We start from the raw sequence: 72,089 nt of genomic DNA on the forward strand, positions 1-72,089 counted from the left end.
GTAGGATGAGGGAGGGAAGGGAGAGACACAGTGAGAGAGAAAGAGAGAAAGAAAGAAAGAGAGAGAGAGAGGGGGGAAGAAGGCAAGGGAGGAAAGAAAGGAGAGGGGGATAGAGAGGCAGAGACCTGCTTCTTCAGAAGACAGGTGGGGAAGAGAGAGAGACAGACAGAGAGAGACGAAGAGCAAGAGAGATCAGGAGGGGGCAGAACTTGTCTCTAAAAGGGATCTTTGCACCTGCCTACAGTTAGGGAACTACTTGCCATACATAGAGGGGTTCCAGCTTCCCAAGGGGTAGGGCCAGGGTGTGCCTGGATACTAACATCCTCACTGTGCTCTGCTGATATTTTAATAGCACTTACAGCAATGGTCATTCCTAAAATTGTCATGCATCTCTGGACACACATGGCTTCGGGGCTGACTTGACTTGGGTTAGGAGTAATGAATAAACAGCAGAGACCTGTTCATAAAAGCTGGGATATATGGGATGTGATCTGAGGTTTGCTTCTTTCTTTCTTTTCTGTTTGTTTCCTACTTAATTTCCCTAAACAATTCCTTATGAATTGGGACCCTTCTCAGATGAGGCCATGTGCCTGCCCAGTCCTCTTACCTTTGACTCTTTATCTACCTGGAGTCTCCCCTCATTCTAACCATGGGTTACCGGAATACTGTAAGATTACACTACGGTATGCAGTAAGCCCTGTGTCAGCAGAGCAAGCTTAGTGTCTGTTCATGAGTCTCTGGCAAGGCTGATGAATTTTATTTACATCACTAAGTGGTTTAACTTGAGAGAAAAAAAATTGTGTATTTCTGATTACTTTGTTAAAGACCTGTTTACTCATTGGATTTGTTCAACAAGTGGGAATCCTGCCATAACATGCTGTGTCAGCAATGTATCTTTCTACAATATTAGTATTTATTGAATAGTAATAAATCCATAATCCTACTTCAGTTTCTTTGGCTACAATTTACCAAGGAATTCCAATTATTTTTGATAAGTGGCCACTGGCCAATATGGCTTCTTTTATGCCAATATTTATCACTAATTTTAACTCTCAGATCTTATATTACATATCACACAATGTACATATATACATGTATGTGGTGTGCATGTGCAGGTTAGGGAATGACTGAAGAAGGTATATATATTTATACATATATATATATACATATATACATATATATATATATATATCTTGTGTGTGCATGTATGTCATTTGTGTGTGTATCCATGTATGTGATGTGATGTGTGTAGGTCATGAAATGGCTATAGAAAGATTAAGGAATCTACACATAGAAGCTTCACTCAGCACAGAGGTAGAGATTGGTTCAGATGCAGTTGTCCAGAGAAGATATTAAGGAGCCATCTGGAGAGCTGCAGACTAACAGGGCTTAGCCAGGTTCAGGGTTGAATGGAGCTGCATGGGGTGAAATCAGGACTATGGGATGGAGAGCAGAGGGGAGGGACAGAGTCAGGATGACTGGACTACATGGGTAGGAACAGAAGCATGTGATAGCACTGAGCTGAAGCACAGCGGACAGTCAGTTCTCTCCTTGTTTGTCTCTTGATAGAGCATGGGAGTCTGTGGTGAGGTTGGTGGTGAGCAACAGCATTGTGTTAAGTTGTATTGTGGAATATTATTTTAACTACACAAAGATGTGTTACATTTATTTATGTTGGGAAATATTACCTTAAATATGTGAACATGTGTTACATTTGCTTATGCTGCATTGGTTTAATTGTGTAAAAATGTGTTGTTATTTCATCTTGCCTGCCTAAGGCAACTTACTAGTCTAATAAAAAGTTGGATATCCAATAGCTTGGCAGAAGGGGGATTAGAGGGATGGTAATCAGAGAGAATAACTAGGAGGAGAAATTAAGGTTCAGAGAAGAGGAGAGAAGATGAGGGAAAAAGAGAGGGACTTGCAGATGGTCACAAGCCAGGCAACCACCAGCTAAGCAGATATGGAGAAAAAAGCAAAATAAGATATACAGGAAGAAAGAGAGACGGGGAGGAAGAAAAGAAGGAAGGAAGGAAGTGTAGTGGGAGCTGTGGGCCTGCGTTCCTGCTGCCCAGCTCCTGGCCGCCAGCTAACTTATGCCCCGAAATAACAACACACAAACTGTATTCTTTTAAACACTGCCTGGCCCATTATATCTAGCCCCTTCTAGGCTAATTCTCATGTATTAATTTAGCCCATTTCTAATAATCTGTGTAGCACCACTAGGTGTGCTTACCGGGAAAGATTCAGCATGTCTGACCTGGCGGATTGCTTCATTGAGTCTGCTTCTGAGAGGAGATGCGTGATTTCTGAGCTCACTTCCTCTTCCTCCCAGCATTCCGTTCTGTTTACTCCGCCTATCTAAATTCTGCCCTATCAGATGGGCCAAGGCAGTTTTTTTATTAGCCAATGACGTTCCTCCATCAAGGAAGGAAGGAAGGAAGGAAGGAAGGAAGGAAGGAAGGAAGGAAAAAAGCACCAAGGCAAAATAGAGATGAAGAGAAACTAGGTGTTTTAAGTTATAAGGCTAGCAAGAAACAGGCATAAGATAATGTAAATTACTCATAACTAAAAACAAGTCTCTGTGTCATAATTTGGGAGCTGGTTGGTGCCCCCCCCCCCAAAACCTGTTACAAGTGTGTTCTTTTTGTAGGTTCAGGTGAGGGTGTTGATCCTCCTTCAGTTTGGGATATTTGAAAATATCTCAGGTCTGATTTTCCAGATGTTGTCCTATTTAGAGTTGTCTATTGCTGTGAATAAACACCGTGACCAAAAACATGGTGCAGAGGAAAGAGTTTATTTGGTTTGCAGTTTAATATTATAGCCCTTCAGCGAAAGAAAAAAAAAACTAGAATAGAAACTGAAAGAGGGCAAGAACAGGATACAGGAGTTGATGCACAGGCCATGGAAGGGTTCGGCTTACTGACTTACTCACCATGATGTATTCTGTTGATTTCTTATAGAGCTGAGGGCCACCCACCCAGGAATGGGTCTGCCAACAATGGGCTGGGCTGGGCCCAGACTGGGCCCTCTGCCATCAACCACTAATTAATAAAATGCCCTATAGCTAGATCATATAGAGACATTTACTTAATTGAGGCTCCCTCCTTACAGTCAATTCTAGCTTGTGTCAAGTTGACATAAAACTATCCAACACAGATATGATGTTGATATATCCTCCTTCTCATATATCTAATTGATTCTGATATGTCCATAAGTGACATCTTTTCACTTTTAGATGTACATTTATCTGGCTTTGGCTTATTGTTACTGGACAGAAGGTATGTCTATTTGCGCAGGAGATGCTCAGTCATCATCTTGTTGCTTGTAAAATGGAGCCACCTTGGGCAAGACCCAGCCTGAAAGCTATCATTTCACACAAAAAGGAGTATCTTAGAGTGGGGCACAATCTGATATTCCCAAGGTCATACAGTCTAAGAATGAGAAAGAGAACAAAGCAAGATGGAGTTGCTGGTGTCAATGACCCGTTCCACATTGATGAAGTGATAGAGGAGGCATGGAGACCGTCAACCTTAATCTTTCACACCATGCTTGTTCAGATGTGAAATGGCACAGATGATCAATACCATCAGATCGTTTTATTTCTGGCTGCGAAGCAGAAGAGAAGTACCAGAGGCAACTGTTGACAATGACTTCAGATTAGATAATAGATGAGGATGCTGAGGAGCAGCATGGAGAAGCACCTAGTGACAAAAGGAGAGTGTCAGTTACAGTGGGCTTGTGCACATCTGCATCCTACTCTACTTCGTCCCACATGGATACTTCTCCCCTCCCACAGACTCTAACTCAGCTTTCTAGGGATTTCCCCCCTTTTGGATATATTTTGTCAAACCTTTCTGCTATTTTCTCCTTCAAATTAAAATGAGACTATGAAATATATTCTTAAAAAGACTGAATAAAACCAAAAGAGGTGCAGAGTCAGCCAAATGCTGTATTTGTGGTTCAGCTGGCTTTTTGCTTTACTTTTAATGTGTTTTGTTGTTCTTTTGAGAAAAGGTTTTTCACTGTGGCTTGAGCTTGCTTGGAACTTCCTGTGTACCACGGGCTCTTACCTCAGCTTCTCAAGTTCTGTGATTACAAGTGTGTGCAACCATACCCTGAGTTCATAGTGCTATAAAAATGTTATCTTGAAATAATTATACCTACTCAAAACCACAGAACTTTGTATTGACTGATAATAGAGGTATCTTTTTTTTTTTTTTTACTAAACATGATAGTAGGGAATTTTTGAAATAATAGAAAGTAAGCGTCTTGGCCATCTTCTTTACCATTCTCTGTGCTCGCTCTAGACTGCATATGACAAAATCTAACCATGACAGTGCTGAGAATAAGCTTCACTTTTCTTTAGTAAACAGGTCGTTTCAGTTCCAAAGGACACAAATATTAGCTTCGTAGTTCTCTGTGCACAGAGGTCTAGCAAAGGACATTGATCAAATTATACTAAGGTTTTATTTTTTTGATTAATTGGCTGTTTGCTTTGTCAGGATCTCTCCCCATGTATTCCAGGGTGGCCTTGAGATTGGTAATACTTTTGCCCTACACTCCTGAGTGTTGGAATTCTAGGTACGTACTGCTGTGCCACCTCTTAAATAATCTTTGTCTATTTTGTTTTTGTCTTAAAGACTATCATAAGCCTATAGTTACTAATGCACAGAGTATGACACAGGAACAATATTTTCTGCCCTTATAAAATAAGCTTTTTATCTGGACATAAGCCCATGCAATAACGATGATAATGATGATAATTAATGGTAATAATAATTCCTCATCTTCCTCTTTCTTCCTTTGAGATCAGGTCTCCTTCTGTAGTTTGAACTGACCTCAAACACACTATGTAATCAAAGATAGTCTTTTATTTCTTTTTTTTCTTTTTTTTTCTTTTTTTTATTGAGAAAAGAAGAAAAAAAAACATAAACAAAAAAAAAGTTTCCACCTCCTCCCAGCCTCCCATTTCCCTCCCCATCCTCCCACCCTTCTCCCCCTCCTCCCACCCTTCTCCCCCTAACCCCACTCTTCTCCCCCTCCCTCTCCAGTCCACAGAGCAGTCCGGGTTCCCCGCCCTGCGGTAAGTCCTAGGTCCTCCCCCCTCCGTCCATATCCAGGAAGGTGGACATCCAAACCGGCTAGGTCCCACAAAGCCAGCACATTAAGCAGGATCAAAACCCCGTGCCATTGTCCCTGGCGTCTCATCAGCCCCCACTGTTCGCCACATTCAGAGAGTCCTGTTCCATCCCATGCTTTTTCGGTCACAGTCCAGCTGGCCTTGGTGAGCTCCCAGCAGACCAACTCCACTGCCTCAGTGGGTGTGTGCACGCCCCGCGGTCCCGACCTCCTTGCTCATGTTCTCCCCTCTTCTGCTCCTCACTGGGACCCTAGGAGTTCAGTCCAGCGCTCCCTTGTGGGTCCCCGTCTCCATCTCCATCCATCACCAGATGAAGGCTCCATGATGACACGCAAGACACCCGTCAGTATTGCTCTAGGATAGGGTCATTTCAGGTTCCCAATCCTCAGCTGCCCAAGGAACTAACTGGGTACCTCATCTTGGGCACTTGGGAGCCCCTCCAGGGTCAAGTCTCTTGCCCACCCTAAAGTGGCTCCCTTAACTAAGAATTGTGGTTCCGTGCTCCCCTATCCACCTTTCCTTTATCCCAATTCTCCTGTTTCCCCAAGTCCCCCCTCCTTCCCTTCTACCTTTTCTCTCCCCATCTCCCCTTACCCCCATCCCACCCCACCCCCAAGATCCCAATTTTCTCCCTGGCAATTTGGTCTACTTCCCTTAGCCAAGAGGATAACTATATGTTTTTCCTTGGGTTCACCTTCTTATTTAGCTTCTTTAGGTTCACCTATTGTAGACTCCGTGGCCCTTATTTATGGCTAGAAACCAATTATGAGCGAGTACATCCCATGTTCATCTTTTTGGGTCTGGGACACCTCACTCAGGATAGTGTTTTCTATTTCCATCCATTTGCATGCAAAATTCGAGAAGTCATTGTTTTTTACCGCAGCGTAGTACTCTAGCGCGTATATATTCCATACTTTCTTCATCCATTCTTCCATTGAAGGGCATCTAGGTTGTTTCCAGGTTCTGGCTATTACAAATAATACTGCTATGAACATAGTTGAACAAATGCTTTTGTCATATGATAGAGCATCTCTTGGGTATATTCCCAGGAGTGGTATTGCTGGGTCCAGGGGTAAGTTGATCCCAAATTTCCTGAGAAACCGAAACACTGACTTCCACAGTGGTTGCACAAGATTGCTTTCCCACCAGCAATGGATGAGGGTACCCCTTCCTCCACAGCCTCTCCAGCAAAGGTTATCCTTGGTGTTTTTGACTTTAGCCATTCTGACAGGTGTAAGATGATATCTCAAAGTTGTTTTGATTTGCATTTCCCTGATTGCTAATGAAGTTGAGCACGACCTTAAGTGTCTTTTGGCCATTTGAACTTCTTCTGTTGAGAATTCTCTGTTCAGATCAGTGCCCCATTTTTTAATTGGGTTAATTAGCATTTTAAAGTCTAGTTTCTTGAGTTTTCTATATATTTTGGAGATCAGACCTTTGTCTGTTTTGGGGTTGGTGAAGATCTTCTCCCAGTCAGTAGGTTGCCTTTGTGTCTTAGTGACAATGTCCTTTGCTTTACAGAAGCTTCTCAGTTTAAGTAGGTCCCATTTATTCAATGTTGCCCTTAATGTCTGTGCTTCTGGGGTTGTACATAGGAAGCGATCTCCTGTGCCCATCTGTTGTAGGGTATTTCCCACTTTCTCTTCTATCCTTTTCAGTGTTTTCAGGCTGATATTGAGGTCTTTAATCCATTTGGACTTGAGTTTTGTGCACGGTGAAAGATGTGGGTCTATTTTCATTCTTCTACAGGTTGACATCCAGTTGTGCCAGCACCATTTGTTGAAGATGCTTTCTTTCTTCCATTGTATACTTTTAGCTCCTTTATCAAAAATGAGGTGTTCATAGGTTTGTGGGATAAAATCCGGGTCTTCTATACGACTCCATTGGTCGACTTCTCTGTTTTTATGCCAGTACCACACTGTTTTCATTACTGTAGCTCTGTAATAGAGTTTGGAGTCAGGGATGGTAATGCCTCCAGAAGATCCTTTATTGTATAGGATTGTTTTGGCTATCCTGGGTTTTTTGTTTTTCCATATAAAGTTGATTATTGTCCTCTCAAGGTCTGTGAAGAATTTTGATGGGATCTTGATGGGGATTGCATTGAATCTATAAATTGCCTTTGTTAGAATTGCCATTTTTACTATGTTGATCCTCCCAATCCAAGAGCAAGGGAGGTCCATCCATTTTTTGGTATCCTCTTCAATTTCTTTCTTCAATGCCTTAAAGTTCTTGTCAAATAGATCTTTCACTTCCTTGGTTAGATTTACCCCAAGATATTTTATACTGTTTGTGGCTATTGTGAATGGTGAAGCTTCTCTGATTTGCCTCTCTGCTTCCATATCCTTTGTGTATAAGAGGGCGACTGATTTTTTGGAGTTGATCTTGTATCCTGCCACATTACTAAAGCTGTTTATCAGCTGTATAAGTTCTTTGGTGGAGTTTTGGGGGTCGCTTATGTACACTATCATATCATCTGCAAATAACGAAAGTTTAACTTCTTCCTTTCCAATTCGAATCCACTTGATCCCATTATGTTGTCTTATTGCTATTGCTAGAACTTCAAGCACTATATTGAAGAGGTATGGCGAGAGTGGACAGCCTTGTCGTGTTCCTGAGTTAAGTGGAATGGCTTTGAGTTTCTCTCCGTTTACTTTGATGTTAGCTGTCGGCTTGCTGTATATAGCTTTTATTATATTTAGGTATGACCCTTGTATCCCTAATCTCTCCAAGACTTTTAACATAAATGGATGTTGAATTTTGTCAAATGCTTTTTCAGCATCAAATGAAGTGATCATATGGTTTTTTTCTTTCAGTTTATTTATATGCTGGATTACATTGATAGATTTTCGTATGTTGAACCAGCCCTGCATCTCAGGAATGAAGCCTACTTGATCATAATGGATAATTTTTCTGATGTGTTCTTGGATTCGATTTGCCAGTATTTTGTTGAGGATTTTTGCGTCGATATTCATGAGTGAGATTGGCCTGTAATTCTCTTTCCTGGTTGAGTCTTTGAGTGGTTTTGGTATCAGAGTAATTGTGGCTTCATAAAAGGATTTTGGTAATGACCCTTCTGTTTCTATATTGTGGAATACATTAAGGAGTATAGGTATTAGGTCTTCTTGGAAGTTCTGATAGAATTCTGCATTGAAACCATCTGGTCCTGGGCTTTTTTTAGTAGGGAGGTTTTTGATAACAGCTTCTAATTCTTCGCGACTGACAGGTCTGTTTAGATTGTTCACCTGGTCCTGGTTTAGTGTTGGTAAATGGTATTTATCTAAAAACGTGTCCATTTCTTTTACATTTTCCAGTTTTGTGGCATACAGGCTTTTGTAGTAAGATCTAATGACTCTCTGAATTTCCTCTGTGTCTGTGGTTATGTCCCCCTTTTCATTTCTGATCTTATTAATTTGCGTGTTCTCTCTCTGCCATTTGATTAGTTTGGATAGGGGTTTATCAATCTTGTTGATTTTCTCCAGGAACCAGCTTTTTGTTTCATTGATTCTTTTGATTGTTTTCTGTGTTTCTATTTTGTTGATTTCAGCCCTCAGTTTGATTATTTCCAGTCTTCTACTCCTCCTAGGTGAGTCTGCTTCTTTTTTTTCTAGAGCTTTCAAGTGGGCTGTTAAGTCTCCAATATGTGCTTTCTCTGTTTTCTTTAGATGGGCACTTAGTGCTATCAACTTTCCTCTCATGACTGCTTTCATAGTGTCCCATAAGTTCGAGTATGTTGTTTCTTTATTTTCATTGAATTCAAGGAAGACTTTAATTTCTTTCTTTATTTCTTCCTTAATCCAGGTATGGTTCAGTAGTTGACTATTCAGTTTCCATGAGTTTGTAGGCTTTCTGGGGGTAGCATTGTTGTTGAATTCTAACTTTAATCCATGGTGATCTGATAAGACACAGGTGGTTACTAATATTTTTTTGTAACTGTGTAAGTTAGCTTTGTTACCGAGTATGTGGTCAATTTTCGAGAAGGTTCCATGAGCTGCAGAGAAGAAGGTATATTCTTTCCTCTTTGGGTGAAATAAACTATAGATGTCTGTTAAGTCCATTTGGTTCATTACCCCCATTAATTCTCTAATTTCTCTGTTAGGTTTTTGTCTGATTGACCTGTCCATTGGTGAGAGAGGAGTGTTGAAGTCTCCTACTATTAGTGTGTGTGGTTTGATGGCTGCCTTGAGTTTTAGTAATGTTTCTTTTACGTACGTGGGTGCTTTTATATTCGGGGCATAGATATTCAGGATTGAGACTTCTTCCTGATGAGTTGTTCCTGTTATGAGTATAAAATGTCCCTCTCCATCTCTTCTGATTGATTTAAGTTTGAAGTCAACTTTGTTAGAAATTAGTATGGCCACACCTGCTTGTTTCTTAGGTTCATTTGCTTGATAAGCCTTTTCCCAGCCCTTTACTCTTAGTAGGTGCCTGTCTTTGTTGTTGAGGTGTGTTTCTTGTAGACAGCAGAATGTTGGATCCTGTTTTCTTATCCAATCTCTTAGCCTGTGCCTTTTTATAGGTAAGTTGAGCCCATTGATATTAAGTGATATTAATGACCAGTGGTTGTTAACTCCGGTCACTTTTTTAGTAGTAGGGTTTGTGTGTTTTCCTTCTTTGATTTGCGCTGGTGAAGAGTCTCTAGATGTCTGAGTTATTGTGGTCATTGTTGGACTTTTTGGTTAGTGATTTTCCTTCTATTATTTTCTGTAAGGCTGGATTTGTGGCTACGTATTGTTTAAATTTGTTTTTATCCTGGAAAATTTTGTTTTCTCCATTTATAGTGAACGAAAGTTTGGCTGGATATAGTAGTCTGGGCTTGCATCCATGATCTCTTAGTTTTTGCAGTACATCTATCCAGGACCTTCTGGCTTTCATATTTTCTGTAGAGAAGTCAGGTGTAAGTCTGATAGGTTTACCTTTATAAGTAACTTGGCCTTTTTCCTTTGCGGCTCTTAATATTCTTTCTTTATTCTGTATATTTTGTGTTTTGATTATTATATGGCGAGGGGATGTTTTCTTTTGATCCAGCCTATTTGTTGTTCTGTATGCTTCTTGAACCTTCATAGGTACATCTGTCTTCAGGTTGGGAAAGTTTTCTTCTATAATTTTATTAAGTATATTTTCTGGACCATTGAGCTGCACTTCTTCTCCTTCTTCTACTCCAATTATTCTTAGGTTTGGTCTTTTTATTGTGTCCCATATTTCCTGAATGTTTTGTGATGAGAGTTTGTTGGACTTGCTGTTTTCTTTGATCAGAGCGTTTATTTTCTCTATGTTATCCTCAGAATCTGAGATTCTTTCTTCTATCTCTTGTATTTTGCTGGTTATGCTTGATTCTGTAGTCTCTATTCGTTTTCCTAGATTTTCCATGTCCAGCCGGCCCTCTGTTTGTGTTTTCTTCTTTGCCTCCATTTCAGTTTTCAAGTCATGAACTGTTTCCATTATCTGCTTGATTGTTTTTCCTTGGTTTCCTAGGGTATCATTCACTGATTTACTCAATTCCTCGAACTTTCTGTTATACTTCTCATCCATTTCTATAAGGGCGTTTTTTACATGCTGTTTAAGGGTGTCAATCACTTTCATGAAGTCAGTTTTTTCTACTTCTTCTTGATTAAGGTGTTCATGTCCTCCTGTTGTGAGGTCACTGGCTTCTGGTAGTTTCGTGTTGTTTTTCAGATTGTTGGGAGAATTCCTGCATTGGCGTCTGCCCATCTCTACCTCCCAATACTCCTATTTGGATCTTCTTTTACAGGATCAGGTCTTCTTGCCCACTGATGTACCTTCCCAGTGATGTCACTCCCCAGAGATGTTTCTCCACAATGATGTTTCACTCGGTGCCCAGATCGTAACTCCGCGCTGCTTGGTTAGCTTGCGAACAAACGGCCCACCCTGCTCACTGTGGGCAGGCTATGGGCTAGTCTTTTATTTCTTATTCTTTATAATAGTCAAGTTTGTAGTCATACTAGTTAGGTTTTCTGGATATATAGTGATATATTTCAATTGGAAAGGTATTCTTCAGATCTTTCAGAGACCTTCAGAATATGACATTTAAAATGTTTGATGAATTTAGGACTTTTCATGACATGAGACACATCTGCTCCTGGGCAGCACTAATCTACTTCAAGAGGGTGATGGGCATCAAAGAGGCTTCTTATGAAATTGGTTAGCCATTTGGGCAAGAAACTGCTCTTGCCTGGACTACTTGATGTTGTATTAAATGAACTGGACAAGCAGAACTCACAGAAAAATGACTGCTGAACTTGCCTAAAGGTTCTTGCTTCATGAAAGAGTCTGACAGATATTGGGCAGGACATAGAAAAAAAGTGACTGACAAACTGCCAGTATAGGTGGAACTGTCTTTGAAATTTCCTGCTTCATGGAAAAGTCTTCTGAATACTATGGGCCTATAGGCTGAAGATGGATGTCCCAACAATACAGAAGAACTTTGGATGACTGTCCTGGTAGCAAGATATGTCTCTGTCAATTCTAGAGTTTTGGAAGTTGCTTACAATGTATTTCCTGTTTACTTAGGTAATATTATATCCTTCTGGAGTCTTTGATGGAGTTGAAGAATATGTAGATATAGTTACAGTTTTCCTTAGTTATGATAAAAGTTAAAGTAGATATAAATTTTGTAACTATAATTCTTGCTTGATAACTGTTGTTGTATGTAATTTTACCATGTTAAAGTTAAAACCTTCCTTTTATTTAAACAGAAAAGAGGGATGTGTTGTGGGATTCCCCTCTGTATGCTGTGAATACTATTGGTTAATAAAGGACTGTCTTGGGCTTGCACAGGGCAGAATAGAGGTAGGCAGGGAAAACTAAACTGAATGTTGGGAGAAAGAAGGTGGAGTCAGTGAGAAGCCATGTAGCCACCACTGGGAACAGACAATCTGGAACCTTGCTTTAAGCTACAGCCACATGGTGATACACAGATTAATAGAGATGGGTTAAATTAAGATGTAAGAGATCACCAGTAAGAATCTAGAGCTAATAGGCCAAGCAATTATTTAATTAATACAGTTTCTGTGTAGTTATTTCAGAGCTGAGCAGCTGGGAACTAACAAGCGGGCTCCTAGTACAATCCTCCTGCCTCCACTTCCCAAGTGCTAGGATTCTAACTATATGCCCCAATATTAATCAGACACCATACCAGAAATTTAAAACAAATTGAACTAATAGAATTTTGTCTAAATTATATGGTATTGCAATAGAAATGTTAGAACAAGGAACAGAGTCTTGTAGGTCTTTAAATGACTACCATCAGACATAAATTCTAAATTCCAAATAGTTTATATTCTGAGAAGTTTTTATATGCCTCCTACTCTATGTCCTCACTGCTTATACTAGCATGTCCATGTTCTTAGAAAAAGAAAACTGAATTTTAAATGTTTGAGGATAAAAAAGGTAAACTGAGTTGAGAAATGTCTTTATTAAGCATCTCCTGGGTATCTTCCTACTGGACAGTACTGTGAAGCAATGTCCCTGTGGTCACTCTGCTGTGCCAGAGCACATCACAACTTGTGGCCACTCCTTGTCCTAGGTTCAGTTAGATGGCTTCATGGCTAAGGAGCTAATGGTACAAACATGGTAACATGAGTCAAATCTCTAGAACAAGTAAAGATGTTAGAACTGATTCCACACATTCTTGTTCCTTTGCTGTGACTTGAATTGGTTCCAAACACGAGAAGTTTTCTAGAACAATTGCAATGCCCAGGACACATACTGGTAGAGGATTTCATGCCATATATGTGGGTCACTTCCTGAGCCTAAGTTCAATGGGCCTTGCCAGGTGCCAATGGCCTGTCTGTCCTCGCCTCCTGTAAGTGTTTAACTTTTTCACAGTGATGGGGACACTATAATGACTGGGTCAATGACTCTTCAGATGACAAATTTTTCCTTTATGCAAACTGAATGGTAGCTAGAAACTGTGTAGCCTTAAGGTTGTGATTCTGATCTCGGGGCAGTACTTTCCATTTCTGTCTACAGTTATATCTCATTGCATCCTTTCTTCTGGGCAGGTGCCTGGCATATACTTCTCTCCATGAGAATCCACATGTGTCTTCAAGCTGATGCTTGTGTTGAGGTATTTAGTGAGTCAGCACAGTCAGCTTGTGGTTTCTCCTTGTCAGTGTAAACTGTATACAAAAGAGTTTGAATACAGATATAAATCCCACTAAGCCACTATGAATACATTCCTAGCTCACTTTCCCCTTAAATCAAAATAAAAATGTCAGCAGCCATTCAACCACATGCTTCATGCAGGGAAGAGTGACAGAAAGAGTAAAACGGGGAGTCCTAGTGGTTGTGTGAAAATACCTTTGCAAATGCTTCTGGAATGAAAACACAGCAAGTGTCATGGTGGTGGCCCGTGCACATGAGACATTCAGGAGCTTGTTTCATTCAGTTCTCACTGTCTGCGCAGAAGACAGTTTGTGGAACTGGTAACCAGACTGTCAAAGGGTCAGAAATGGGACATGGGAAGATGGCTCAGTGGGTAAGGCCCTTGCTATGGAAGCATGAAGACTGGAATTCACATCCCCAATACCCAGTGGGACACCTGTTCCATGTGCTCAGCAGACTAACCTTACCAAGAACCAGAGTGAGACCCCAGCCTGCTCCTTACCTCCTTGGGGATGGAGTTTCACAGCTATTCCAACAATTAAAGGTAAGATGATGGCAAAGACTGCTGCTATGGGGACAAATACTTCCTCATATTGAAGGTTGGTGGTAAGCTGAGGCTGTGTGGCAGATACAGATGTGAGCAGGGTGATACCTGTTGCCCTTGATGTTGATCCTTTAAAAAAAATCAGGAAAATTATGGATAAAGCTAAAACACACCTCTGTCAGCACCTTTTTTCCCCAGGCATCCCAAGGAACTCATATGTAATAACTAATTATAAAGTCCTGAGGAGAGATAGGAGTAAAGTTGTGTGTACAATGTCCTTGCAGAGTTTATTTCATTACCAAAGAAAGCAAAAGTGTATTAAACCATCACAATGCAGCATAATTACCTTGTGTAGAAGTTTCTGTATATTGTCATAATTGGTGATATTTAATTATTTCAGAGAAAGATAACAAACCCTTTAAAAGTGATGTGGACCTGGTGGAAGGACAGATATAAATGAGGAAGAATAGGCTGGAAGTTTACGTGAATGATTACAGACTTGGGGTCCACTAGTAGGCCATGTTGTAGCTGGTTAGTAGGGAATGAGAAACACTGGGAGGTAAGATGAGATAGAGGAATCCTCATGGTCATAACTGGATCTCAGACAGAAAGACCACCAGGTGTAGGGATAAGTCCCGCCCCTTAAGGGGCGTGTTCGCCTCGGGCTAATGTCTGCCTATAAATTTGGCGAGCAAGCTCCGAGCTGGTCGCTTCTGCTTTCCTGGTCTCCGCGGGAACGGTGGTTCTGTAAGTCTATTTCTACATTAAAGATATATATATATTTTTACACTCTGTCTGCATTCATTTACGCCGTTACATTTTGGCGTCCAACGTCGGGCTATTTTGCCCCCGACTCAAGCGGGTAGCCCGCTAGCTAACACAGCACCCTCCCCGGGGCTGTTTTTCAGTTCGTGACTCCGGCCCCAGTGCCGAGTCCGAGACACACTCGGCGACACAGGCCCATTCTGCCTGCCTTGGCTAAATTTTGCAGCGGAACCCCACTGCCTGAATTAGCAGAAGCTCAAGTACTTGCGGTTTTGCAACAAAAGCTGCCACAGCGTCAGATTTGGTCTGTTATAAAGTGACTTGGCCGGTTGTGGTGGCGCACGCCGGTAGGATTTGCTGAAGGAGGCAGAGGCAGGAGGATCACAAGTTTGAGGCCGGCCAGGCAGTGGTAGAGCACGCCTTTAATCCCAGCACTTGGGAAGCAGAGGCAGGCAGATCTCTGTGAGTTTGAGCCCTGCCAGGCCTTGGTAGTGCACGCCTTCAATCCCAGCACTTGGGAGGCAGAGACAGGCGGATCTCTGTGAGTTCAAGGCCAGCCTGGTCTACAAGAGCTAGTTCTAGGACAGGCTCCAAAAACACAGAGACCACCACTGGCAGGAACCGATCTTTGCAGGTAAAAAAAAAATTTCTTTTATAAATAAAATGTCTGAACACATTACTGTTCAAGAATTTAATGATTTTTTTAATTGTACCATGTGGGAGATTTTACAAGAGGTGTCTATCACCCCACATATATGGATCCTTCTGGGATTCGTAGTTTTCATTGGCACCAAATGGTTTGATAATAGAAATATGATAAAGTCTTTACGAGACGAATCCCGGATTCTTAAGGTAGAGATTGAACGCTTAAAAACAATTGAGAATGACAACAATCTTCTCAAGAATCAGTTTGAAGTTCTCCAGGCTGATAACAATCTTCTCAAGAATCAGGTTGAAGTTCTCCAGACTGATAACAATCTTTTCGAGAATCAGTTTGAAGTTCTCCAGGCTGATAACAATCTTCTCAAGAATCAGGTTGAAGTTCTTCAGGCTGATGTTAAGGAGAAATTCATTACTATAGAAGAGGGAACAGCTGATCTGGACCATAAGATTCAGTCCCTTTCTGTAGGAAATGAAACATTAACTGAGAGAATCAAAACTGCTGAATGTGACAATCGGATTTTGTCTAAAGCTTATGACAGATTGACGGAAAGATTGTCAATACAAGAAGGCACGGTTTATGCCATAAAATTTATGTCCAAAGATGAGATGTTATCTCTAACGGACAAACTTCATACATTAGAATCCTCAATGAAGGCTTTGGAACATAATTCTGGACAGGAGATTCAGACATTGCAGAAGGCAATGGTGAATAGAATTGAAAAGATTGAGGAATTTCTAAATTCTGATGAAGAAGAGCAAAGGGTAGAAAGGAAAATTTTAACTACATCTGTGGGTAAGTCTCTCCGGGACAATTTCCACAAAGCTCTACCTACAGCTCTACCTGCCTTTCCCGTAATAACAACAGAGAAGGTGATTGGTTCCAAAAACCCTAGGGTCATCAAGGAGGATACATGGGAGCCTGTGCGTATGAATGATCTCAAGGAAATAAAACAGGCTGTCATGACTTTTGGGATGCAAGCCTCTTTTGTTAAAGAGATGCTAAAATCTTGGGCCACGACAAGCAGAGCAACCCCCTCGGACTGGCTCCAGCTGAGCTCTGCGGTACTCGAGAGTGGACCGCAATTGAAATGGAAATGCTTATTCAGGCAAGAGGCTAGACTCTTAGAACAGCAGGAAAAAGCGAAGGGAATTGACATTTCCCTAGATCAAATTCTAGGTGAAGGGCTCTTTTCTGATCCTCAGGAACAAGCTAATTTGGATGAAAACACACTCTCCATGTGTACTACAGCAGCCTTAAGGGCTTGGGACAGGGTACAAGACCCAGGACAGAGAATGGAATCATTTGTCAGAGTTAAACAGGGTCAGAGAGAACCCTTTAGTGACTTTTTACAAAGATTAACTAAGGCTGTACAAATAGGAATATCTGACCCAGAAGCAAGACGTATAATGATTGAGTCTTTGGCTTATGAAAATGCAAATGTGGAATGCAAAAGGATTTTGGGTCCTTTAAAGCTCAGATCAGCACCGTTGGAAGAATGGGTCTTGCATACACTCAATGTTGATACATTTGATTATGGCACTGAAGCATGGGTAGAAGAAGCAATTTCCAATGGTAAAAGGAGACACCAGAATACCAAATGTTTTAATTGTGGAAAAATGGGTCATATTAAAAGGAATTGTAAACAACGGATTTTCAGAAATAATAATAATAATAATAATGCATCTTTCAGAAATAATAATAATAATGCATCTTCTAGAAATAACAGAAATAGGAGGACTCAGCCTTCAGGTTTATGTAGAAGATGTGGAAAGGGCAGACATTGGACGAATGAATGCAGGTCTACAAGAGATAGACAAGGCAACCTGATACAGCCGGGAAACATGAGAGGGGGGGCCTCACAGGCCCCCATGGCAAACATGGTTCAGTCATATCCAGTTTCTGCAGAGAACGTGCCTCATCAGGACAATTAGGAAGCCCCATGCCTACTGTTACAAGCAATAATGATCAGAAAGATAAGTTACGTGTGTTTTGGCAAACTTCTATAAATGATCAAAGACCTAAACTGAGAGTGTGTGTAAATGGCATTTTTATTACTGGCCTGCTGGACACAGGTGCTGATGTAAGTATCATTACCCCAGAATCTTGGCATCCGTATTGGCCTCTTCAGAATGTAAATGTTCAGCTCCTGGGAATTGGAACCCTATCTCGAGTAAGGCAGAGCACGAGATGGGTTGAATGTATAGGGCCAGAGGGACAAATAGGAAAATTAAAGCCATATGTAGCCAATATTGCAATGAATTTATGGGGTCGTGACCTATTACAACAATGGAATACTGAAATTAACATTCCTGCTAAATCTAGAGCCTATATTTCTGAGAATAATATTAAAAGATATTACAAACGGAGAAAACCGGCCATTCGGACTGTACAAGAACAAGCAATTGATGTCCCTTCAGAGATACCAACAGCCTTGCCTCTAAAATGGTTGACTGAGAAACCAATATGGACAAAGCAATGGCCTTTAGCTGAGGAAAAGTTACAGGCTTTAGAACAGCTGGTACAAGAACAATTAGATGCTGGACATATAGAAGAATCTACCAGCCCTTGGAATTCTCCTGTATTTGTGGTTAAGAAAAAATCAGGTAAATGGAGAATGGTGACAGATCTCAGGGCCATCAACAAGGTTATTCAACCTATGGGCCCTCTGCAATCTGGAATTCCTTTGCCCTCTTTATTACCAAAAGGATGGCCTCTCATAGTTATTGATTTAAAGGATTGTTTTTTCACTATACCTTTGCAAAAAGAAGATAGAGAAAAATTTGCCTTCACAGTGCCTACTTATAACAATTCTCAACCTTCGAGGAGGTACCACTGGACCGTTCTCCCCCAGGGTATGTTAAATAGCCCCTCCCTGTGCCAATATTTTGTGAACCAACCATTGCAAATAATACGCAAGAAATTTCCCAAATCTATAGTATACCATTACATGGACGACATCTTGTTATCCGATTCAAACATGGATACCTTGAACAGACTGTTTGAAGAAATAAAGATACTTTTACCTAAATGGGGATTGCAATTAGCTTCTGAAAAGATTCAGAAGGGAGATTCTGTTAATTATTTAGGTTATAAAATAGGTTTGCAAAAAATTAAGACACAAAAAGCACAAATTAGGAGAGATTGCCTACGGACTCTTAATGACTTTCAAAGACTGTTAGGAGACATTTCCAGTCTACGACCAGCTATTGGAATAACACCTGATTTAATAATTCATTTGAACAAAACCTTGGATGGTGATAAAGATTTAAACAGTCCCAGAGAATTAACAGCTGAAGCAGAAAAGGAACTGACAATGATTGAGGAAAAATTACAACAGGCACATGTGGACAGGGTGAATCCAGAGCTCGATTGTATTCTCGTCATACTACCATCAAAAATTTCTCCTACAGGAATTTTAATGCAGAGAGATGATATTATTTTGGAATGGATCTTTTTACCACATAAACCAAGTAAGAAACTGAAAACTTATGTGGAAAAAGTCTCTGAGTTAATTATAAAAGGCAAGCTGAGACTTCGTCAACTAGCAGGCATAGACCCAGCAGAAATTATAGTGCCTTTCACTGCTGATGAACTAAAGAAATTATGGGAAGATAATGAACCATGGCAAAGAGCTTGTGCTAATTTTTTGGGAGACATTAATAACAACTATCCAAAAAGCAAGCGGCTTAACTTCATAAAGAGAACTTCTTGGATTCTTCCTCGAATCGTCCGTGATGCTCCAATAACTGGAGCCCATACATTCTATACTGATGCCAATAAATCAGGGAAGGCAGGTTACAAATCAGAAGACTTGGATAAGGTGGAACAAAGTCCGTATACTTCTGTCCAGAAGGCGGAATTATATGCCATTCTTATGGTGCTAAGGGATTTTAAAGAACCTATTAATATAGTTACAGATTCACAATACGCAGAAAGAGTTATTTTACATATTGAAACTGCTGAATTTATACCTGATGATACTGAACTAACCTCATTGTTCCTCCAGGTTCAAGATTTGATCAGGAACAGGCTTTGCCCTATGTACATAACACACATTCGATCCCATACGGGTCTGCCAGGTCCTCTAGCACAAGGTAATGCAGAAATTGATCAATTATTGATTGGTAGTGTGCTACAAGCCTCTGAATTTCATAAAAAACATCATGTTAATAGCAAAGGTTTGAAGAAAGAGTTTTCAATTACATGGCAACAAGCTAAGGAGATTGTAAAGAAATGCCCTACTTGCTCTTTCTATAACCAAACGCCACTGCCTGCAGGGGCTAATCCAAAGGGCACCCAAAGGAATGAAATCTGGCAGATGGATGTGTTCCACTTTGCAGAATTTGGCAAATTAAAATATGTACACCACACCATAGACACGTATTCAGGTTTTCAATGGGCTACTGCCCTGAGCTCAGAAAAGGCTGATTCAGTAATCACACATTTATTGGAAGTTATGGCCATCATGGGTATACCTGCGCAAATAAAGACAGATAATGGTCCAGCATATGTATCTAAGAAAATGAAACGCTTTTTTGAATATTATAATATAAAACACATTACAGGTATACCAAATAATCCTACAGGTCAGGCAGTTATAGAAAGATCAAATCGTACTATAAAGGATATGCTGAACAAACAGAAAGGGACTGAAAATACCCCCAGAAATAGATTACATAATGCTTTATTAACCTTGAATTTTCTTAACGCTAATGAGAAAGGAACGACAGCAGCAGAAAGACATTGGATAATGGAAAAGTCTGCTGAACTAAATCAACCGATTTATTTCAAAGATGTGCTGACCTCTCAGTGGAAGCCAGGAGATGTGCTACGTTGGGGAAGGGGTTTTGCTCTTGTTTCCACAGGAGAAGAAAAATTGTGGATACCATCAAAATTAATAAAGTTTCGATTTGAAGAGGAGAAACCTCTTGGAAAGGAGAAATGACAACTCATCCACAACGATGATATTCATACAGGTGGTAAGAAAAACATATAGAATGGGGGCAGGGTTCTGTTCTTATCTCCACAGGAAAACACTCATCTTTGAGAAATTCAAGGGACCCTGGATGTTTGGATACTGACAGATGGAAAAATACCTGCCCAATAGGAAATATCAAGACAACTGAATGGGTTGTGTAAGTAATATTAAACCATATTTCTAAATTTATAAAGCTGGTTTTGAAGTTGGACTCTGGCTCAGTCCCTCTCCAATTCCAAGCCTGTTAGTAAGAGAAAAACCCAGATTTTCTGGAGTTTCTGTCTCATGTCAAGAGCCATGATATGGGACAGAAAGAAATATGAGTTTAGAAAACATCTTTGCTTCTCTTCATATCTATCATACTTTTCATTGAATATATCTATCATGTCTTTCATTGAATATATATATATATGTCTATATGATTAATGTTTAAGTTTTTCATAATGAACAATGAGTTTTTCCTGAAGTGACATTTGAAGTTTCCAGGAAGAAGATGGGGCCCCATAAGAACAACTCCACCTGGTTGATATGACGTCATGATACTGATAGCGCTACTACAAGACCTGCTTTTGGTACCAGCTGCACAAGACAGTTCCAACTTGGTTAGCTGAAATGGTGCACATCTTATACAACATTCTGGCCAGACCTGCACGAAAATACTCAGAGACTATTTGCAATTTTAAAAGACATTATCTTGAAATTTAACCATCATTTTACTTTCACAGGATCCCCCAGAAAGAACGTCGCCCCTATGACAGCTGGAAGTAATTCTAGAGAACGACGTCCCCTCTCCCAGTAAAGTTTGCCCTTGGGTTTAGGGACATCATTTAGGGGTTGATTATAATTAGTATATGATTGAGGGTTGGGAGAGGAATTTTATAAGCTCAAGGATCATTTTGAAAAAAAAAAAAGAGGGAATGATGGGATAATAGATTTATAATTGTGAGTTACTGCTTTTAGACAAATATATTGGTATCAATTCTTGTATAATGAAACAAAGTTAAATTATATGGACTATTGTACGCATGCATGTTTCTACCTCTGTTTAAAACATTTTTATGTATTGACATATATTGTATTGATATATATATTGTATATATTTACCATATTGCAGTGTACATTTCTACCTCTGATTAAGATACTTATATAATATTTGTGTATTGATATATATTTACCTACTGCAATGTATATTTGTACATTGTTTATATTTGGAGGTCATTGTCCTCATTTGTTTCACAGTCGTTTATTGTCTTAGTCTTTAAGTTAGATAGATATTGAGAATTATATAGACTAATTGTCATCTAAGTTTGTCATTTATAATTAGACTAATCAGGTTCTTTAGATATATAGAGATTATACTCAGTATAGATAGATAATCTTCAACCTCTTCAAAGAGCTGTAGAATATGGCCTTTAATCTAACTCAGAGTTTCGTGATAGTGAGACACAATTGCTCCTGGCAACACCGCTCTATTCCTGAGAGAATGTTGAGCACCAAAAACACTCCACCTGGAGCCTTTCTATTTTGGCAGAACTGGCCTTTGGGCAAAGAAATGCCCATACCTCAACCACTGACACAGATACAGAGCATGCATCAATGGATAAAACAGGACTGTCATATCCTGCCAAGACAGGGTAAGATAGTTTTGAAAAGTTCCTTGCCTTTAATAATGGTATGTCAGTTATGTTAGGCCTTAGCCAAAATTGGTTGACTCAACGTTGCAAACGAGACTTTGGGTGATTGCCCAGGTAGTCAGTTGTCTCTGTCAATTGTTGCACATTTTGGATATATCTCGTTTGTTGAGTAGTGTTTATTCCCTTCTCAGATCTTTGACTGAGTTGAAGATTATATAATTGTAGTTACTCTTTACATTATTTGGACTTCTTGAGATAGAATGTTTAGCAAAGCTTTTGTTCTCAATATTGTTTGTTGTATTTATTATTTGTTGTCATTGTATGTAGTTGTATTTGGTTTAGTTCTGTCTTATTTAGACAAAAAGGGGAGATGTAGGGATAAGTCCCGCCCCTTAAGGGGCGTGTTCGCCTCGGGCTAATGTCTGCCTATAAATTTGGCGAGCAAGCTCCAAGCTGGTCGCTTCTGCTTTCCTGGTCTCCGCGGGAACGGTGGTTCTGTAAGTCTATTTCTACATTAAAGATATATATATATTTTTACACTCTGTCTGCATTCATTTACGCCGTTACAACCAGGAAATCTCCCACCCAGTCTATCAACTGTGATGGAGTTGCCCCCTGATAATCTAGGTAATACATACTTTGATTTTTCTTCTGGTGCTTTAAGAGTTCCTTGAGCCAGTAACTGCAGTCTGCTGTGGAGATTATCTTGAGGTCTTTCATTAATTGTTCATCATTCATGATAGATCTGGCTTCAAGACTAATCTGTTTAAAGCTCATATTCATTGTGTCCAAGATGAAGGAATACTTTCCACTGATGTTAAATCTCCAGCAGGCACCAACAGTTTGTCCTTGTTCACACTGAGAGAGCATGGTGGCCTGTAAAGTGGGCTGACCTGTGAACCACACACAACACCATCATGCTTCACTCTCATAGATCCATCACTTCTCCAAAGGTCAGGACTTTCCCACTGGTTTATGAGCCAGGATCATTTCCACATGATTTGTTCTTTGTTACCCACTGGGTACCACATGCTTCCAAGGTTGGACCAACGCTCAGCTCTTTCACACTGATACAACCACCATCTCATTCCCACATGTGCTCTGCCCTTCCTCTCCCTTTCCAACTGTTTCTGCTTCTGTATTTGATCCCACACTTACCACTGGTCTCAGTCATCTCTTGTATGGAGTTAGCCAACATCTTCCTGAGCTCTTGCCCCAAGTATTCCAGCTTTTGCATCAAATCTGTCCACACAGGAGTGGCATCTGCCACCTTCCCCAGGTCTCCCAAAGGTGTGGCTTTGTTGTCATTATCATACTGCAGGAAAGGCTCTCCATCCACTGAGCACTGCCCTTCACACCAGGACTGCCCAGATGTGGTACGAGCCTTGACAATGACGTCACAACTAAGAGAGTGTGTATCTGTAAGAGAAACAAGGAGATGAAGTCCAAAGAGGGAGCAGAAATCCACAGGACTCATGGTTTTGTGAAACTAGATGACACCCAGAGTCCCTCTGAAGGGCAGGAGGGAAGGAAGGGAAACTTCTAGTCAAGAAGTCCACCAGCTTCTGAAACCTCATTTCCATGCCCTCTTTGGCTATCTTAGGGTGGTAGCACCCTCAGAATCACACTGTGTCACCAGGTGATTTATCTCACAACTGCTTTTAGTGGCTTTTATCAAGTGTTGGGGGATAAAATATGTCAGATTGTATCTTTCCCAAGACTGAAAATCTATTACTACACAAGGAAAGGAGGTATCATAGAACACATGGTAAATTCAATATGGAACCTGGAGTTCAGGAAAGGCCGCCTGGACTATGCTGCAACTTGTCATGGGAGGGGAGCTGCCACCTGTGAGCACAGTACTCACTGTGTTCCCACTGGGCCACTTCACACAATGCTGGGCATCAGATGACATATTCTCCCTTGTTAAACCACATCCCTAACTCATTCTCAAGAAGAGATCTCTGTCTGACCTCCTCGAAACCCTGATTGTCTCTCCTCTTCGTTAGGCAGTTGTTTCCCAGGACACTTATGGCCCCTGGCCTCCCAGACTTTCCCTAGCAGCAACCGAAGACACAATATCTTAGAGCTGTTCTTTTCAGCAGATTGTACAAACGACCTAGTGAGGATGTACGTGTGTAATGTCCTGTGTGAGAGCACTAAAATATAAAATGAACAGTATTTTTAAAGAATCTTTTTAACAAGTGTGTAATATAATTAAACTAAAAAATTTAAGAGATGTTAAAAAGTCCCTCTTTCCCTCCACCCTCCCCAAAACTACTTCTCCTATGAGGTGGGCTGCTGCAGGTTGGGGACATCCTTTCCTGTCCCCTTCAACCAGATTTCTCTTCCTTCTCTCTGTGTTTTCTACCACCTGTTTCTTCTCTCTCCCCCCCCCGCCGCCATACACAGTCTCTCTCTCTCTCTCTCTCTCTCTCTCTCTCTCTCTCTCTCTCTCTTCTTTTGCCTTTCTGTTACTTTTAAGACTTGAATTTGTTCTTGAATGGCTGGAGTTCTTTCTCACTCAATGCCCCCTCCTGGAGGATTTGGTGGACATGAACATGAGCCCTCTGGAGTAGAGAATTGGCTTTGTAGTTCTGAACTAAAGTTCACAAACTTGGCACTTTGATGCATCATATAGACTAAACATCAGTTATTGGTAAGAAAAATCCACTTAGAAGTTTGGTAAAAGGAAATTGTTTTGCTATAGCAGGAACAGGGAATTATGAAGGTGATTTAAAGAACAAATGCCCGATATAACTTTAAAATATGCAACAATATGCAGATGCCCAATATGCAGATTCCCAGGGATGAAAACTGCACCAGGGCAGAGTTGTGGTGGTTTGAATAAGAATAGCTGCCACAGTCTCTTTTATTTGAATGCTTGGTTATCAGGGAGTGCCACTTCCTAAGAGGAAATAGGGTTGTGGTCATGTTTGAGTAGGTGTGGTATTATTGGAGGAAGTGTGTTATTGGGGGTGGAATTTGAGGTTTTAGAAAGCCCATTACAAGTCCAGATGCCTTTGGATCTGGATGTAGAACTCTCAGCTACCATATCTGACTGGGTACCACCATGAAGATAATAAATTAAACCTCCAAAACTGTAAGCAAGCCCCAATTAAAGGCTTTCTTTTATAAGAAGTACCAAGGTCATGGTGTCTCTTCACAACAATAAAACTCTGAGCAAGACCATGTTTCTCCCTTAAGTTACATTTGGTAGAGGGTTTATCACAGCAACTGAATGAAACCAGAACAACACATGCCAGATCCCCTGGATACCGCAGGTGGCTTCCTGGACCTGGTCAGAGGCTAGCCCATACTACAGGACACAGAAAATCTAGGCTGGTTGAATCTGGCAGTACAAGAGTGGGGATCAAAAAATCTCAGAGAAGTACATGTGCCAGAGTGGATGGAACAGCAAACATTTCCAGGGGAAGAGTGCAGAGTCCATGCTGTCTGTGGATGCTGGAGTATCGCTGCTGAGAAGCACAGTGAGAAGAACCAGGAAGGGCACAAGCATTGCTCCAAGCTCAGGGATGATGATGATGTTTCGAGGGGGTGGGGTTCGGAAATGGTATTTTCGAATCACAGTAAATATGGCACAAAAAAAATCCCATCAGCTAGAATGGTCATGTGGCACTAACAACAAGGACAGTGGTCCATTGATGACTCACCTTGAAGCCCAACTGCTTAAGGGAGTCATGGCTAACAGAACACAAAACTTCTAAATATACAGAGATTGTTACCAAACCCAGATATGGTTGGGTTTTAATAATTAAAGACAAAACAGATGATCAAAATGCTGAAAGCTGCTGTCCCATGAAAACCCCGACTCCTGTGCCCATTGTCTAAACTGAACCATTGGGGAAGTGGTTAAGGGCACTTGTTCTTGTAGCTGATACAGGTTTGATTCTCAGCAACCACACATGGTGACTCACACTGCCTGTAACTTGAGTTCCAGGGGATCAAATGTCCTCTTTTGCCCTCCAGATGCATCAGGAACATATGTGGTGCACATACATACATTCAGTCAAAACAAAATAAATATTAAAAACAATTAAAACTAAACTACCTCAAAGATAATTCAGATTGCCTTCCTGGGGGACTGATCAGATCCCACGAGAGTGATCATTCAGGCCTGCATCAAGTGCAGGTATTCTTTCTGTATTACTTCATTACTCAGGTATGAACTCCTAGATGCTCCTGTGAGTATCTAGTGTTGTTATTTGAATGAACCTGTCCTCTGTAAAGCAGGATGTTTGATTACTTGGAAACCAGTTGGTGGCAGCTGTTTGACTAGGTTCAGGAGGTAAGGCCTGGCTGAAGGAAGTATGTCACTGAGGATGTGGCTTTAAAAATCATTCTGATTTCTTCATCTCTGGGCCTTGCTTGAGGTTTAAGATGTGTGTTCTGAGCTAGCCCTGGTGTCACATGGCTCTCATGCCAGCAGTTGAGAGGCAGAGGAAGGCAGATCTTTATAAGTGGAAGGTCAGCCTGTTTCATATAGCGAGTTGTATGATAGCTGGAGATAGATAGTAAGCCCTTATTTCAGAAACCCAAACCAAATCTTATCAAACCAAAAAAATATGTGGGCTGTAAGTTTGCTGCTCCAGTCACCATAATTTCCTGATGCCATGCTTGTCTGGTGTGAGATAAATCCTTGTTTCACAGTTTTCTATACTGTGATAAACACCAAGTGTGGCCTTGGTGTTTATCACAGTATAGAAGTGACTAACACCACTATTCTGTAAATACTGAAGTCTTCATTGGACAGCCCTTCCTGTTATACCTGCTCAGCTCTGCTCATGGAGTTTGAAAGCAGCAGGGACAATACAACCATGAAGAGCATGGCTGGAACTGCCCCTCGGGCCATCTGTCCCAGGACAATCTGTCAGCCTGAGGAGTCAGTTCTTGGAAATGAACCTGAAGGGGGGGCTGAGTTCATGGCAGTGTCTAATTGGAGAATCATCTTGCTAGGGCAGAAGTTAGCCTGACCCACCTGCATAGAAAACACATTCCATTTCACTGTGGCTCCTGGCATGGTCCTGGGCCCTGGGAGAGAGCAGCCTGTGGACCTGGGCTATCAGAAGGCCCATCAGGCCTCAGGCAGACATCATGAGGTAAACTCTTTCCATCTAGGTTTTTAAGTGGTCAGAGTCACACAAGATATCCCAACAAGTTACTCACGTGTTAACTGCCTATCAGGGAGAGATAAGGAGGTGTCTGACAGAACATTTCCTGTTCCCCAGATGATTGAGGAAATCTTATCTCATATAGATAAAGTGACTGAGGTAAATCCTCAAGTAAGTTGCAATGCTCCCATAGAAAGCACCACAAACCTCAAGGCCATGAGATCCAAAGAATCCCACAGCAACGAAGAGAGCCGGAGGTCCCGAATGCAGGATCTCCTTCGTCATTTCTAGATGGCCTAGATTGCAGGTAGCATAGAACCCACAGCTGACTGGGAAACATGCAGCTTGCACAGTACATTTAAAGATATTCTCGGGGATGGGCACCAATACTGTTGCATGGGACATGCCCTAATCTGGGGACAGAGGCCAAATCTGCTGCCACACTAAAAACTAAATACTTAAAATTATATAGTATGAGCTATGATATGAAATCCATACACCAAAGCAACAGCAAAAACAAAAGTGAAAGCAAGTGAGAAACTCCGGGTTTGGGACGGCCTGCCTTGGAAACACCTAATGTGATTTGCTGAGAAAAATACCTTGGGAAGGTCAGAAAGGAAGTTTGATGGCAAAGAGGTTCAGGAGTGGTGGAGAGCTTGTGAGGAATCCCCCTGGAAGATTGTCTTCAGAGTATCTATTGCCTTAAGTCCACGGGAGCTGTACCAGTCTGTTCATGAAGTCTGGCACTGTGCCCATCACCCTAATCCTCCTGACTCCGTTTAGGCTTCCTGTGGACCCCAGTATGGTTGAATACTGATGGCATCACCAGTGATTCCCCTCTGGCACCTTGCCCTCCTCATTCCTGCCACCCAGTAGCTCTCTAGCGCCTCCCCTGAGCATGGTAGGGTCGGGTGAGGGTCATGTACTTCACGAGCAGTGCGGCATTCCAGAGAGCCCAGGAGGACTGCTACGGCATGATTCAGTAGCCTGTTCCCCCTCCCCCAATACATACACACTACCCACGCCCCTCAAACTAGATCATAGCAACTCACCAGCGGGCAGCATTGACCACAGACAGATCAGTAGAACCGAAAAGCACACAGCTAGGGTGGAAAGACAGTGCTGGGCGGCTGCATTCTTTGCCATACCCTGAGCAACAGGTTTAGTAACTGGAGCTGCAAAGAAAGGCAGTGACAGTGTCGCTTTGCAGAGCACTCCACATAAAGATTCGCAAAGGGCTGACAATTAACCTTAGGCGTGGCTCAGTTTGATCTGACCACTGTGGGTCCTACCCCGGGGAGGCAGAGACTATGATCTGAGTGGTGCAGTATTACCGTTGTTGTCCAATCCCCAGGCTCCAAAATCTCCTGCTCCCACCCAGGCAATCAACCGCTGCTCCACCATATGGTAGCTGGAGCTGTATACTATTGGAAGTTACTTTAGTCATGTGGCCGGACAACAGAATGTTCCCAGGAACTTGGGAGTCTTTTCTGAAAATATATTTACCCATGTGTTTAAGGACAAGTGTTTAGAGACTGTTGTTAGAGATTATGCTGGTTTAGTAAATTAGTGGTCGTGGATTCTCCTCCAATAACCATGAGTTTAGCACTGATTAGTTAGCTAGGTTCTCAGTACCAGGCATGATGTCCCTCTTGCTGAGCAGGTCTTAAGTTTAGTGACAGAGCTGCTGGTTACCACCAATGCATATGTGCCACTTCTGTACCGATAAGGGTTATTGTGGCATGCTGCTCATTGATGTGGTCCGTAGGCATCAATTGATGGGGACTGTTGGATGCCCCCTTTTTTGGAAGCTTGCATGGTACCTTTCAGAACAATGAACGGTAGTCCCCCAGGGAGGTGAGTTTAGGTCTGTTCTAGCTCAGCAGCCTCTGGATCCTGTTTCTAAAGTGCATGGTGTCTTCAGCAATAGGGACTTACCTTCCACCTCTGTTGTATAGAGAAGGGCAACAGAAATAGGCTGCATGCTTTGGGAGTTTTTAGCAGCCCTGACCAACAACTCAAAAGAAGGCTTCTCTGGCCTATTATTGGGATTTTGTTAGGTAGTCTCTTGAAGGGAGTGCCATCAGCCCCCATGAAAAAAAGTTCATTAAAAGTATGTATGTATGTATGTATATTTATTTACATTTACATAAATAGCATACAGTTATTTACTGATTTACATTTGTTATTTTTTAGGTAAACAGTTAATAGTAAGACTCCTTGTGGCTTTTGCAACCATCATGCTGTTATTTTCCCTCCCTTCCTCTTTCTCTAGTATTTATCTCCCTCTGCCTTCCCTAAGGAAACCTCATTTTCCATATTATCCTATCAGCTCAATTGTATTAATTCTGATATTCCCCTTTATCTTCCTCCTGCCCTTTTTCTGTACTGCCCCCTTTCCCTTCCTGAGCCCCTCTTTTCTTTTCCCTATCATATTATCTAATACCTAGAAAATATTCCTAAGCTCACAATCAAGACTGTAATTTTGCCCACACTCAAACATATTACATTTTTTTGGGTCTGCAGCCCTCCTTTGACATGGACTTTCACTAGATCCTGAGACTCGGTATCTGTTTCATGTTTTATCACAGTGACAATCAAGGGCATCTGGAGTTCCCAAACAAACCTTTTCAGTCACCTCTTCACACTAATATGGGAGATTGTATCTATGTTACCATCCTCCCTCAAAACAAAAGGCCACTAGAATCTGTCTGCATTGGACCCTGTCAAGTATGCACAGTCCAACTGTAGTCAATAACAAGGCCTGCCACTGTGGATCCATCTGTCCAGAGTTAAGATGCTCCATCCACTGAATCTCCACTGCTCTGCTTTTTGAGCCTTTTGCAGCAGATCTGTTTCCTCTTCCAATGAGACCTAATTCCCCCACCCCCCGTGGGTTGTGGGGCTAAATTCAGTTGTCTTATGTCTTAATTAGGCTTTCTATTGCAGTGATGAAGCACCATGACCAAAGCAAATGTCCGGTTCATACATTATACCATCAAGCAGAACAGGCAAGAGCAGTTTCTTGCCCAAATGGCTAACAAACTCCAGAAGCATCCTTTCAATGCCCATCATCCTCTTGAAGTAGATTGGTGCTGCCAGGAACAGATGTGTCTCATTGTCAAGAAAAATCTAAGTTCTTAAAATATTTTAAATGCTATTATGTTAGTCTTTGAAAGGTTTGAAGAATACCTATTCATCTGAAATATATCTCTGTACATCTAGAAAACCTAACTAACACAACTAAAGTTTGACTACTATAGATGACTACTTATTAACCTATATTTCTTAATTATATATTATATTTTTAAGTGAGCTACACAAACACAATACCTTAATCAAGAGCTGAAATATACATATAGCAATATTGACCTTAAATTTGTATCAATAAACCAAGATCTGTACCAATGCAAAGTATTCCTCTCTATAGCATATCCCCCTTTAAATGTAAACAAACATTTATAAACAATCATTTAGAGAATTTGGGCATTGTTCTCTAGACTACTTCCTGCTATTTGGGGGCTCTATTAATCAGGCCTTTCATGGGGTATCCTGTATGGTAGGTCCATCTCAGCCAGCAGTCCTGTAGCTGTCATAGGACCATCTGAGCCATTTTTTTTGGGGGGGGGGGCGTTTCTTTTAATCAAACCATATTAGCTGGTAAGGAATCCATAGCTTTCTATCCTCTGTGGAACCTCTTTTTGAAAATGACATATCCTTAGACTCAAATTTTGAAGTCAAAACACCTTTAAAATATATGTGTTGTATTAACTTAATAGCCCTTACAATAAATTCTCTCTCTGTACTTGGTTCATTCATAGTCAAAAAATTCAAAGAAAACACAATAATAATCCAGACTCTCTGTGTATATTCCATCTTTAAGTGCCTTCTTTTTCTTACTCTATTACCTTTTCTACAAGTTTAATATTTATTTTATTATCTTTACTCCTTTAATCTATGACTGTCTGTACTCTTCTATATTATAACTGTCTATATTCTTTTTCCCCTTTCTCTTTCAACTCTACACATATTTTTCCAAGACTGTTACCAATTTAGAGGTCTTTTTTATTTGAATATGTCCTTATTGCATATCTGTAGTAATTTTCTAACCATCAGTGCTTTAATAATTTTCTGACCAGCAGCACTTTTAAAATGGTAAGCAGCTTTGTCTTAGTAGTGCTAGATGCTGACTCTACCTCTCTCAGGCTTTCAATATGGCTGAGGTAGTTCATTGACAGCTAAGAGATGCTTGTACTGTCAGAGGACCAAAGTTCAAATCCCAGCACCCACGTCATCCCCAACACTGAAGTACACAGACATACATATAAAAAACCATTTATATACACACAAGAAAGTACATAAATCTGAAAATTAATAAATAAATTGAATGTCTGCAGGCTTCTGTATTTCTGTATGAACTTGCCTCCCTCCTATGGAGAATACTCAGGATTTCAGTAGAGATCACAGAAAGTCTGCAGGTTTAGATCACATGTTTTTAATGTATGTAAATATAATTGATTTTTTTTATCTGTTGGTACTTTTATTCTTCCAATATATACTCAATGTGTGACTTTTAATATCATGTTACTGAACTCATGAGGGTTTTCTAATTTTTTTTAATTTTTTTATTTTTTATTTTTTTATTTTCGAGACAGGGTTTCTCTGTGGCTTTGGAGCCTGTCCTGGAACTAGCTCTGTAGAACAGGCTGGTCTCGAACTCACAGAGATCTGCCTGCCTCTGCCTCCCAAGTGCTGGGATTAAAGGCGTGCGCCACCACCGCCCGGCCATGAGGGTTTTCTAAATACGCCATCCTGTCATGTGCAAGTAGAGATTCGTCACCCTGTACATTTCCATGTAGATGCATCTTATTTCTTGTTCTTGCCCAATAAGCTAGTATTTCTACTGCTATATTGAGTACAAATTGTGAAAGCAGGTACCTTCCTGAGTTTTAACTTCTCACTGTTTACTGTGAAGTTAGCTGTGTTGTAGTGTGCATCTGTGTATGTCCCCATGTGTATAAGGACATTCTTCCCATACCTAGTTTATTGACAGATTTCTATGAGAAAGTGTGTTGAGCTTTGATACCTTTTTCTGTATTTGTTGAGGGGATCATGAAACCTTTGCCCTCATTCTCTTCATTTGGTGCAGCACCTTTATTGACTTGGGTATCATTGAAAAATACTCCTTGTCCATTGATTTTGAGTAAGGACAGAGAGCTCCTGGGGTAAAGAAACCAATGTCCTAATTGTGTTGTTTACTACTTCATTGAGTTTTTTCTAATGTATCTATGATTTATAGTTTTTCAGATTTTTGTCTTATCTTTCTTACTTTCTGTCTTCTGCTTTCTGGAGGTGACTCTGTGCTGCATTTATTTTTAGAGTATAAATTAAGATTATTGACAAGAAGCCTTACTTGCTTTTTATATAAGCATTTATTATTTTACATATCTTTTTAACCATCTTTTTATTTGTGTATGGAAGAATCTTTCAGAAAGCTATTTTTAATATCTGTTTCAAATAAATAAAACTTACACACAAGAACACACAATTAGCTTTAGATCTCCTGATTTAGTTCATGAGAAATGCAGATTTTTATTTGATTGGCTTTATTTTTATTTAAATTTTTATTATTTTATATGCATATGGGTATTGTTTCGTCTGAATATACATGGGTGCATCATGAATCTGCTGGTTGCCCCTGGAGACCAAAAGAGGTGTCAGACTCACTGGAACTGGAATTACAGGTGATTGTGAAACTATACTGGCCTGGTAATTGAATGTGGACCTTCTGGAAGACTATCCAAAGTACTTAATCACTGAGTCATCTCTCATACCCATAGTTTGTTTATTGTTTATATAAAAATACTCAATATATCATTATTACTTAGGTCATCCAGAAGAATCTTACCTAGGTCAGCACACAGTACATTTTGTCTTCAAATTATAGCAGACCTAAGAGATGAATGCATAGCCTCTGATGCCCATCCATTTTTGAGATTCAGCAATGAACTCTTACTTATTTTAAAACTGCATCAATGTAGTTATTCACATGACTGGGAAGTCTGATTTGTGGGGTCTGACTCAGAACATGAATGAGAGAAGTGTTTGAAATGTATTTTCTGAGTGTGTGTAAACAGACACAACACTTTAGTTTCCCAGCTGCCCAGGCATAAATAATCACACAGAAACTATATTAATTACAACACTGGCCAATAGCTTAAGTGGTGTAGGTGTTGCTTCTGTTTGTGTGTTGCTATCATTGGTTAATGAATAAAGATACTGCCTTGGCCTAGTTGATAGGGCTGAACTTAGGTAGGTGGAAAAGACAGAACTGACTTTTGGGAGGAAGGAAACAGAGTCAGAGAGAAGCCATGGATCCTCTGCCTGAGATGGACACTGGTTAGAATCTTTCCCGGTAAGCCACTACCACGTGGTCATACACAGATTAATAGAGATGGGTTAAACTGAGGTATAAGAGTTAGCCTATAAGAAGTTAGAGCTAATGGCCAGGCAGTGTTTTAATACAGTTTCTCTGTGGTTATTTTGGGTGTAAGCAAGCCGGGTGGCTGGGATGAATAAGCTGGCCCCTCCCTCTACACTAAAGTGTATTCCTAGCTAGCTCTTACATCTTAAATTAACCCATTTCTATTCATCTGTTTATCACCACAAGGCTGTGGTCTATGGATAAGGCATTGGCATCTTTCTCCTTTGGCAGCAACGTGGCATCTCTGTGACTCTGCCTTCTTTCTCCCTACATTCAGTTTAACTTTCCTCACCTAGCTCTATTCTGCCCTGCCATAGGTCAAAGCAACTTTTTTATTAACCAATGGTAATAAAACATATTCACAGAATACAGAGGGGAACCCCACATCATCTCCCCTTTTCTGTCTAAATAAAAAGGAAGGTTTAACTTTAACATAGCAAAATTATATATAACAAAACAGATATCAAGTAAGAATTACAGTTACAATATATTTTCTGTTTCTCTCTGGCAAAATATTTTATAGAGAAAATATTTTATCTTTGTGAGCCTAAAGTTTCATATCTACTTATCTTTTATCATAACTAAGGAGAACAATGATTGTAACTATCTGTCTTCAACTCCATCAAAGACTCCAGAAGGATATAATATTATCTAAGTAAACAGAAAGAGCATGGTAAGCAACTTTGAAAACTCTAGAATTAACAGAGACATCTCACTGCCTGGACAGTCATCCGCAGTCATTCTTTTGTAACTTTGGGGTATCCATCTTCAGCCTATAGGCCCAAAGTCTTTTTCAGATAAGCAGGAAATTTGAAAGATTGTCTGGCCTATATTGGCAGTTTGTCAGTCACTTTCTTCTGTGTCCTGCAGAATGTCTGGCAGACTTTCATGAAGCAGGAACCCTGAAGTACTGTCTCACCTTCTTTAAGTAAGTTCAGCACTCATTTTCCTGTGGGTCCGCATGCCCAGTTTATACAGCACATCATCAAGCAGTCCAGAAAAGACCAGTTTCTTGCCCAATGGCTAGCCTTGTCACATTGAAGGCAAATTTCAAAGCAAGTTTTTTCAATGCCCATCAACTTCTCTGAAGTAATTCGTGCTGCCAGAAGCAGACATGTCTCACTGTTGAGAAAAGTCTAAGTTCTTCAAACCTTTTAATTTTCATGTTCTGTACGTTTTTGAAGTGTTGAATATAATCTGTCTAACTGAAATATATCTTTGTATACCCAGAAAAACTAACTAATGTTACTACAAATTTGACTATTATAAGTGACTATCTACTAATCTGTAGTGTTAATTATGCATTACATTTTTGAATGATCTGAACAAGCACAATACTTTAATCAAGAGAACAGTGTACACATATAGATATACGTATACATATAGTGTTACAAAATCAAACTAAAATTTGTATCAATAGACCAAGATCCTACCAATGCAAATTATTCACCTTTAAATGAAAACAAACATTTATAAAGAATCATTTGAGAATTTTGGCATATTTTCCTCCAAATTGCTTCCTGCTGTTTGTTGGACAAAGTATTTTGGGAGTTTATGGAGACCTTTTGTGGGGTGGTCTTGTTCCAACAAATCACATTAGCCTGGAAGTAATCCACAGGTTCTTATGCTCTGTGGAAACAAAAAGAGAATCTCCCACTGTAAGATATCCTAAGCCTCTGCCTTCTTTTTGTCTGGCTCAATTTTTGAAGTCAATCTACCTCTCTCTATGTATGTGTGCTGGTTTAGCTTAGCAGCCTGCATAATGAAATGTCTCTCATTAACAGTCAAAAAACTTAAAGAAAACACAATAATATACATAATCCAGACCCTCTGTGTATTTTCCACATTACTTTTACTTTGTTTTTAAAGACTTTGTTTTATCTTTTAAACTATTTTTCTTATTCCTGTCTATACTCTTTTCCATCTCTCTCACAAGATACATTTTTAAAACATACTGTCTCATTAGGAGCTCTTTTATGTCTGAATCTGTCCTATTGTGTATCTGAAACCCTTTTCTGACCAGGAGCATTTTTTTTATTTTTATTTTTTTGTTTTTTATTGGCTTTTTTTTATTTAAATTTATTTATTAAGGATTTCTGCCTCGTCCCCGCAACCGCTTCCCATTTCCCTCCCCCTCCCCCTCCCCCTCCCCCCGATCAAGTCCCCCTCCCTCATCTGCTCGAAGAGCAATCAGGGTTCCCTGACCTGTGGGAAGCCCAAGGACTGCCCACTGTGGGAGCCTAGGCAGTTTGGATGCTCACCGTACGAGACCTGGATAGAGGTGGACCAGGAGCATTTTTAAAACTGGTAAGCAGTGTGGTTGCTGCAGCATTGGATGCTGGCTGTGTCTCTCTTAGTCTTTCAGTATGGCAGAGTTATATTTACTGCCTGCTCTGTGAGTCATGCTCACTGAACCAGTTCCAAGTGTGCAGCAGGTCTATGTCACTGCCATTAAGCAACTTGCCACGTGTTGGTCACAAACTCCATTCAAGTGCTCCATAACAGGACCTCCTGAAAGACCCAGAGCTGTTTATGCTGCCAGTATGAACCAGGGAGCCATCTCTTAAAGAAGCCATGCCTCTACTGGCCACCAGCAAAAAGAGATTATCCAAAAGTAATGCTGCTACCATGAAACTGTGTTTGGCTCCTCTTTTTTTTTTTTTTTTTTTGGCCTTATATGGATTTATGCCCCATACAGTGGGCACCATTTTATAAATAAAGACTGCTCATTCATTTCCTGGCCACCTAGACTCAATCACACAGAAAACCTATTAATTGTAACACTGCTTAGCCTATAACTTAGTCATATTCCTAGCTAGCTCTAACATTTTAAATCAGCCAATTTATATTCATCTGTGCATCACCACAAGGCTGTGGCCTACCAGTAAGTTTCCAGTGTTTTTCTCCTTCAGCAGCTACGTGGTATCTCCCTGACCTGCATTCTTTCTCCCCACATTCAGTTTAGTTTTCTCCACCTAGCTCTATTCTGTCCTGCTATAGGCCAAAGTAGTGTTTTTTATTAAACAATGGTAATAAAACATATTCACAGCATACAGAGGGGAACCCCACATCACGTGTGTAGAGAACATGTGACAGCTAGAGGGGGTGCTGCACCATCAGGACTGGCCAACCTGTGTGCCTGTCGGCTCTCTGCCAAAAGCAATTACCTCTGGCGCATGGACAAACAGACAGAGAGAAAGGCGTGCACTGAAACTGAAGAGTCAACTTCACCTTTCCTCTTTTGGGTCATGGGAAGAAAGCCTGTCAATCATTGTCTGCCCCTCTTCAGGACCTGTAATTTGAAAACTTTCAGAACACATCACCTGTCTCTACGAGTTGCACTGTCTAGCAATGCTCCTGGGCCTCTGTTGAGACATTCACTGTGTAATGAGGAGGAACGTGGGAAGAGAATGGGTTCGTCCTTGCCAGAAGCCCCACATATCAATCAACGCCCTTCAGTCATGGCTCACACACCCAGAACTGAGTTCTTAGTATCTGCATGGGAACCACTTCTGCATCTGTCCACCACCGGGGAATTTTGCTTGCATTATATGTGCACAAGAGACTCTTTTCATGTTCACCTTCATCTGAGTAGTATGACATTTTACAGGTGCTTCTCTATCAGAAGATTCAATTTGTTGAGGTGAGAAAATGATTTTTCCATTTTCCCCTAGATCATAGGTGATGTGGGATTTTTCTTTGTATGCTGTGATTACCATGGATAAAATAAATAAACTGCTTTGGGCCTATAGCAAAGATATAGGGGAACAGAGCTAGGTTGGGGAAAACTAAGTTGAATTCTGTGAGAAAGGAGGAAGAGTCAGGGAGAAGCCATGGAGCCACCGCCAGAGACAGTCATGCTGAAACTTTGCCAGTAAGCCACTGCCACATGGCAGTACACAGAGTAATGGAGACGGGTTACATTAATATGTAAGAGTTAGCCAATAAGAAGCTAGAGCCAATTGGCCAAGCAGTGATTTAATTAATACAGTTTCTGTGTGGTTATTTTCAGGTCTAATCTGCTGAGCAGCAAGAAGGACCAAGCGGCCTTCCTCCAACAAGTAGTGTTCATGTTTCTCCCAAATCTCTAAAATTGTAAAATATATTACAGTTGTAATATATTATCATGCATAATAACATATACTAATAAATATATAAATGCTTTATATATTAGTATAATAATATATAATTATATAAAATGGTATAATATATTATAGTTGTTTCTCTATCAGAAATTTCAGTTTGTTGAGGTAAGAAAATGATTTTTTCATTTTTCCCTACATTGTAGTGTCCATACATCTCCTGAGTCTCCCAGTGTCAAATCATTACTTTCAAACACATTTGTCTCTGTTCTGTCACCTCTGTGTTTTCTTAACTTTACCCATTCTACATTTGAACACGACTTTCAGATTTAGAAAATGCTGTCTGAGTTTCCACCAATGTGACTCTGTGGTTACATTATTGTCACCTTAACCTAAAAGGCTCCTGTCACTTTTCTCCTCTGCTCATTTCCCACTCAGGAAGATGTTGTAATAGGAGCGGCGGACTACGTTCCCGGCACCCGGCCGCCCGCATGGCTAGCTTTACCTGAAATAATTACACGGAAACTGTATTCTTTTAAACACTGCCTGGCCCATTAGTTTCAGCCTCTTAACCCATTTCTAATAATCTATGTAGCACCACGAGGTGCACTTACCAGGAAGGATCTTAACCTGCATCTGTCTGGAGTGGGAGAATCATGGCGACTCCCTGATCCAGCTTCTTTCTCCCAGCATTCTGTTCTGTTTTCTCTGCCCACCTAAGGGTTGGCCTATCAAATGGGTCTAGGCAGTTTCTTTATTAATAAGAAATCACTCCCACATCAGGAAGAGGTGAGTTCTCATGTCATGTCAGGTCAGTTAGAGCCAAAATATCACATTCCAAAAGAATATGTTCAACTTGAAAACTTTCCTCCATTACAGAATTTTCCTGCTCATCTATTGGAAACCTGGTTTACTAGAACTGGTGCAAGACACCTGCTAAGATACTCTATGCTGTTGCTCTGTTGCTATAGGATTAAGCTTTTTATTGTGATTTTAAAACCTGGTCTTTATTTTTTCTCGTTAAAATATTTTCTAGTTTCTCTCTCTCTCTCTCTCTCTCTCTCTCTCTTACTTAACATGCAGCTATACAGAATGAAGCTGTTCAACACTGAAATGTTGGAGTATTTCCCACACATCTTCCTGTTAATTGACTTCACATTTCCTATTGTTATGGTCAGATAGCATTATTTTTATAATTTTTGGTATATATGATGACTTTTAAAAAGATGCTTCTTGCTGGGCATGGTGGCACACATCTTTAAATCTACCATTTGCAAAGCAGAGACAGGTGATCTCTGTGAGTTCAAGATTTACTGGTGAGTGAATGCAAGCTCACAGGAAAGTCCCATCAACATCACAATTCCATGCCATGCTTTGTCTTACAGTAAATGGCACAAATTCTGAAGACACCATCAGAAGTAGTTTTTGTTGCTTTTAAGAAACCATAGGTCATGTCCTGCAGAGTTCACAGAGGCAGCTGCTAAGGATCATGGGAGATCAAATTATAGATGAGGAAGTCAAGGAGCAGCATGGGGAAGTACCTAGGGATGGAAATGTGGTGTTGATTCCAGTGGCCTCCTGCATATCCAAGTACAGCATCCTAGTCTACTTCATAGACTTTCTTTTTAATGTTTCCTTTTTCTTCTTTTTGTATTTCTTTCAAGCATTTCTGACTGTTTCAGTTGCTGTGACATCCAGTGGGAATGACATTGTGAAGGGTAGTGAGTAAGAGAGCATAAATAAATGTCTACTTTTGATCAAGACCAGCCAAACACTTCTGTAGTTCTGGCTTCACTGATATTTAAGTACTTTTGTTTTCCTTTGAGACAGTGTTTCACTCCATAGCCCAAGTTGGCCTAAAACTCACTATATATCCCAAACTGCCTCCAACTTGGTGCAATTCTCCTGCCTCAACTTCCAAGGGTGGTCATGGAGCCACCCTATTATCAGCCTTAAAAGTTTTATATCACAAAAATAATTACACAGACTCAAAAAGGACAAAAGAAAGCAGAACTTTATGTTAACTGATGGTGGAAGCCTAAATTAAAATTCTAAAACCCATAAGAAAAATCATATCTTCATCATTATCCTGTGCTTTTATTCTAGATTATATAAGGGAAAAGCAAAAATGACAGTCATGCTTTGTGTGACCTGATTTAACAAACCAAAGCCAGGTGATCTCAATTCCAAAGGTCAAATCCATCTGACTAGCAGTTCTATACGTACCAATGCCTAACAAATCAAACAAACTTGTTTATTGCTCTATGTTGTCAGAATCTCACTGTGTAGCGGGCTGTTTTTGATCTTGGTGATCCTACAGGCCCAACCTCTCTAGGGCAGAGATTATAGGTCTGTACTTTGAACTGTGATGCCAGCTCCTCCAATAGTCTTTGAGTATTCCATTGTTGAATTTTGATGTCTATATTAAACTATCCAGGTTACAAATGTACAGAGTCATTTACATGTATGATATTTTAATCCTTACATATGTCCATGCTAAAGTTATTGTTCTTATTATTATGTTATTTTTTAAAGTCAGAGTTTTATGTCACCCAGAGTGGTGTCATGTTGTAGGAGCTGTGGGCCTCTTCCCACAGCCTGGCTCCTGGCCATCTGGCTAGCTTGTGCCCCAAAATAACAACATACAAATTTTATTGTTTTAAACACTGCTTGGCCCATTATATCTAGCCTCTTCTCCGCTAACTCTAGCACCTGGACTAGCCCATTTCTAATAATGTGTGTAGCACCCCAAGGTGCGCTTACCAGGTAGATTCTATCCTACGTCCATCCTGGGTCGGAGCTTCATCGTGTCCGCCCCAGAGAGGAGAGCTATTGAGTCTGAGCTCACTTCCTCTTCCTCCCAGCATTCTGTTCTGTTTACTCCACCCACCTATGTTCTAACCTATGAGGGCCAAGCAGTTTCTTTATTTTTTTAACCAATGACCTTCCTCTATCAGTGTCACATTCATTATGTAATTAAGGATGACCTTGAATTTCTGGTGCTCCTGCTCCTACTTCCCAAGCACTGGGATTACAGACTTGTGCCCCCTAACTATGGATTGAAATGCCATTGCACTCTTGTGAAAGAGAATGAACACAGTGGGAATTCAGTTCTCTCCTTTCACTGTGAGTCTCTGCAATCATGGGGCCCGTCTAGGGGTTTGGTAGAATTTCAAGTCCTGAACTTCCTTAGGGTAAAAGTGTGGTTCCTTGGTTCTGGTCTCAGGGCCAGACTGTTCTTTCACTGGCCCTTTTTACCCTACAGATAGCATGTATGTTCCTGAGACAGAACATCTACTGAACACACAGAGAAAGGAGGCATCATAGAACACATGGTAAATTCAATATGGAGCCTGGAGTTCAGGAAGGCCTCCTGGACTATGCTGCAACTTGTCATGGGAGGGGAGCTGCCACCTGTGAGCACAGTACTCACCGTGTTTCCACTGGGCCCCTTCACACAGCAATGCTGGGCATCAGATGTCAGATTCTTCCATGTTAAATCACTTCCCTAACTCATTTTCATGAAGACATCTCTGTGACCTTCTCAAAGCCCTGACCTTTCTTTTCTTCCTCAGGCAGTTGTTTTCCACTACATTTATGGCCCTGGTCTACCTGACTTTCCCTAGCAGGAACAGAAGACACAATATCCTAGAGCTGTTCTGTTCAGAAGACTGTTCGGGATTTTATTAATTGTGTCATGACAGGGTCTTCCAGCAGTCGGGAGGCTAGAAGACCCTGAATGTCTGATACAAGCTACTTTTAAAGGGAAAAACCACAGAAGGAAGGAGTGTCTGGGGGTTGTTCTTTAACTATTGTGATTGGCTTATTCAAAAGGGCTATTACCAATAATTGGCTGGAGAGCGGTTGCCCGATCATATGAGGTAAGAGGAAACATCTGAGGGTCACTTTGCCCCTTTCCCAGGGCCTAAGTCAAAACATCAGTCACCGAATCAATACCTAAGGGTTATCTTGTCCCTATTCAGTAACTGAGTTCTATTTGGGGAACATTCACAAGAACTCAGTGAGATGATGGAACGTTCCCAACATTTCAGTACGTGTGTGGGCAATTGTTAGGTCCTTGGGGGGGGGGGGGGAGCAGAGCATTACTGATGTGACTGAGAGTTGTCAGAAATGGCTTCAGAATTGTCTTAAAGTTCTACGTTTTCCCCGGTTATTTGGTCAAATATCCCAATCCTGGGATATTAGTAAATTTGGGGGACTATTTTGGAGGTGGTCTATACCACCTCTATGGTTTGTGAGGAAACCTGCCAAGTCAGTTTCTGGGGTGCATGGGGATTGTTACAGATGGGCTGGGGTAACAAAGCAAGGGCTTGAGGAGGCATGGAACTGCAGGGCAAACAGGTGTGAGCTGCTGCTGTTCTGGCTGTGGAGTACTGGGCTTTTCTCTTATCCCTCCAGATATACCCCAGGAGTCATAATTCTGGAATGGATGCCTGTAGTGAGGAGCTGAGGGCTGTGTTCCTGCCCCCTCAGCTCCCGGCCACCTGGCTAGCTTATGCCCTGAAATAATTACACAGAAACTGTATTCTTTAAACACTGCTTGGCCCATTAGCTCTAGCCTCTTACTGGCTAATTCTCACATCTTGCTTTAACCCATTTCTAATAATGTGTGTAGCACCACGAGGTGGCTTACCAGGGAGGATCTTAACCTGTGTCTGTGTCGGGTAGGAGAATCATGGCGACTGCCTGACTTGGCTTCTTTCTCCCAGCATTCTGTTCTGTTTACTCCACCTACCTAATTTTCTGTCCTATTAAAGGGCCAAAGCAGTTTCTTTATTTAACCAATGAAATCAACACAAAACAGAAGACTCCCACATCAGATGCGAGATTTCTGGGTGCCCTGGCTTGTTCAGATGGATAGATAACAGTATGGGAAGAACAGCATTAGGATTATATACTGTTTTCCATAAGATCCTAAAAGGGGGGGGGGGGTTTCGGATCCAGAACAGGACAGAGGAAAGGGTGGGGGGCTCCCCAGGCATTCCCCACCGGTCTTTTTTTTTCTACCTATCCTGAACTCTGGAGTCAGTAATTTTTAATGTAATTTTTCCCCAGTCTTACCAATGCCCTGACTTTCCTGGGCAAGAAGGCAGTTTATCATCAGCCCCAATTACCTTGGGCAGGCCAAACCTCAGGAAGATTTCTCTATTTTCTTTACCACCAGTTGAGCCATTTCTCATTTGGTGGGAAAAACTTCTGTCCAACCGGAGAAGGTGTCTATAAAAACTAGGAGATATTTATTATCATATTTTCCCAGTTTTATCACAGTGAAGTCCACTTCCCAATGTGTACCAGGTCGGTTTCCCCTTATTCTAATGCCCTCCGGGTCATTATGATGCCCTGCATTTACCTTGGCGCAGGGACGCAAGTCAACATTACCTGCTGTATGAGGGAGTTAAGGACTGGAAAAAAAATCTGACTTTTTCATTAGAGATTTCATCTTTTTTTTTTTTTTTTTCCCTAAATGAGTCCATTGATGCATTTGGGTGACCAGCTCAGAGGCATCCTTCTTGGGTAACATGATTTTGTCCTGATACTTTCAAGCTTTTTGTTGTTCATCAAAGTCTGCATTAAGTTTCTGGATAGTCACTAGATCCTGGGCGGAGTATTGGAAATAATTCTCTGACTCTGGGGAATCTGTTATCTCCACCAGAGACAATGAATCATGATCACCTTTTGGGGCAGAAAGAGGGGCTTCAATAGTGCCAAGATTTCAGTCTTGTTTTCATTCTCCGAAATTTCCGGCAGATGTTAACAACCCCCACCTCTTATAGATCTCCCCTTGGATGTGGGCCATTGCAAATGCATATTGGCTATCCTTGTAGATGTTTACGTTTTGTCTTTCTGATAGCTCTAGTGCCTTGATCAGGGTTATTAATTCTGCATTTGGGCTGAGGTCCCTGGCAGCAGTGCCGCTGCTTATATGATGTCTTGCCCATCTACCATACCACCGCCCACCCCCCGCCCCCCCCCCCCCCACCCCCTTTGCGCTCACTGTCTTTGAGGAAACTGCTGCCATCTGTAAGTCTGCTCAGCTTGGCCACCACCTTAACCGGCTCTGTTTGGGCAGCTTTGTTTGAAGCTGTGGTCTGGGAACTGGGAGCAGTTATTCTCTGTGAAACTTGCAAGTAGCTGGGAAGGCTGTTTGGAATTGGGCTCCAGCACCTTCTGGGCCCTTCCTCGCTTCAGTCAGTTGCTGCCTCTGGAGGCAGGCAGCTGTAAGCAGAGTTCCTGGGCTTGGGCTGTGACCAAGGCAGCTGGAAGAGTAGGATTCAGCTGGCAGTGGCTGCAAGGCTCCCCTTTTCCTCAGCCCTACAGTTCCTAGGGTGGTTCACTGATAATGGTTGTTTTAACATAGGGTGCTCAGCCCTTGTGTCCACAGTCAAATGTTTTAGACACAGGGAGGGGAACCCCTCGCCTTTTTCCCCATACACCCAGTCTGGGTCCACAGCATAAGCAAGGGGTGGGGTTGTCATGCTCCAGCATGGTCACCAGCAGCCACTGCGAAGGCCTCTCCTGAGTGCAGAGCCCAGCTTTAGTAGCAGGCTCTGCTTGGCCTGGTGCCATTCTCTGCCCCTGGTTTCTGCTCAGCAGCAGCTTTAGGAAGTGTCTCTTTCAGCAGCTGCAAGGCCTCTTGTCCTCACTGTTTGTTTTCTTTTGTCACTGGGCCCAGGCGGGGGCCTGCACCAGTCTGCATTTGGCCAGGTCAGGGGCTGCTCTGTCTGAGACGCCCAGTCTCTGAAGCTGCTGTCTTCTGTTGCCTCCCTATCTGTCGAATTCTTTCTCTTCTTGTTCTCCTACCGCTGTGGTCAAAATTCTTTACACATTTCTTTCTTGCTTATGATCCCTCCGGTCCTCTTTCTTTTGCTTCCTGCCTCCCTCACTTTCTTTTCACTTTCTCTGCCTCCTGCTTCTGAAACACTTACTCATTCCCTTCCTTTAGATCTAACCACTGTAACTTTCTCCTTATCTCGGATGCTGACTGTTCTATGAAGGCCATAGCTCCTGCTGCCTGCTGCCTATCAGAGGTTTGGTCAAAGGGAGTAAAACGCCTGGAAATCTTAAGAAACACACTGTTGGTCTAACTGGCCCCTGAAGAACCTCTCTTACTTTGGCCAAATGAGTGGGATGCCTTACAACCAACCCCCTGAGATAGAGAGACCGCCACCCCCTACCTGCTGCCATATTGAGATTCCAAGTGGGCTGGTGGGTAGTCAGATCAGATTCTATAAATTCAGTCATATCCTGAGAGTCTGAGTGAAAAGGGAAATGATTGGGAGGTCCCTCTCCTTTTACTTCTCCCTCCTCCACAGCCGTTCCTGAGGAGCCCTGCTGGTTGGCCCCTAGCCCTGAAAACATCACCACTCAGTGTCTTTGTGGGGACAGGGGAGGGAGAAGTCTGCCATGCCTGAGGAGCTTGGCTGGGTTTCAGCAAGAATCAGAGGTGCCTGGATTTTGGGCTTTGTTCATTCCTGTACAGGAAAAGAGAAGACAAAAGTCTCAGAGGAGGGGCAGCTGCTGGTGCTGCCATCTCCGCTTTCCGAATTAGGGGAGCAGACAATGGCCTTGTTGCTGTTACTGGGTTCTGAGTTTCCACAGGTGGGACAAATGGCTTGACTCATGGTGCGGGGGGGGGGGGGGGGGGGTCTGGATAAGCTTTCCCAGGTAACGATGTAGGGAACCTGGTCTGGGTGACCATGAGGGCAGGTTTGGAAGATTTTTTCCTTGACCTGTATGTAAGATAGTGTCCAAGTTAAATGAACCGTCCTGCAGCTAGCCCACCTCAAAAGTGGGCCATTCTGAGGAACAGAACTTCTGCCAGCGTTTCTTTAGGATTTCCACAGATTGATTACGAGCTCGATCTTTAACCTCTTTCCAATGATCTAAAGTCAGGGTCAAAGACAAACTGATACACAAGAACAAAAATACAAAAAGACAAACTCAAATCCAGAAGCTGGTGCTCTCACCACCACTCTGGTACAGAACTGAAAATACAGATGGACAAAAAGACAGACATAGACTCAAAAATCAGAAGCCGCACATCAGCAGATCCAAAAATACAGATGGAGGATCATGCCTCCTCCAGGGACTAGGGCGACCTCGTTGCCCCTCCCTCCTTTCAGGGCTCAGGTCCTGTTTCAATACAGACCATGTGCAGGTACAATTTTCAAAGTACTGATTCACAATTACACAGAAACAGAAACACAATACACAAAGAGACAGATGTAAAAATGAGCCCATTCATACCTCCAACTGGATCTAGAGTGGGGTTGGGAGCGACTCATTTTCCCGGTCAGGGAACCAAATGTTGGACCCTAGCGTCCAATCACCAAGGAGGAGGAGGAGTCACCCCAAAAGACACTCTCTCACATCACAGCTGATCTAAAAGCATGAGGATTTTATTAATTCTGTCATGACAGGATCTTCCAGCAGTCGGGATGCTAGAAGACCCTGAATGTCTGGTACAGGCTATTTTTAAAGGGAAAAACCACAGAAGGAAGGGGTGTCTGGGGGTTGTGATTAGCTTATTCAAAAGGGCTATTATCAATAATTGGCTGGAGAGCAGTTGCCAGATCAGATGAGGTCAGGGAAAATATCTGAGGGTCACTTTGCCCCTTTCCCAGGGCCTAAGTCAAAACATCAGTCACTGAGTTAATACCTAAGGGTATCAATAACTGAGTTCTATTTGGAGAACATTCACAAGGACTCAGTGAGATAATGGAATGTTCCCAACATTTCAGTACGTGTGTGGGCAATTGTTAGGTCCTTTGGGGGGGAGGGCAGAGCATTACTGATGTGACAGGGAGTTGTCAGAAATGGCTTCAGAATTGTCTTAAAGTTCTACAGGGAGAGCCTGGAGGTGAGCTCAATGTTTATTCAGGAAATCAAGTTAGAAATGAAACTTGGCTTCATGACAAATCTCAGGCCTCAGGATCCTGAAGAAAGGGACTGCTGTAAATTAAAGCCAGCCTGGGTTACAGAAAGTGATTCTGCCACAATAAATGAATAAACACATAAATAAATGAAATAAAAATTAAACATGAAGCGTGTGGACTAGTGCATGTGCTGTGGTCTGCTGGAAGATGGGAGGGTAAAAGCTGAGTGACCGGGGAAAGCTGGAGAGGTTGTGATCTGAGGTTGGGGAGGGTTAGATGGCTTGTAGAGTGGAGTGGGATAGAATAGCCTGCTGTCCTGCCCTGCTTTCCTCTCTACCCTGTGTGTTCTACACAGTACCTTTTCCTCTTTGTGGTCTGGAAAGGGAAAAGGTGGGGTGCTGTCTTAAAAATACCATGGCCCAGAGACATGCTGGAGAAAACCGTGGACTTGGGACAGGAAACTACATAGAGCCATTATGGCCAACCAGGACTCAGGCTCCTCCATGCTGGGTCCCAGTATCCAGGCTCCCTTGGTCAGATCACCTGCCAGGTACCCTCACAGGCCGACCAGGAGAACAACTGAGTGGAGCTGCAGTGCCTGGGTGCTGTGAGTGAGCTTGGTGACTCCAGCCCAGGCCATGACTCCGTTTTTCAGACCTTGCAGGAAGGAGCCAGGGTTGATTTAAGCAGCAAAAAGAAATTAAAGCCCAAATTTAGCTCTGCCTGCTCAGACTGAAGCTGCTCTTGTTCAGTAAGAGTTTCCAGTTTTGTTCCAGGGCAAACCCAAACAGACCACTCCCCAGCCTCACAGCCTAAACCATTACCTTTCCAAGCTTCAGTTTTTCCAAGTCTGTCCAAGGTCACTCAGCCGGGTCCAAGTGGCTCTGGTCCTCGTCTGGTGAGACCCTGGTCCTCTTTCATCCCACATGGCCATGGTCCCCTCCCTTCACTCATCCTCAGGCTGAAGCAGGAGAAATGGGTGAAGAATACTGAAAGCCAAGTGGAAGATGCCTGCTGCCATTGGCACTGTGCTGAACCTACTGGCAACAGAAAATTGAGGTCAACTGTGTGGACTCCTCCCACATTCCTCCTCTTCATCCTGCCTTCCAGCTTAACCAGTCTTTCCAGGAAAAATGCAGCTTAAGCAGTTAATGCTTGCTCTCTCTAAGTCACTCCAGTGGCCTTGCTTTGCCAGGGAACTTAGAGAGAAATCACAGCTTCCGGCTTCCGGGTTTTTTTGTTTGTTGGTTTGTTTTTGTGATTTGAATGCTCCCCTGACCCCTCATCCCCCACAGGGAAGCACTGATCATCTCCTATGTCCTTTGAGTTTCTTGCTAAAGCTGTTATGATTCCTTTTAACTAATTGCTTACGTGCCATTTGGTCTTGAGGTCCTGCTGCTGGCAATGGCTATGATGTGATATATTTGTCTTCCACTTTGGGATAAAATTTTGTGCTATGTGTGCTTACATGGTAAGTTCCCCAAAAAGGGCTAACTTAAATTGATTATATGAAAACAAGAGACTATAATATCAGTTTTGTTCTGCTTTCAATTCAAAGGACATTAGCAAAACTAACAATTTTGTTATTATAAATTTGACTTTATACACACTTGACCTAATACAAATTTCATAAAGCAATGTCACCAGATAAGTTATTTGTTGTGTTGAGTGCAGGTGCCCTCCACACCCTAAGAGAATCCACAGGAACTGGAGTTACAAGCAATCCTGAAACACATGTGGTTGCTAGGAATTAACTGAAACCCTGGTCCTCTGCAAGTTCAGCCAGTGCTCTTTAACCAGTGAGTCATCTCTCCAGCCCCTAAGTTAGAGCTGAAATTAATTAACTGATAACAGTATGAAATTTAATAACATTCTCCAACTAAATAAAAATTATTAATCAGGATGGCTATGCTAACTGTATAGACTCAAGCTAAGATTATGTCATATGTCTTTTGAGTTTTCTGTTAGAATGCTTGTGAACTTTGGGCCTTATTAATTTGGCTGTGTGACTTCTTTTGCAAGTTTTGTTTTTCAAGATGTAATTTTTTGGAAGTAATGCTTGTTATGAAATTAGCTCTGTAGACCAGGCAGACCTCGAAACTCTGAGATCTGCATGTCTCTACCTCTCTTTTACCACAGATCTGCTGTGGTTAAAGGTGTGTGCCTTCATGCATGTGTATTTGTAAATTCTTTGAAGTTTTAGTAAACTTCATAAAACACAAAAAGTAATCAGATGTGGCCTGTGTCAAGAGCTTTGTGACTTCATAGGAAAATCCTAAACCACATCAAGAATTTTGAAAATGAAAGTAAGACAGAAAGTAATGAGGAAATATAGAAAAAGAGATCAGAAAACACACACACAAAAAAAACCCCACAAAATTAACCAGGGCACAACCACAAGAATATGTGTAAGTTTACTTTGAAAAGCATAGGGGGTTGGATGTGGTAGTTTATGCCGTTAACCCCAATACTTGAGAGGAAAACAGGCAGATCTTTGTGAATCTTTAGCAGCCTGGTCTACACAGAAAATTCCAGGCCAACCAGAAACACAAGGCGAGAGAGTATGCTTTTCAAAAAAACAAAGCAAACAACAGCATAAAACAAGAACAGATTTGAAAAAAAAGAAAAAGAAAGGTACAAATACCCTGTTGGTGAAGACCATTGCTTTTGTTTTCACTGAGCTTGTTAGGCTCTTAACTACTTAAGAAATGGAGTCTAAACTTGAGTCAAGCTAATTTTGCTCAAGGTTTAAGTGTTCTAAGATGGTTGAATTCCAAATTACGATCTGTTCTTCAATACTAGTGTAACTGTCCTTCTGTTCCTTCAGTCCACACTTGGAAGCTGATGTGGGTGAGATAGTGGGGCTAATAGTCAAGATTTTGTCCCTTGCTCCCAGGTCCTCTAGGTCTCAGGTGAGCAGGGAACACCTCTAAAACACCTATGGTACTGATGAGCTATCAGTAAGAGGAGGAGTTATCACAGAGGGAAATGGTTTCTATGCTTGCAAGGAAGCCACACAGACAGTAACATCCTAACCCATTCCAGCAGAGGACGCTGTCAAGTGAGGAAAATTGATGGAGGCAATAGTATTCTCCTAAGTCCCCAAAATAACAAATAAGGGACCTCAATTGATCATATCAAAAAAGGGTTAATTTGTGGCACCTACATTGTCTTAAATACATCACAGGTATATTAGTCAGAGTTCTCTATATAGCAGAACGTATAGAATGAATCTCTCTCTACATATATAAGGGGATTTGTTAGAATGAACTATAAGCTCTGGTTCAGCTATGCAAACAATGGCTGCCTATTTATAGAAAGTCCAAGTATCTAGTAATTGTCCAGCCCATGAGGGTGAGTGTCTTAGCTGGTCTTTAGTATATGTTGGATCCTGAAGAAGTGGGTTCTAATGCCAGTGAAGGAATGGACTTGCTACCATAGGTAGTAGGGAGCAGGCAAAAATACAGCTTCCTTCTTCTGTCTCGTTTTATATAGGCTGCCACCAGAAGACGTGGCCCTGATTAGAGATATGTCTTCCCACCTCATAGAAAGTGTGGCTCAGATTAGATGTGGGCCTTCTCACCTCAAGATATCTAGATAAGAGGTTTGTTTCCTCCCTCAAAGATCTAGATTAGATGTAAATCTTCCCATTTCAAATGATCCAGTTAACCAAGGAATCCCTCATAGGGGATATTGTGGTTTGGTTAATTCAGGATGTACTCAGGTTGACAACCAAGAATAGCCACCACAAGATCATCCCTTGTCAACTCGACACACAATCATATCTTATTTAGTCATGCTTTACTTCTAAATGGAACAATAATGAGGTCATAATTATGTTTAACATAATATAGCTATCATTCATACAATCACAAATACTTTATTAATTTAGAATAGGGGGCGATGTCCCTTGAGGGACATTCTCTTTGTATCTCAAACTTAAATATTAATGATAAGCATTAATATTCTCCTAATTGATGTTGTATCACATGATAGAGGTATCAAGGGAATAAAACACAAATATTTGTATCAAAACATTTCTTAGCAAAATATGAAGGAACACTCATGTCAGTTATGTTCATGTGGAATCTCCAGCCCATGCCCACTCCTCTCTTTCCAAACCCCACCCTCTCAGAAAACCATTAAACAGTGGCCCCTCCTCTGAGGTTGCAGGCTCCACAATCCCCACCAAAAACTTGTGGAGGACACACCACCATCATCACCCACATGGCACATACGGGGTAATTCAGCCCGCTCCTTCAGAAAGGCCATGTAATTTCTCTCCTGCTCTCTTTTCCCGCTTCATCCCTGGAGCTGGAGCATCACCCTGGAGTGCTTTGCTAAAATACACCTGGTCATTTACTTTTAAATTCAGGTTTATCTGGCTTACTGCATCAGTAGAGAAACTTATTACTGGGGTATGGAAACCATTCTAATTATAATTCTGTTTCTGCAAGTGGCCATGTTCCTTAGTGGGTATTTATAACTACCTTCCTCTACAAGCCTTTTGAATCTCCTCTACCGCCAGCAGCCACCTCAGCAGGTCTTCCTGGAGGAGCGACCCATACCTTCATTCCTTTCCATTCTGCCAGGATTAGGCTGTTGTTATTTCCAATTGATTTTAATCACAGAACATGGTAGCACCAAGAGATGCCCTAAAGGATCTCCTGCACTCCCGAAATAATCTTTCTTAACTCCATCATGGACAAGCAGTGCAATTTGCTCTTGGTTATCTAGAGCAATCACCTCTCCTTACACTGTTATTCTTTTCTTAGCCTGTAGCCTTAAGGGAATCAGAAGCCAAAAGTGGCCAGAGGGGAGTCTGAGCTTTCAGCTGAACGGAATGTTTGTTTTGGCTCCTGGCATGAGCATTCCCCACTATGAAACTGAATCTTCTAGGTCAGCAGAAGTTAAGATTGTAGGAGCAGAAAGCAAAAATTTCTCAAGTGGGTCAATAAGGGTGATAGTGAGTGGAACTATTCTCTTTTCTGCCATGTGGTATCTGAACCCATGCATCCTGGCTATGGGAGAAATTCTACCATAAATTGGTAACTGATTCAAAGCATATACCACCTTCTGGAGATCCTACCCCAGCCCTCCAGGCTGCTGCCATCTAGTTGGCACTATAACTGTATCTTTAAAAGACCATTCCATCTTGTTATTAGACCAGCTGCTTCAGGATGGTGAGAAACACGGTAAGAATGTCATGGTCCTTGGGAAGTTTCCAAAAGGCCTCGAGGCAATCAGCAAGTGTTTATTATATCATAAGCATGTGGGGGTTGCACACCTATACAAAATGGTGATGACCTCAAGAAGGACATGTAAGCTTCTTTTAAAAGCGCAGCTATAGGAATTTTAAAAGCAATTGGACCAATCTATTTAGGATTGGTTTCCTCGAGTGGTAATTATATTAGTACATTTTGCTAGGGATAGCGGGGTGGTCTAAGGCTATAGCTCTTCCATTCTTGGACAAGTTCAAGGCTTTGTCCTTATTCAGTTATCACCTGTGTCAGGAGGAGGGGTGTTGACCCAGGTGTACATGCATGCCTCACCCAGTGTCAGGAATGTTGGTGATTGGTTGCCCTCTGTTTGTGACAGGCATAGATCTTAACTGAGTTATTAGAGGCCTGTCATGACATTTGCCTGGCCCACTCAAGGACAACTGGATTCCATGATTGTGGGTCCACTGTTGTACTTTTCTATCTGTGAAGCAAGTTTCTTGGTCAGAAGCAATAATGTGTGGAATAACATGATGACAAATAAGGCATTCTGTAAGTCCACAGATGGTCATTTTGACAGAAGCATTGCATGCAGGAAAGGCAAATTCATAACCAGAATATGCATCTGTTCCATCAAGGACAAAGCACTGTCTGTTCCGTGGATGCTGTGCTCTAATAAAGTCAACCTGCTACCAGATTGTCGGCTGGTCACCCTGGAGAATGATGCCATTTCTGGGGGATCAGTTTAGGTCTCTGCTGTTAAATCAGAGAGTAGATAGCACCATTGAGGGACAATAGGAAAGAATTCAAGTTCAGCACATAGAAATCTGAATCAGTAGGTCCAGGCGGCATCTTGATTTGACAACTGGACATGGGAACAGGTAAGCATCATAAGTGTGTTACTGGCTTTGAAGACATGAAACACACAAGAGAGATGAATACATATAAAATAACAATAAACCTTTAAAGAAAGAAAAACTTAGTACTGCAAATACTGACTCGGGCATTCCTTCTTCATGATGGTTCCTGAGTCTAGGGGGCAGAGAATATGATATAGATGTCCCATTCATGGAATCTTTGTTGTCAATCTAAGAAATAACTCAACTTTATCTTCCAATTGGAGGCAGAGTGTTCAGGCAGGGGATGTTCTTCTGACAGAGGGTAAGAAACCAACGTTTTTCTGGGTGTCTGTAAATCTAACTACGTCTCATCATCAAAGAAAGTGATGGGGGCTTCAGTTTAGGCAAAAGGTCTTATTCCAATCAGTTGGCTGTTGTTAAATACCTTTGAGTTATCTCCAGCAACTGGGACCTGCTTATACTTTTAACTTTTTTAACATTTATAATTTTTTCTAAGATCTGGGGCTGACAAGGTGACAAAGGAAATAATTTTAGCATGTTTAATCTTTCTAAAACTACCTATTAAAAATTGTGTAAAATCTCCTTGGTCAGTGTTGGACAGAAGGGAAAAATCCTTCTGTCCAGACCGTGTCTTCTAACAGCAATCCCCCTTCCATACCCTGGGGTGGTTTTTCATTTTTTTTTTCCACCAGAGAATGGTGGGTTTTGAGCTTTCCAATTATACAGACTATTTGTTGACAAGAAGACATAAATCATAGAGAGAAAGGAGTGGAGATTTCTCTTTTCCTTCAGGTTCTGCTCATGGGAAGTCTTCCCCTACCCAGAGCTGCTTAGAACAGACATGGAGTAGAGGGAATGCTCACCTGGGGAACTATTTCCCCTCCCTGTGTGCACTGCACTAGATCCAGAGGGGCCTGAATGAGAAGCCTGGTCTCTCCTCACCTCCACACAGAGACCAATCCTGACCATGAGTGGGAGTCAAGCATTGAACAAAGAAAATGTCCCCATTCAGGGAGTGGGACACGTGGTAAGCTCTTGTTTCTCTTGGTGTTTTGTTTGTTTTTGTCGCTCTAGGTGACTTGGAAGGACCGAAAAAGATTTGGTCCCAATAGGAGGGGCTCAGGTCTTAAGCCAGGGGGTTCTCACAGCAAAGAAAGCCACAGAGAACCAGAACTGATAGAAACACATAAACAGAAATACAGAAACACAAAACCACACAAACACACACAGAGTGAAGACAACCAGAGGTGACCGCCACACCTGGACAGACTAGGGATCCAGTGACATCTTACAGATTCCTGACACTGGACCAGTGGCCTTGTCAGACCTCTCCTATGTATTCAAAGAGAAGGCACCTTAACCAGACTTAACTCTAGAGGTGACAGACAGGTGACATTCTAATTTGTTTCCTTCTGGGGTGGAGACATGAACTCCTCTGAAGAAAGGGAGCCCTGGACCTGGAGCTCAGGTTGCACATTACCTAAGACAACAGCTCTCAACCTTCCTTAGTGTGTGACCCTTTACACAGTTCTTCATGTTGTGATGACCCCCAACCATAACATTATTGTTATTGCTCCTTCATAACTGCAATTTTGCTGCTGTTATAATTGTGATGTAAATATCTAATGCACAGGACATCTGATGTGTGACCCCTTTGAAAGGGCCCTTCAACCCCCAAAGGGAGTTGTGACCCACAGGCTGAGGATCCCTAGGGGCTCCTTGACCACCACATTCTTCCCTGCTTCAAGGATTTCTGAGATCTCCAGTGTCTTGAGGTCTGGAATCTTGATGGAATCTGGTGGGGTTCTCACCAAAGAAAACTGCCCAGACATGGATTCAGGTTGATAGAAACTCTTTATTAGCTGGTCAGACACTATACTGGGTAATTGTATTCCCAGTGTAGTGCCGAGGTTTTCTCAGATACGGATTTTAAGCACAAAAACCATGCTTTGGGTCAACATATTTCTGTTAATAAGAACAGTTAGCCAGAAGAAGAAAAAGCCAAAAAGCAAGGTTAGTACATTCAGAGATTTTTCCCTTAACTATGGACTTGGATAGATTAGACCACTGTTTCCATTTTGGCAGGTAGTACTGTCTGAATGCTGAGTTTTACAGCCTGCATGGCTCTTCCATCGTGGAATCAGTTGTTCTAAGGTCTGGGGCCCTGGTGATTTCCACTAAACAACTGGTCCTCAGTTTCCATTTACTATGATTAGTTGTTAGAGGTTTCTTTTAGTGATACCTGAGATGTTTGTTTATTGCCAGTTATATATGCAAGAGTAAAAACTTCACACTTCCACTAAGGAGATCTGGTTATCCTGCTTCCTATGCTTGGGATGGGTCCATAACCACATTCTTTACCGGATCTCAACTTCCATGTTAAGAGCAAATCCCATTAGGGAGCACAAGAGAAACAGTACAAGGTGATAAGAAAGGCCTAAGCGAAGAGAACAGAGTGAAAGACCATGAAATGCTCTGTCCGCAGCATCATGATTCATCTGGTGGAGGCTGATGGAAAGGGAGAGTGGTGGCACCAGATGAACTCTCACAGCTTCTCCGGAGCATCTTCAACCTACCGCAAGGAAACACATCTATTGAAGGGTCCAAGGAAAGCCTGGGTCAGTTCTCCTGGGTGCCCTGTACCAGTCATCACCACCCCACAGCCACCCTCACTGAGGGTCCTTCAGTTCCCTCCTCCATCACCCCTGGGCTCTCCATCCTGGATCTCCTACTGTCTTCTTCCTTCTTTCCCTTGTCCCAGAGCCCCAGGCCCTGCTACAGAACTGGAGATGAGAATAAAGTGGTGAGCTCTGCTTCCTGACTCAGGGCATGATGGGAGGGGCTGGAGGAGCAGGAAGGAGCCCTATCCAAAGAGGGCCCTGGATCCTGGTTTTCCAGACATCATTTCCCTTTTTTTCTAAAACTCTCAAAATCTGACAGTGGCATTACAGCTATTGGTGGGACTGTCCCTGCCTCACCTTGTCCATCTGAGCAGCTCAGATGGGAGCAGTAGACTGCAGCAGCATCTCAGTTCACCGGCCTCCAGTGGAGACACTGCTACAGGGGTTCTAGAGGCTGCTGCTGCGTGATTTACTTTTATTTTATGTGTATGAGTGTGAACCTGCACATCTGTAAGTGCACTGTGTGAATGCCTGGGGTCTGTGCAGAAGAATGGGCTGGATCCCCTGGACCTGGAGCTGTATGGTTGTGATTGTCCTGTGGGTACTGGAAACAGAACCTGTGTCTGATGCATGAGCAGCAGGTGTTCTTGTCACTGAGCTATTTCTTCATTTATATCTTTTTAATTTTATCTGTGGGGTGGAATCCTCTTCCTTCTACACATTGAATGGGACTACCATGTTCTTCTGTGTTCCTGCCTCCACATCTGCATCATGGGATCCTCCTGATTGGGAGCCTGCTCTGAACATAACACCTGTTGTGTTCCCTACTCATTTCTCACTGCTCTGTAACATGATTCTTGTCCTGTCAAGGCTGAGGATGCACAAGTTACTGCTAGCAGGTGACATCAACTCCAGAACTCCTGCCTCCTTTTTCAGTAAGATCCTAGAGTTGAGGGACAAGAGCAAGATCCCAGGAATTCACTCTTGTTTTCCCACTTCTCCATCATCTGTCCCTTACACCAGTAGTGTGCTCAGTACCTGTTATTGCAAATATTGTAGGAGAAATAGGAGAAAGCTCACGAGAATTATCAGCAGGACAGAGATATTGGACTTGATGGCCATGGAGGAAGGCTGGACCACATCTGGAGCAGCAGCTGGTGAGGCTGAAGTGGAAACACAGTTGAGTCTTTGTCCAGATCTCAAATCTAAGGAAATCTCGCTTTAGCTTCTGGGTTCTCAGGTCATTCAGCATCACACAGCATTTCACCCCCTGCTGCTATGGCTATGCAACCATTGTTTGGGTGGGTTCTAGGTAGGAAGGGAGAGGGCATATTCCCTGACCTCAAATGACTCATGGAACTATGGTAGGGGAAGTAGGGTAATGAGGCCTCAATCTTTCCTACTGTCAGGAGAAGAGCTACCTGTAAAGATGGTGTCAGGGAAGGAGAAAGATCAGGGGAGATGAAAAGCAACAGTAGGTCTAGAATGGGGAAAAAGAGAGAAAACACAAGGATGCTTGCAGTGGGACAATGGTCTGTACCCTGTCAACTGTATTTTAATAAAACTCTGATTGGCCAGTAGCCAGGCAGGAAGAATAGGTAGGACAACGAGAACAGGAGAATTCTGGGAAGAGGAAAGATTCAATCTGCAGTCATCACTCAGCTGCAGAGGAAGCAAGATGAGAGGGCCTGTCTGGTATGAGGTACCGAACCATGTGGCTAGCGCAGGCAAGAATAATGGGTTAGTGTCTGATATAAGAAAGAGTTAATAAGAAGCCTGAGTTAATAGGCCAATCAGTTTATAATTAATGTAGACCTCTGTGTGTTTCTTTGGGAATGAATGACTGCCAGACTGGGTAGGACAGAAAATTTAGTCAACAGATGCTCAGACTGACAGTGAGAACCGCAGTGAGTAAAGAACTGATGAGACTGTAGGGATAAGTCCCGCCCCTTAGGGGGCGTGTTTGCCTCGGGCTAATGTTTACCTATAAATCTGGCGAGTGTACTCGCAGCACTCGCTTCTGCTTTCCTGGTCTCCGTGGGAACAGTGGTTCTGTAAGTCTATTTCCCCATTAAATCTGTATATATTTTTACAATCTGTCTGCATTCATTTATGCCGTTACATGAGACAGAGAAGGGGAGAAAGGAAATGAATGATGGAAAAAATGACCATAAACCCAAGAACTCATGTTGACTAGATTATTACACACACACACACACACACAAAATCCCTCATCTCCAGAAAGTTTCCTCCCCTTCTTCCCAGTTACCTCTAGACTCCAGCTTTTCTTCCCAGTGTGACTTGAACTCCTCAAGCCAGGACCTGCAGTCCCCCTGTAATGTCATGTATAAGAATTCTGTTAAATACTTGTTTTCTTTCAACATTGCTTCCATCCAGCTGGATCCAGGATCAACTTCAATCCACTTTTTAGTGTTTAAGTCAAGGCGCAACATTTTCTGTCCGTTGAGGTCAATGTCACAGGATTCTTTGCCATGTTCACCTCCTTCACTCCTACAACATATTGTGGCCTGCAGAGTGAAGGGCTCTGTGCCCATTGGAAAGAGATTAGCCTATGCCTTGATGAATCCTGTTCCTTCCCTTCCCATCCTCTGACCTTGTCCTACCTTCACATATTAGCCTTGCTCCTGGAACTCTTAGGGACAACCAGTGATTCATTTTTTTTTTCTCTATGAAAATAATGAATGTCCCTAACCTGTCACAAATCCTGTTCTTTCCTTCAGGAGCCATCTGATTGTTCTTTTATTTAATTCGTAAAGTGGGAATTGTATATAGGGCAAGCACATTATCACTGAGCTAATCCTCAGCCCTGTGTGGTCATTTGAAACTCACCTCTCATTGCATTATTCTCCAGCTTCATCTGAATGCCCTGATCTTTGAACATGTCAGCTACATCTTTCAGAGTGCCAACCTGTGCCTCCCAGAGCTTTGTAGCATCCAGTCTGTTCCCCCAGAAGACCAACAGCATGGCAGTTGTTGTTACTGTCACAGGAAATAAAAGTCTCTTCATTCATTTGGCCTTGGACTTTGTGCCACCATGGTCCAGACCCTGACTTGATAACAGTGAAACTGTAGCAAAGAGAAGCAGCATCTGTGAAAGAAACATGCAGTGAGGTTAGGGAGGCAGATCAGGGGCTCAGAGACAGTCTCTGCCTGTGGAACAAACATGTCTTTAAAAAACAAAGAGAGAAATAAGTAAATAAAATTAAATCCCAAATTGCATTTGCACTGTGCTAAAAATTTTATCTATTCTTTCTTGTTTGAAGACACAGGTATAGGTGTGGCCAGCCCTGCTCTCTACCAGGACAATTCTCTTCTCTTTTATCACATGATCTTGCTAAGGGTGGGCCCTGTCAGTTATGACAGGAAAATTCAGGATGTCTTCTCAGGATCTGTTCATCCTGGAGAATCTCCAGAACCTGCTCATGTAGACTGTGTGGAGACAGGATGGTGCGTGAGGCTGGGGGAGGGGGGCAGAGTGGAGCAGGGTGAGGATGGAACTGAAGTTGCATGGACACCGTTTTAACTGATCTGTACTCTCAGATCATAGACTTGAATATCTTTGCTGGCTAGATTCTACTGCCAGTTTGATCCAGCCTAGACTCACCTAGGAAGGGAGTGTGTATTGAGGGACTGTTTTGAATGTTAATGATGTAGAAATGCCCAACCACTGTGGGCGTTACCATTCCCTGGGCAGGTGGTCACTAGCTGGATAAGAAATCTAGCTATGCAGGAGCTAGAGAATCAAACAGTAAGCAGTATCCTCCATAGTTCCTGCAGTGCCTGTCTGGCTGTGAAGTGAGTTTCTTGGTCCTAAATAATGCTGTGTGGAATAGCACATGGGCCAGCCTCTGAGTACCTGCCCTGACCTCCCTCAGTGACAGACTATGGCTTAGAAGTAGGGGTCAAATAAATCAGTTTCTCCCTTATGTTTCTTTGATTGAATGTTTATCACAGCAACATAATGAAACCAGAACAACACACTCCAGATCCCCTGGACATACTGCAATGTTCCAGGGAAGGCTTCCTGGAACAGGTCAGAGGCTAGCCCACACTACAGGACACAGAAGATCTAGGCTGGTTAAATCTGGCCGTAGAAGAGTGGGATCAAAAATCTCAGAGAAGTGCATGTGCCAGAGTGGATGGAACAGCAAACGTTTCCAGGGGTAGTGTGCAGAGTCCATGCTGTCTGTGGATGCTGGAGCATCCCTGTTGAGAAGCATAGTGAGGAACAGGGAGAAGGGCACCAGTATTGCTGGAAACTCAAAGATGATGACTCAAGGCTGGGGTGGGGTTAGGAATGGTATTCCTGAAACCTAATAACATGGTACAAAATAATCCATTAGGTGGAGTGGTCAGGAGCAGTAACAACAAGGACAGTGGTCCATAGATGAGTTAGGGGGACCCACCTTGAAGCCAAACTGCTTAAGGGGGTCATGGCTCACAGAACAGAAAAATCCTAAATATAGATAGTTGCTTAGCCAACCCAGATGTGGATGAATTTTAATAACTAAAGATTAAACAGATGATTAAGAAGCTGAAAGCTGCTGTCCCATGAAAACCCCAACTCCCGTGCCCATTGTTTAAATTAAACCACTGGGGCTAGAGAGGTGGTGCAGTGGTTAAGAACACTTTTTGCTCTAGTAGAGGATCCAGGTTTGATTCTCAACAGCCACACATGGCGATTCACCACTGCCAGCAACTCCAGTTTCAGAGGACCCATTGCCCCCTTTTAGCCTCTAAGGGCACCAGGTACCTATGTGATGTGCATACATACATGAAGTCAAAATATAAATCTGTAAGAAAATTTAAACCAGGGCACCTCAAAGACAGATCCAGATTGCCTTCCTACAGGGACAGATCAGGTTCCAGCAAGAGTGACCTTTCAGCCTGGCAGCAAGTACAGTCACGTTTTCTCCATTGCTACTGCTCTGCCACTCAGGTATCAACGCTGAGGCTACTGTGAATGTCTAGTGTGGTTATTTGAATGATCCTGTCCTCGATAGAATGGGGTGTTTAATACTCATTCCCCAGTTGGTGGCAGCTGTTTGGATAGGGGGTAAGCCTTGCTAAATGAGGCATGTTGCTGGGGGTATGGCTTTGAAACCCATTGCCATTTCTTCATCTCTGGACCTTGCTTGAGGTTTAAGATGTAGGCTCTCAGCTGGGCATGGTGTCAAATGCCTCTTTTCCCAGCACTTAACAGGCAGGAGCAGGTTGATCTTTATTAGTCTGAGGCCACCCTGTTCTGCATAGCGAATTCTAGAACAGTTGGAATTATAATGTGAGACCCTGTCTCGAAAAGCCAAACCAAACCGTATCAAACCAAACCAAACAAAAAATATGTGAGTTCTCAGCTCGCTGCTCCAGCTCCCATGCATGCCTGCTGTCATGCTTCTCTGCTGAGAATGATGGACTCTTGTCCTCTGAAAATATAAGGCTCCCTAAACCCTTCCTTCTGTGTGCTACCTTGTTCATAGTGTTTTATCATATCAGTAGAAAAGTGACTAAAACAGCTATGTGGTCAATAGTGATATCTTTGCAAGTCAGATGATCTCAGTTATACCTGCTTATCTCTTTTCCTCTGGCTTGAAAGCAGCCAGAGACAATACATCCACAGAGAGCAATGTTGTGGAATAATCATTTTGTACACTATGAAAATGGGCTGTTGCCAAGGTGCCTTCTTGTTAGTTTAATGAAAAACTAAACTTCCATTAGCCAAGCAGGAGGTATTGGTGGGACAGCTAGACACAGAGGACTCTGGGAAGAAGAAAGGCAGGGTCTCAAGAAGACGCCAGGACTCAGAGGAAGCAACATGGGCAGTACAGAGCAATGGCAAAGCCACGAGGCAGAAAGTAAGTTGATAGAAGTGGGTTGATTTAAGTTGTAAGAGCTAGTTAGGACAAGCCTAAGCTATCGGCCAAGCTTTCATGAGTAACAGGAAATCTCAGGGTGGTTATTTAGGACTCTGGCAGGTGGGACAGAAAAAACAACTATAGAGCATGACTGGACTCGCCCATAATGACCTATGGCCCAGGACCCAGGGTTGTCTTAAGCTAATTTATATTAGAGTACCCAGCTCAGTCCCTAGGCAGCACCATTTCCAGGTAGGGAGTGCTGAACTCCATGAGAGCAGAACAATTGACCATAACAAGCCAAAAAGGCAACATGGATCTCTGATCTTGATTATAAACGTGACGGTTTAAGTTCTTACTTATTTTCTTTCATAATAGAGTATAGCGTGGAATTAGATGCCAAATAAAGCCTTTCTCCTCCAAGTTGCTTTTGGTCATGGTGTTTTGTCACAACAACAGAAATGAAACCAGGCAGAAACTGGTCTCAGAAAAGTGGGGCTATTTCTGTGCTAATCTGAATGTGGTACTTTGGGGGAGGAATTGGGTTGGGAGTCTTTCTAATTTTGGGCTGGAAACTTACCAAACATTCTTTCAGAGTTTAATGGGCCATTCTTGTGGACCCTTGGAAAATAAGAATTCTGACATTAATGTGGATAATGGATGGCCAGTTCCAGAGGTTTCTGGTGGGGGCAAGGACTTTGCTAAGAATCGAGATGGAGCTATTAGTATGGTGTTTGGGCTAAGAATCGCTGTTTCCCGATCAGGCAAGGGTTGCAGAATCATCTGTGATTAATAAGAGATCAGCACGACTGAGGGACAATAGGTGTGGAGAACAAAGAGCTTTGTGTACACAGACAAATAAGCACTGGAGAAGCCTGGAAAGTTTAATACACAGCTTACATGTTCAATGGAATGAGGTGCGGAACTGCTTTTCCTGGAACTTTAGGAATGACGTCATTTTGCGACCTGGCTGATCCTTTGGTGTCTGATGAGACAGGCTCCCAGAATCTATGTTTTACTTAACTTATTCAGGAACTTTCCTCCTAAATCTTGAGCATGCTTTTAGATTATAAAACCTGCTTTTAAGAGTGATGTCCCTCGAGACCAGCCTGGTCTACAGAGCTAGTTCCAGGACAGGCTCCAAAGCCACAGAGAAACCCTGTCTCAAAAAACCAAAAAAAAAAAAAAAAGAGTGATGTCCCTTGTGCTTTACAACAGCCTTAGTGACTTCTATGTCACCTAAGGGCCATTAAACTCTGAAAGAATGTTCAGTAAGTTTCCAGTCGACAGTACCTGTCCCTGTGAAAGAAGCCAAATGCACTTAGTACAAAATCTCAGTGTAAACATGTCTTAAATTATGCACTTGAGGATGAGTTAATTGTTATCTTAATACTTTTATTTTAAAAAATTGAGTTGTGCTTAAATATGGCTAAAATTAAATATGGCTAAAATGATCTGGGCCAGACACTAGAAGTCCTGGTCCAGCACCAATTACAATAAAATAGGACTTAGCTAAAGTTATTCTTGGCTCTCCCTGGATCATTTTTAGCCTGTCTGCTGGAAAGCCTGCAGGGGAATCACCACAAATAGGAAAGCATTTCCCTGGCTCAGCACATGGGAATCTGGATCAGTAGGGCCAGCTGAACTTGTAGGGGATGAGGACGATCGTTCACAGAGAGCACAAAGCCTGGGTAACAGGAGAAGGTCTGCCTTCACATCCAGTCACGGCACTCTGTTTATTGATTTCTGTCTGCCATCTTGACCTCCCATTTCCTCTCCCTCCCACTCTGCAGTAACTAAGTTCTGTTACTCTTCGGCTCCTCTACAAGTCCTGGGACTGAGTTGGGTGTGATGGAGAACAAGCCTGGGCACTCAGAAGGAGCCCGCAGAAATGGAGGGTGGCTGAAAAGGGCCAGAAGCGGTTCATCAGGGAAGACCAGCTCTCTTAGTCACTGTGGCTCCACGTCTGCACCTCTTCTACCCCCATAGCCCAGTACGATCCCAGGAACTCACCTTAGTGGAGAGGTGTACACTGACAGCCAGGCAGGACCGGGAGGAACAGATGCAATGTCAGAGCAAAAGGAATGAGCTTTGTGGCTGCAAACCACATCATGGGTCTTTATTCCATTCCTGGCTGAGAGTAACCATGGTTTGAGCTTTTGAGAGAGAGGAGAGGAAGCCTAAGTAATTCGGACAGATGACTGCAGATTTCTCTGGAAACCGCTTCTTTGCGGAACGGATGGTTCTCTTCTACCCAAGGCCAGCAGCAAACAGAGGTGGTGACTATGAATTAATTGGCACAGGTCCACAGGTCCTTCCAGTCTTCGGGAGGTCCCATCCCAGAACTTAACCAGTCCGTGCTCTGGAAAATCACGAGCAGAAATAGGAGTGGAAGAATAAAACCGGTGCCGCAGCTGAGGTCACTTATAGCGCGAGAGAGGTGAGGACACACTGGTTGTCTCCTGTCTGGCTGAGGGCAGAGTTACTGTTTTCCTCCTCTGTTGCCAAGACCTTCCCCACACCCCTGACTCCTCGCCCAAACCTGCATATTCACTCTCAGAAGGAAGACAAGTACGACTTATTTATTTCTATTTTTAAAAGTGCCTAGGTTTCCCACATACTGGTCTCTCTGAAATCGACACGGGTACAGTTACCCTACTGTAAGCACCGCTCTGCACTTCCGGTAACTCCGAAGTCTAAGACCTTCAGGAAGTGTGTGTGGAGTGCAGAGGTTTCCTTGGCCACCATTCCTCAGGTCCCTAGACTGAGAACCTGCCAACTATGGCAGGCTGCCTGCCAGCGGCCCCAGGGATCCGCTTATCTCCCTTCTCCACCCCTCACTTCCAAGTGCACAGCACCTACCTGGTGGCTTATAATTTAACTTAAGTTTTGGAATGTGAGTTCTGGAAACCAAGCTCACTCAGGTCCTCATGTTTGCAAGGCAAACACTTCAATAACTAAGCTGTCTGCACCCCAGCCTAGAGAGTCTTCTTAAGATTTCCTCCTCCGTGATTTTTACAACTATAGCGTCCTTCCAGCTATTCATGCATCCACCGAGCTAACAGTTCAATGCTGGTTAAACAACCTCAAGTGAGTGTTTGAGTGTGGTGTTGAGTGGGAATAAAATGATCACACCTATGTATGGAATTTGAGAAGTTTCAGGGTTTGGTGGGCGGCCTTGTTGTATGATTTTTCTCATCACCATTCAGGGATTGTCAATTCTACCAAGTAGCCATGGACAGGAGAGTACTGCAGCTCTAATTAGCCTAAACTGGCTCCTATGATGTCTCGGATTATGAGACTAATTACTACGTCACTTGCATAAATGAAACCCAGAAGGTCACTTGCATAATCTCCTTAACCCCATTCATTCCAACAGGAAAGTTTCACCCTTTGATACATGAGGATTGAGCAGGGAAAAATTTTAAAATGCTACATGCATTTTAACTGCTTAAATTTCTGAAAGCCATGCCTGTAGCCCACACTCATTAAAATCATCTCTGGGGCTGAGTCCATGACCATCTGGAGGCTGGTGTGAGTCTGGCAGCCAGAGGAAAGACAGGAGTGCCCAGGTCCACCCTGCTCTCAGGCTCTCATTCCCGGTCTTATCTAATGCATCCCTGTTCTTGTTCTCCCAGGGACCTGCCTGTTTCGCCAGCCTCAGGCTCAGACTGCCAAGTCCTCCCTGGGTGGAAACACTGCTTCCCTACTGTTGCCACCACCCTCAGGAGGCCCCCAGAGAGCTCTGCTGAGGTGAAGCCAGAGTCTTGACTTCACCACAGAAAAGAATTGCAGGATGAGTGAGTTTGGATCAGGATCAGAGTTAATTAAAAAAGATTCAGAACACGAGAGTCAGAAGAAAGAGGATCCTGGGAGCAAAGTCATATCTGAGGATATGAGCGTGGTCTTCTGAAAAACAAAGCCACTAGTGGGTGCAAGTGTTGCCAAGTATACACTTCACAGGTGACTAAGGGACTTTTTTTTTTCAAATGTGTTCAATATATGTTTTGTGGGTTCACTGATGGAAACCAAGCTGGTGAGTAAAAGCCTAGATCAAGGAAGGGCAGGGCACGAGCTTTTCTTAAAATGTAAACTGAGTAGAAATACTGCGAAATGAATCAGGCCGCACTGGAAGGTCCCTTGAGCTTGGGCTCTCAGCTTGGCTCACTGCCAGCCTAACATTTTAATTTGAAAGCATTTCTGTATGAAGGAAATATTGTCCCTATGTCAGCAACCTCCACAGGAAGTTGTGATTGTGCTGGGTTCCTGACTCAACTGGAGAGAAGCCCCAAACACATTCATCCTCCTTCCAGAGACTTTTTAGGGTTTTTGTTTTGTCTTTCTCTCTATGCTGTGTCCTCCAGAGCTGTCCCCGCTCAGGGATGAACCCAAGGCCATGCCACAGTCTTATGGATAGAAATGTCTTCCCCACAGACAGACCACCAAGCAGCCTTTAGTCCTGATCACCTCACACTTGAGGTGTGGGGCCATGAGTTTCCATCCCAGCCTCCAAATTGTGCTCCTGAATCAAGATCCATGCAGAACTCTCTGGGCTTGGATTTAAGGCGTTCAGAGTGGAGGCTGCTCTGGGTCCCTGAGTAGAGCAGGGCCCAGGGCTCACAGTTCAGGCCTCCTCACTTTCCCAGAGCCTGAGGATTGGGGATTTGAGGTTGATGCCTGCTGATCCGGCTTTGTAGTAACTGTGGGGAGAGGATGTGGGCACTCTGAGAGCTTTGGGAGGGTGGGGAGTCTAGTCTGCTTTTTTCAACTAATGCGGAAATATGGTTCAGTGGATAGGCACACAGTAGGTCTCAGGGTCCTTCCTAGTCCTCATCTCAGGCTAAGATCTCCCCAAAATCCAGAGGCCACTAAGCCTTCTACTCCTTATATTTCTTCTGTTTCCAGTGTAGTGGCTGACACAGGACACATGTGTCAACCTTTGGAGGAGGACCACGGTGACCACAGTTGTGAACTGAATGGTTCTGTATCTTAGCTATTGTGAATAATACAGCAGTAAACATGGTGTGCAAACATCTGTGCAGGACTTAGAGAATGTGTATATATGCTCAGGAGTGGTGTATCTGGGCCATAGTTTCAGTTGCTTGAGAACTCTACATCCTGATTTCCATAGTGACCAAGTCAGTTATCCAACAGCACCTAACAGGGCTCCTCCTTCCTCACAGCCTGCTGGGGCTGGTTATTGTTCATTTTCTCAATGACAACTGGTTTGACCAGAGTGGGTGGTACTATCAAGTAATTAGTTTGCATTTCCCTGAAGACTGATGATGCTGAATGCCTTGTCAGATGTTTATTGCTCTATTGTGGTTTTTCTTTTTGGAACTGTCTGTTCAGTTCATTGTTCCATTTATTGATTGGAAGGTGTGTGGTGTGTGTGTGTGTGTGTGTGTGTGTGTGTGTGTGTGTGTGTGTGGTTTCTGTAACTCAGTACACATTCAGACTTCAGCCCCTTGTCTGTGGTGTAGCTGACAAGAAGCCCTGTTCTGTGGCTTTCTCTACAACTGCTGGTTGTGTACTTTGCTGTGCTTATCAATTTCAAGCATGTTGTCATACCTGTGTAGGGAATACAGCTTAGGGAACAGTCCCTGTTTCCTGTGGTATATGGGGAATACACTGAAGGCATAAGTCACGAACAATCCCACACCAGTTTGGAATTTTTATTAATAGAGTGGTTATTTATTTAAAGGGGAAAAACCTTACAGATCACCGTCCCAGACAACAGCTCTCTGTGCGATCAGGAAAGGAGCCTGGTAATCAAAAGTGGAGCTGGAAGCAAGAGAGCATGTGGAGGGCAGTTGCTGCTTTTTTAGAGAGAGAGAGAGACCACGCCCCAATGGGCTGGTATCTCAGTGGCTATTGCTGAAGAAGTGGAAGGAGCTCTGGCAACAATACACCTTAAGGAACAGTCCTTGTCCCTTGTGGTATATGGGGAATACACCTTAGGGACAGTCCTTGTTTCCTGTGGTATATGAGACATTTTTCATAAGCTCCTTGTCTATACCTCTATCTTGTTCTGCCTACATTTTCCCTCTGGCAATTTCAAAGTTTCAGGTGTTATCATAAAGTCTTTTGTCCATTTTAAATTGATGTCTATAAAGTGTGAGATTCTGTCCTTTGTCTTAATGCTTAGAGTCCCTTTGTCAACCCATGTGTGGCATATAATGTGGGCAAGCATGCCTTCATAAAAATAAATTTTAAAAACTGGTAAATACAGCTCAGATATTATATAAAAGGATTTTTCTATTGTATTTATGTGACAAATGTAACCCTTTATAATATCATTAAAGTTTCTTTTTCACAGTCTTGTGTGGATGGCAGAGGCAACCCTGTATAAACCATGCAAAAAAAATATCACTGTAACTGTCTTTATGCATACAGTAAATATTATTTGGTATTTATTTCTGCAATAAAGCAGCTTGCCCTGGTTGATATACTATGCATTAGTTACATTTCTGGTTGCTATAACAAACTACCGGACAAAAGCAACTTAATGAAGGTGGAATTGATTTTGCCTCCCACATCAAGGAAACAGTCCACCAGCCTGGGTAGTCATGGGGACCAGTATAGACAAACTTTCAAGTCAAGAATGTCAGCTCACAAATAATGACATAGAGACTTATTGTTAATCGTGGCAGCCTGGTCTATAGCTTAGGCATATTCCTTACTAGCTCTTATAATTTAAGTGTATCCATATTTTTAATCTACATGCTTTTACGTGGTTTGCTTACTTTTACTCTGTACTGCCCATCTTACTTTCTCTGCGTCTGACTGGCAACTCTGCTTTTCTTCCTCTCTGTCCCCAGCAGTCCTGCCTAACCTCTTCCTGCCTAGCTACTTGTCATTCAGCCCTTTATTAAATCAATTGCAGTGACACATTTTCACACAGTGTAAAGGACTATTCCACAACAGGCAAGAACCAGGGGTGTCTGCTGACCTCACACCCACAGCCAGGAGGTGGTGAGAGGGAGAAACACCAGTGCTTGGCTCCCTTTCTGCTTTTTATCCGGTCTGGGACCCCAGCTCAGGAGATGGTGCTTCAGACATTAAGGATGGATCTTCTCACCTAATCTACTCCTGAGCAGACATACCTGGAGAGGGGTCTTCTAGGGGCCTCTTCAACTTGTTTATAAAGATGAATTATCACATACTAAGTACCTTCTTAATTTTTAACCTTTTATTTTCATTTCAAGAGTATCTTGAGAACCATGTGTTATATATTAGTGTTTTAAAGGTTCAGCCTAAGAGTTTAAGTTATTTAATTGATGGATTCCATAATTTGTATCTATTATACTCACTAAAATACTCATCCCTGACCCCTTATTATATCCTTATTGTGCATTTGGGGTTTTATTTCCCTATTTCTGGGCTCTGTATTTATGCAGAATTTTTTCTGCTTGAAATGCTTTGAAATCTATCTTCCCCATCACAATGGTTGAGGAGGAAGTATGACTCATACAAATGAAGCAATCCCCTTAATGTAATTTTCAGATCACATGTTCTTAGTGTATATAAATGACACTGAGTTTTTTTGTTTGCTGATTTTTTTATCCTAACACTTTATACTCAATCTATTACTTTCAACTTTACTTTGCTGTAATCATCAGGGTTGTCTAAATATACTGTTATGTCATGTGCAAGCAGAGTCTCCTCCACCTCTTCGTTTCTGGCAGCTATATTGAGTTCAAGTTGTGAACGTGGTACCTTCCTGAGTTCAACTTTTCACTGTCAACTGTGCTGTGAGCTGTGTTGTAGTGTAAGACTGTGTGTGTGTGTGTGTGTGTGTGTGTGTGTGTGTGTGTGTGTGTAAAGACATTATTCCTATACATTTTATCAGAAAGTGTGCTAAGTGTGTTAAGTGTTGTCGGGGTTTCTGTCCTGCCCAGTTCCCACAATTTTTAAGTCCCAAAGAAATCACACAGAGGTCTACATTAATCATAAACTGATTGGGCCATTAGCTCAAGTTTTTTATTAACTCTTATAGCTTATATTAACCCATTATTCTTATCTATGTTAGCCACATGGCTTGGTACCTGTTTCAGTGAGGCATTCACATTCTCCTTCTTCTGTGTCTGGGCAGGACTGCAGAGGAATGGGCTTTCCTCTTCCCAGAATTCTCCTGTTCTCATTGCCCTGCCTCTACTTCCAGTCTGGTTGTACAACCTATACTTTCTGCCTGGCTATTGGCCAATCAGCATTTACTTAAAACATAATTGACAAAATACAGAATTTTCCCATACCAGTTAAGTGTTTTTTATCAGATGTTATCAGAAAGTTTGTTAAGTTTTGAACCCGTCTCTGTGCTTCTTGGTGGGATCATGAAACTTTTGCTCTCATTCTCTTCATTTGGTGCATCCACATCACGTTTATGGACTTAGGCATCACTGAGCAGTCCTTATCCAAGAACGCCCAAGTCAGGACAGAGAGCTCCAGGGGTAAAGGAATAAGTATTCTCACTAAGTTTTTTTTCTTCATTAATTTTTTTCTAGTGTGTCTATGTTTTCCTATTTTTGTGGATTCTTTTTTTTGTTTTGTTTTGTTTTGTTTTTTGAGACAGGGTTTCTCTGTGGTTTTGGAGCCTGTCCTGGAACTAGCTCTTGTAGACCAGGCTGGTCTTGAACTCACAGAGATCCTCCTGCTTCTGCCTCCCAAGTGCTGGGATTAAAGGCGTGCGCCACCACCGCCCGGCTTTTGCGGATTCTTTTATCTTATTTTCTGTCTTCTGATTTCCAGAGGTTACTCGGCACTGCATTCACTTTTAGGGTGTAAATTAAGACTATGGACTGGAAGTCTTACTTACTTTTTTTATAAACATTTATTATTTTATATTTCCAATAAACCATTCTTTCACTTGTGTATGGGAGACTGTTTCTCATAAAGTTATTTTTAATGTCTGTTTCAAGGAAATAGCATTCACACAAAAGAAAGCAGTATCTTCAGACCTTATGATTTATCTCAGGAGAAAAGTTCATAGAGTTTTATTTTTCATTTTTATTACTTTGTGTGTATGGGTGTTTTGTCTGAATGTATGTATGTGTGCATCATGTACATGCTAGTTGACCATGAAGATCAAAAGAGAGTGTCAGATCCCCTGGAACTCTAGTTACAGGTAATTGTGAGATCCATGTGGGTGTTTGTTATTGAACGTGGGGTTTCTGGTAGAGTATACAGTGGCCTTCATCGCTGAGCCATCTCTCCAACCTACCCATAGTTTGTTTATTGTTTACAAAACAAATACCAATATATCATGACTACTCAGGTCATCAGGAGAACCTTACCTGGGTCAGCACACAGCACTTTCGTCTTCAAATTCTAGCAGACCTAAGAGATGAGTACACAGCCTCTGATGCCCATTCATCTTTGAGATTCAGCAATGAACTCCTCGCTGATTTAAAAATTGCATCAATGCAGCTATCCACATGAGTGAGACATCTGATTTTTAGGGTCTGACTTGGTACATGAGTTAGAGAAATGTTTAAAACACTCTATGAACATGTGGAAAGTGTATGTCAGAGCTCGTTGCTCTAGAGGGGTGCTGCACAATTAGGATTGGCCAACCTGTGGGCATGTCTGCTCTTTGCCAAAAATAAATCCTCCGGCAGATGGACAGATAGATAGAGATACAGGAGTGTACTAAAACTGAAGAGATGACTTTACCTTTCCTCTTTTGGGTTGTGAAGAGAAAGTCAAATCATTGTCTGTAATCTGGGCCCTTCCCAGGATCTGTTATCTGTTTCGATGAGTTGCACCATCTAGCAATCCTCCTCAGTCTCTGTTTGAGACATTCACTGTGTGAGGAGGAGGAGCATGGGAAGAGAATGGGCCTCGTCCTCTCCAGAAGCCTCACATACCAATCAATGCCCTTCAGTCACAGCTCATGCTCCCAGAACTGAATTCTTATTTTCTGCAGGGGAACCACTACTGCATCTTTCCACCACTGGGGAATTCTGCTTGCAGTACAGTCTTTAGGTATATGTGCACAGTGTCTTTTTCATGTTCACCTTCAACTGAATAATATAATATTTTATAGTTGGTTCTCTATCAGAAGTTCCAGTTTTATGAGGTAAGAATATAATTTTTCCATCATTACCTTCAACATAGTGTTCATTACTTGCCTAGTGTCTCTCAAATGGTCTATGGCACAGTTGTAATATATTTTTATATTTAATAATATATAGTAATATATTATGTGTTAATATATTTTATTATATATTGTATTATATTAGTACAGTAATATACATAATTATACCAAGTGACACAATATATTACATTTGTTTTTTCATAAATTTTAGTTTGATGAGGTGAGAAAAATCCTACAGCAGAGTGTTCATATTTCTCCTGAGTCTCTTCCAAACCAGAGAGGAAGTAGAGGTGGGGCAATGAGAACAGGAGTATTCTGAGAGAAGGAAGCTCTTTTCTGTAGTCCTGCCCAGATCATGGAAGAAGCAAGATGTGACCTACCCCTCCGAAAAAGGTACTAATTTGAAACTAATTCTGGGCTGAGGTCTTTATGTTTTCTTTATCTTTTCTACATTTGAAATGATTTCATCAACATGAGTTTCAGATTTAGAAAATGCTCTCTTGAGTTTCCACCAACATGTCTGTGTGGTTGCTTATTGCCATCCTAACCTAGAAGGCCCCAGTGACACATAAGAAGGGGTGAGTGCTCATAACATATCAGGTGAATTTTAGCTAGAATATCAGGCTCCAAAGGATTATCAGCCTGAATTCTTTCTTCTATTGCAGAAATATCCTGCTTATCTATTTATTGGAAGTGTGGGTTGCCAGAACTTGTCCAAGACACCTGCAAATATGCTTTATCCACTTGCTATAGGATTAAGATTTTCATTGAATTTTTTAAACCTGATCTTCATTTTTTCTCAAGTTAAAATATGTCCTAGTTTTCCTATAAATTTCATATTTAATACATAGCTATATGGAAGCATGTTCTTTGACACTGAGATGTTGGAAGATTTCCACATATTTTCCTGCTACTGATTTCATATTTATTACTGTTGTGGTAGATAGTATTTTTATTTTATTTTATTTTATAG

At 42.1% G+C, this 72,089-nt stretch overlaps 1 protein-coding gene across 1 annotated transcript; it reads right to left on the reverse strand.

Annotated features, from left to right (window-relative positions):
• Positions 1-2,783: 2,783 nt before the first annotated feature.
• Positions 2,784-28,210, reverse strand: LOC121466501 (retinoic acid early-inducible protein 1-epsilon-like). Its single transcript, XM_041680237.1, has 5 exons — positions 28,037-28,210; positions 23,011-23,271; positions 22,491-22,745; positions 13,770-13,940; positions 2,784-3,704 (listed from the first exon to the last, which is right to left on the reverse strand). Exons 1-5 carry the CDS (start codon positions 28,128-28,130, stop codon positions 3,661-3,663), a joined length of 825 nt encoding a protein of 274 aa, XP_041536171.1. The 5' UTR covers positions 28,131-28,210; the 3' UTR covers positions 2,784-3,660.
• Between the last annotated feature and the right edge of the window lie 43,879 nt (positions 28,211-72,089).

Source organism: Microtus oregoni, unplaced genomic scaffold, assembly GCF_018167655.1.
Source record: "Microtus oregoni isolate MIOR12 unplaced genomic scaffold, Mior012 000033F_ref0000390, whole genome shotgun sequence".
NCBI classification, from domain to species: Eukaryota; Metazoa; Chordata; class Mammalia; order Rodentia; family Cricetidae; genus Microtus; species Microtus oregoni.

Excerpts from the sequence above, each read along its gene's own strand:
- LOC121466501 (XM_041680237.1), bottom strand. The coding sequence starts at position 28,130 with ATGGCAAAGAATGCAGCCGCCCAGCACTGTCTTTCCACCCTAGCTGTG. Across the intron at positions 23,272-28,036 it reads GTGGTCAATGCTGCCCGCTG|ATACACACTCTCTTAGTTGT; the intron begins GTGAGTTGCTAT and ends TTTCTCTTACAG. Across the intron at positions 3,705-13,769 it reads GAAACTCCATCCCCAAGGAG|GTGCTTCTCCATGCTGCTCC; the intron begins GTAAGGAGCAGG and ends TTTTGTCACTAG.